Source organism: Mesitornis unicolor, unplaced genomic scaffold, assembly GCF_000695765.1.
Source record: "Mesitornis unicolor isolate BGI_N332 unplaced genomic scaffold, ASM69576v1 scaffold8074, whole genome shotgun sequence".
In the NCBI taxonomy this organism is placed as follows: Eukaryota; Metazoa; Chordata; class Aves; order Mesitornithiformes; family Mesitornithidae; genus Mesitornis; species Mesitornis unicolor.
The window spans coordinates 6936-58676 of NW_010177988.1; the positions used below are offsets into that span (position 1 = coordinate 6936).

General features: G+C 37.1%; 1 protein-coding gene across 5 annotated transcripts; it reads left to right on the forward strand.

The window, feature by feature from the left end:
- Window positions 1-14613: 14613 nt before the first annotated feature.
- MARK1 (MAP/microtubule affinity-regulating kinase 1) lies at window positions 14614-49584 on the forward strand. 5 transcript variants are annotated; one of them, XM_010182294.1, is made up of 17 exons: window positions 14614-14811; window positions 15517-15570; window positions 21781-21829; window positions 22960-23025; window positions 24032-24102; window positions 25071-25127; window positions 28917-29153; window positions 29242-29361; window positions 33436-33535; window positions 34121-34233; window positions 35500-35653; window positions 36807-37000; window positions 39612-39712; window positions 42560-42721; window positions 43324-43578; window positions 46474-46518; window positions 48630-49584. In XM_010182294.1, exons 3-17 carry the CDS (start codon window positions 21802-21804, stop codon window positions 48982-48984), a joined length of 2058 nt encoding a protein of 685 aa, XP_010180596.1. In that variant the 5' UTR covers window positions 14614-14811; window positions 15517-15570; window positions 21781-21801; the 3' UTR covers window positions 48985-49584. The 5 variants fall into 5 exon arrangements, with proteins under 5 accessions (XP_010180596.1, XP_010180595.1, XP_010180597.1 ...); XM_010182293.1 differs by having other exon boundaries at window positions 43327-43578; XM_010182295.1 differs by lacking the exon at window positions 46474-46518 and having other exon boundaries at window positions 43327-43578; window positions 48630-49400.
- Window positions 49585-51741: the final 2157 nt, after the last annotated feature.

Genomic DNA, 51741 nt, shown 5'->3' on the forward strand with positions numbered 1-51741 from the left:
ATTGTCGATGTGTTTTCAAGTTCTCCTATTTTGTTGTTTGTTGTATATGGATCCAGGAAAAAGTAATTTTCCTTCTTTTATCTTGCCATTCCTGTGCTTGTGGGACACCTTGGGTGTAGGCTGTGGGTTTCACGATGAGAAGTGGTCTGCACTCTGCTTACTTGGTTAGGATTAATGTGGCTTATGATCAAGATGACTTCTGTTAAGACTCCTGCTGAGCTTTTAGGATTGAAGTGTTCAGTACCAATGACTCCTTGCCCTTTCTGTGCAAACTGTTTCAAGTCTGCAACGTTTTACAAAAAATGTAAGACATGTTATAGAAACCTACATTCTTAATACAGTAATACAACATGTTTTTTTTTAAAAAAAGGACTTTTTTTTCTTCACACTTGCATTCTTCAAAAGACTGGCCATATATCAGAAGGAGGACTCTTGGCTACAGGAACTTTAGCCATTTTCATTGTTTTAATTTCCAAACTGTATACCAAATCTAAAGACACACTTGTAAAAAAAATGCGCAGTAAACCATTTTGTTTACTGTTCAGTCCTAAAGATTCCTCAGGTAAGGATTGATAAACATAGTTGAGTTACACTGAGGAGGAAATGGAACGTGTTTATGACTTCAGATCAGCGTCTACCTTGTTCGCTGTGACCCTGATGGTCTGTTGGCAGGAAGTGGAATATTTATCCTGTTTTACATTCAAACATGTGGCCTGTAGAACTCTCAGAAGTAGAAAAATGTTAATCAAAGCAGAGAATTATATCCAAACTTATGATATATTTTAATTGTTTCAACATGAGGAGCTTTGTCCGGTTGTGTTACAGAACTATGTTTTAAACATGGATAGTTTTGATATGGAAAGCTTGAATAATAAGACATAACTTTATTTCACCTCTGATGAAAGCACTTGTGTAGTACAGTATATCGGTGTTAGCGTGGCTGAGCATACAGGGTTACTGGATAGCCCATGGCAGTCTTTTGCAAGAGCAGGTAATGCTAAAATTACTGGTGACAAAGTCTAATTGTTTTTGTATTATAGAGTAAAAGTAGTGCATGATAACTTTTAAAATCTCAAGCAGAGACAAAATTAGGTAAGGTTGTTAGGAAGAAGTGATATCTTTCATTACAGAGATGTGATTGGAGAAAATAGATTAGATTTGGATAGATTAGGCTCTAGCAGGGCTTGCTGTAAAGGCTCCTGCCCAAGGCGAACCTTGTGGTAAAACCTGTAGTGCCTCTGCTCTGCCGTGCTGCTGTAGGAGGACTTGCGCCTTACTCATGATGCAGTAAAACACACACCTTCTTGTAAGTGGAGGCACAGCCTTAGTCACTGGGATAGAGTGCTGTTTTCAGCTCTCTTGGAAGCTTTCCTCCTGGCTTCCTCCTTTCCCCACTGTTGGTTCGTATCATTTCCATCTTAACCCAATACTTAGGAAAAAAGTGCAAGAAAAATAAAATAAAACTTGTCTCCAAGCAGCCCCCTTTTTCAGAGAGAAATGGGCGGTTTGTTTGTAATTTTTATGTTAAAGGTGATTGCACGAACCATTTTCCTTATTTAATCAAATTTTTGACCAGTTTCACTTTAAACCTGGTAATAGTCTATAATCTGCTGCTGCAGCAACTTTATCCTTACCTATTTCCCAATATCTATCTTTCTGCGATTCTGTTTACCCATGTTTGTTAAGTTGCTGACCATTTAATACCTGTAATTTCCCATCTTACCACATTTTTGCCCCCTCCCCTCATTTTCCCCCACACTTTGCTTACTGAAGTGCTTTTGTGCTTGAGCTTGCATACTTGTTGCCAACTTCTTTATGCTTCTCACTCTTTCTGGGACCTTTTCCAGTTTTGCTCATTTAATGACCTAAGCAGAACCAACACAAAGCTTTACTAAAGCTACGTAGTTGTAGCTCCTGTTTATTGTTCAAGTAATGTCCTTTTGTATTAATCCCAAGAAGCATTTTACTATGGGGATAATCTGAATTGTAAAGCCAAAGGGAGTAAGGGAATGCTTGGCTGTGGGTGGGTTGAGGGAATTGTTTATGTTTTGGGGGCTCTTCTTGAAATTATTAACAAAAAGTGTTGTTACAACTCTACTCATCAGTTAGACTGTATTTTCCTCACTATGCATTTCCTTCCCTCCCCCATAGTAAAGTTACTATGCAGAGAGTACCCAAAGCTTTACAACAATTACTTAGAGAGGTCATACAAATTTATAATGTTCTTTGTAGAGAGAGATTTTCTTAAACTCAGTAGATAGGCAAGGAATTTAATGTGTGAAAATTGCAGAGTTAGGGAAGCGAAGTGTAGGGCGTACCACAGTACACGTAGCAGCAGTGTAAATTACTTGTGCTTAAACAGTAAATGTCTGAAATTCCTTTTGAGAGTGCATGCTTGGCTTTGGTTGTATATAAGTATCTTTCTAATTCTTAGATGTTTCTGTCATTGCTTAAAATAAGCAGAGACATAGCTAAAAAACTCAGAGAATCTCATGCGTTAAGAAGAGTCCAATTTTTGTTGTGGTAATTACCTTAGCCTCTAAAGTGCTGTGTTGAGCTCTTACAGAGGATATGGTTGTTTTCCACAAATGGACTACATGTGTAATATATTTACTCATATCTCTATTCCAGATAATATTATTGATTGAAGGTAATAGAATTCTTTCAAGCATTTGGTTTTCTATTTAGTAATTTTTTTCCCAACAGTAATCAGATTTTCTCCCCCCCTGCACTTATTGCTGTAAGAACTATCTACTGGTGGTCAAAAAAATCAGGAAAATGTCATTACTTGGCGAAGGACTACAATAGTATTTTCTCCTTAAGATCAGACTCCAGAAGGAAAAACAATTGTAATAATTCAATAGAATGAGATATATACAGAAAATATTAATAATACTGTCTCTGAGTAGTCTTTAACAGGCATACCTATATATAATATTTTTTTCAAATTTGCTTTTCTTAATTTGATATTAAATGGACAGGGCTGGCTCCTTTTTAGAGTTCTTTCTTCCTGTGATGGACGTAAGATGAACAAAGAAAATTTATGAAAGCACTTCACAGTGAAACTCTTGCTCCATCTACTGCATAGTCCAGAGAAATCTTATCTGCAGAAAGTTGGTATGAACAATGAGGCTTGATCTAATGTAGATGCTGGAATTAGTCAACTGAGGCCATAATTATTACTATTAGAGAACATATGCCTCCAGCAGTGTTCAGAGACAGGCTAAGGGAAATCTAATCCTTCAACCTGCACAAAGCAAAGTAGACTGATAAAAATTGCATTTAAAGATCCTTTTTAAGAAAGCTCTTCTTACTTATCCAGTGATTGCAGAACTATAGCACTTATATAAAAATCAAATCTGATGTTTTCTGAATACTACAAGATAAAATATTACTGTTACTGTTATTATTCTGCTTATGTGACCTTTTGTAAAATCTTTGTATTTTGGTATTGTCTACAAGTTTTTTCACCATTACTGGTTAAATCCATTTCCTAGTCATAAGTAATATTTTGTTTAAATAGAATTGTTTTCAAAGTGAGTGGTGTTAAGCCTTCTGGAGTAGCAGAGACCAACTGGACTCTTGTATCCATCTGTTTGTTTTCATTTTCTTCACATAATAATTACTAACCTGAAGAAGCTGAATTAAATATAGCACTTGACTGTTAGGCTAAACTTATTATGATTAAGTGAAATTTATACGTGAGCCCTTTACCTCAAGTTTTCTTGATTTAATTGAATATATTTCTAAGACTAGCTCAGTGGGTGACAAACAGAAAAAAGAAGAAAGCAAACTGGGAGGCTGTCAAGTATATTGGCAGGTAGTACAGTTATATACTGGAGTAAAGTTTACCTCAAGATAATTTTTGAGAATGGGTAGAAAGCGGTGCCTGATTTCAAGTCAGTTATTAGGTGGTCGGAAGATGGTAGAAAACTACCAGATGTTTTGTTAGCTGCTTGGTGAAATGAGAGATATTTAACACAATAGGTCTCATCCCCTGAGATTGGAAGGGTTCTAGTTAGTTTAATAAATTAAGGAAAAAAACCCCACAGAGTTCCCAGTGAGCTTGTGATAATTTAGGGATCATGACATTGCATAAAGGGATTTGTGATCATCTCTCCTGCAGTGCTGTGTCTTTCCTCATCTCTTAAGAGGCAAGGAGCATCTTAGACCTATGAGTGGGAGAGGGACCCTTGGCAGCCTGATGGTGGAAGAGAGAACATAACATTGCTGTCTAACCCATCTTAAGACTTGGAATAATTCAGTGATGTCCATTGGAAATCTGCGTAAGGATGACTATCCTTCAAGGTGTTGAGGACAGATTCCTAATTACTGGTAGGGAGACTGATAGTTCCTGTTACCTGCTGGCATTCATGTTACCTACTGACATGCTCAGGTTCCCATGACTTCCCTGCTTTCTGACTTTCCCTTCCTTAAGCCTGGATCACATGAATTCCTGTTTTAATATGAGACATCATCCAATTAGGTAAGCGACCTCAACTGGGCATTTCCAGACTCTAAGACACATTGTGCTAGTGTTATCCATGCTGTTTCGATGTTCAGCTCAGGACAGAACCGAGAGTCACCACTGCTGATGGTGAACTGGAAGCCACCATTACTGCTGTTATTTGGTGTACCTCACTATCCGGGTAAACAAGACTGGAAACGCCTGACTTTGACAACTTGCAGGTTGGGGTGGTGTCTGAAGACCATAGCTGGGAATCTGAGATTCCTCACTCCTTGATTGTCAAGGACTTGAGAGACAACGTCATACTTCTTTTTTCTACCTTTTTTTTCTTCCTACTGGATTGTCTGCTTGTTTTATTGACTGTATTGATTTTGAATACATATTAGTTTTTGTTCAGTCCTTTAATCATAGATTCTTTGGCTTGTATTCTTAAGCTTGATCCGTGTGCGTGTGTGTGCATTATTTTTTCCACATTTTCTTATATTTTTATTTTAATGGAGTGGGTAAATCCAGCATCTACTGTTTTTAATATTTTCTTTGCATCCTGTGATGTTTTTTCTTTCGCTTCCTTTGCTGACTTACATAACATGGACTGTTTGATTTACGTTCATTCATTTTCTTATGTTTGGCTTTTACATATTGCACATGATTTCTGTTTATGGCTTGAATGCAGTACACTGAGAGATATCTGTGGTATGTGTGATTGCCAGTATTCATAACCTACTGTATTACTGTATCTGTGTGTTTTCAAGAATAGAAAGAATTATTTATTTCTAGCTGTATTATATACTTCGCAAAATCTTTGAGGAATATTGCTGCTGTTTGCCTTTTTTCAATTTAGTGTCCTAGTTGAATGTTATTTCTAAAGTGTTAAATTGTGGTAGTTTGTGACCATAAATAATTGAAGCCCAAAGGTTAAAATAGGTGGTTGTATGAGTTTAGAAACAAGGGACGCCAAGGAGATTGTAGTCTGAGCTCTGTGGAGAGCGCACTCTTTGATCGTAAGATACGAGCTGGTCCAAGGGGCATTTAGTGTTTGGACAGCTTAAAGTTAAGCATAAATTTGTGCAAGGTTGGGAATGTATTTGCTAAGTTGCAGTGTGGTGTAGCATTATCCCCATAAAGGTAAATAGTTACTACAGCCCAAGTGAGGATATTTGATCTGTTAATTAACACTTTCATGAAAAACAGGGCAGAGAGTACTCAGCAGAAGATTGTCTTCATTTTGCTTTGGGTTTTTTTGTTGTTTTCCTTTTTCTTTGAATTCACTATATCCCACTGCACATGCTGGCTGGAGGCATCATCATAATCTTTTTCTGTGTAAAATATGGTTTACACTTGCAGAAGACCAACTAAGTTTAGTGGTGTCCTTACAACTTTATCTGCGGCTCCTACCATCAGATCAGACTGCTAGACTGTTTCAGGAGACAAAACCATTGTAACTAAATGCTATTTGAGTGCAGCCCTATAGGTAGAAGCATCCTACACCATCTAAGGTGCTGCCTCCTCATAGGAAGGCAGCTGGTTTTCCTGTGCCAAAATATGCATTACTCTTCAGAAAGTCAACCTTTGTAACAATGCTTATGGAAAAAAAAGTCTGCAGAATGTGAAGTCTGATTAAATCCTGGCTTTAAATATTAAAACGGCATCTCCTTGGCTGATAGGGTTCAGTAGGCACTCTGCACTTCAGTCCTCTGAGGCAAGACTTGTTAGTGATACCAGAAGGCCTTGCTGCAGAGAGATGGACCAGAAAATTTTATTAAGTGTTGAAGTTGAAGAAACTGAGGAGTATAAGCTAGTGCAAGAGGCCATGAAAGCCCTCTTCAGGTCAGGAAGGGTTCCCTGCCACTCCCCTGAAAGCTGCAGCTCCTGTGGAAGGGCATGAGAGAGGCACTATTAATCTGCTGTAGGTCCATGCAAGATCCCTAAAAGGTATATGTCAAAAAAATATAGGAGAATTCTTCTGAATATCAGGTAACTTTATTTGCAACGTAGCTTGATGTGATCCTCAAACATCAGAGTCCTGCACTGCCCTGCAGTTTCTTTTCTAGGGCATGTGTGCATCAATTAGTATGTATTGCTATCAGGTTGGATATTTTAATTGGTCATCTCATCACTTTTTAGAAACAAGCTTTACTTCAGAAAGTTTGTAAGACCTCGAGGTAAAATAGTCTTCAGAATAAGATGGTGATCTGTCTTGATGTCCATCATTGGATCCAGTGGATGAACCCAATAATGGAGATGTAAACATTTTAGAAATGTTGTCTAGCTTGCTAAAGGAGTAACTTAATTTTCCTTTGTATGTATATAGCAGAAACATTAAGAGTGCTTTGCCCATGCATGTCACTCCTAAAGGGTAGCTTCTTAAGTTTGCACTGCGTGCTTTTTTTGTTTCACACACCCAGTGCAGTTTCCTGCACTGTTGCTGTTGGTTTCTTTTTGTGTTGGTTTTTTTTAACCAGTCCTGGGGTTTTTTTACCTTGTTGTGGAATGGGAATAAGTATCTCCTAGCTAAAGTTTTACTACTGGTGTCAATTTGCCTCTGGTTTATCAAGAAAAGTAGTGTGATTAATTTTCTTTTCCATGTCCTTCCAGTCCTGATGGTGTGGTTCTGTAAGAGCTTAACATGGAGCTGCTGTGGCCTCATCTTCCCTGTCCTGGGTGTTCCCCTTCCTCCTTGGGCCTGTGCTGTTGCTTGGGAGGCTCTCTGGAGGTGCACATACTCAAGGAGTAAGCTGCTACATTTTGTCTGGCTTTACTCACTGTGTTGCCTTCTCCGTCCCGCTGTTGCCAGTGGCAGCACAGTTGTAAGTGGGAATGGGCATATGAGCAGCATTGGGTCGGTTTAAGCAGCCATCATTGCTATGTGGGGACTCTTCCAGAGTTGTTTTAGGTATGCAATGGACAAGGAAAAATTTCATAAGCTTTGAGGGAAAGAATGATTTGAGATTCACAGCCTGGTTCTAATTAGCTGCATGTATGTTTTCCTTTTGTAGAAAAAACCTCTGCTGGCCCAGAAGACTGGAGGTTTGCTCGTGAGTGTCAGAGACACTTAGCTCTATAATCCGCTCGCTCTTTTGTGAGTAAACCTTGCCTCTTGCTACTGTTCTCATCATCTAGAGGCAAGCCTCAGGTGTTCAGATTGTAGTCCTCAGACTTTAGAAACAGCCCTTTCACCTCAGTTTTGAAGTTTGATATTAAAACATTTTCCACTTCTTGCACTCCTCCATGTGCTTGACACGATCCTGAACTGTAAGTTGTTTCATGTCTCTTCTCCTGCCTTTCATCAGGCCGGTTGAAAAATGATCTGGCTGCATCATTTGTAAGTGCAATAAAAACTCCTGCCAGTTTCCTTTGCCAGAAGTTTCGCTTTCTGGGTGTGTTCCTGTTCTTGTTTGGTTGGTTCAATTAACGATCAACATTAGCATTTTGTTTTGTTTTTGATTTACTGAGGGTTTTTGAGCAAACGGAGTGTGCCATGGCATTCAGCAGCAGTGCTCCATAGCTGCCTGTGTCTCCGGGTGCTGTCAGGATGCCCTGGGTGAGCCGGGAACACTCACCAGGACCTCTGTGCTGGCAGGTTTGTAAATCTCATGAAATAAGTCAAAAAAGGCTGGCGAGGTTAAACTGGTCACCTCTCAAAGGAAGAGCAATGGCTGGCAAGAAATGGTGAAAGGACTCTGTGTGAAGGGCAGTGTTTAAATGGGTCCAGGAGGCTGGAGCAGGAATAGCAGGAATTTCTCCTTCCTTCTCCCTCCCATAAGTGCTTTTCTTCAAAAACTTGGGTTTGTGTTAGGTTTCATGGGATGTTAACCATTTTATTTTGACAAGATAGGAAATGTCTTACTCTTCAGCTTGGTAAGGCTGACTGTAGCTTCTAGTACTATACCAAATGGCAGATAAGAATGAGTAAATTCTTCCCCTTGGTTCCACCTGTGGTTTACTGCAGCAGCTTTTAGCTGGCTTGTCTCAATTTTAATTGGGGCTACAGGGAAGGTTTGGTTTTGTTGTAGCTATTAATGAAGATTATATGGGCCGACTATCCCGAATTAGCCCTGGAAAATCTTGTTTGTGTGTTTGGGATGAGTCAGGAAGGAAAGTGCCAGGATGAAATAACTGTGCCAATTGTGAGTGAAATGGAACAAAAGCAGGAAGGTCCTGTTCCGCTGTACCTGCGCGTCTGGCCAGGCACAGGGCTTCGGGCCCAGGGAGAGGAGGAAGCATTTTAGCTGAGTTTGGGTTACAGGACCTGATTTGATGTTATGAAGGTATATGTTTTCTGAAATGTTTTGACTGATGTCTCAGGAGAGGACTGGTGCATTTTTATTTATTTTTTTTATCCTTTAAATAAGGTTTCTGTGATTCCATGTGATAATGAACTCTACCCTTCCATATGACATTACTGCTGTGTTTAAAAAAAATTAAAATTGTGAGCAAGCTTACTGTAACAGGGACAGGGTTTATGACAGTTTTGTGTCACCATATAAAAATTCTAAGTATTCTGAAGAACCTTGTGTATAAACTTTTAAAACTCATTTTAGTTGTGTATGGCACTGCATGTGGGCTCTGTTTTCTATCCGGTTAAAAAAGAATCTTTATTGTATATTGACATTAAGGGATTGTATTTCACCTTGCAATAGAAATGCTTTGCTATTAGCTTTGAAGTTTTATTGTTGGTGGGTTTTGTTTGTTTGTTTGTTTTGAAATACAGAATATTACAACTGGGAAGGAAAGGAAAGAGATACCAAAAAAAAAGAGTAAGGGGCAGTTATTTTGGTTAGTATCTTACTTGATACTGTATGTTGAACTCCATGCTCATAGTTTGGATTTTAAAAAAGAAGTTCTATATGAAATGCTTTTTAGAGTTACAGCAGCAGTTAATGAAATGTTACCATATGCTTGACTGAGGCCAGCTTTATTCAAAATCATTGTTTCTTATTTCTGATAGCTTCGAGCTCTTTCCAAAGCTAATGCCTGGAATTCCTACATATTATGTAAATCTGATATAAACAGAAATATGTAGATGCATGTGTTTGATTGTTTTCTTTCTGCACTTCTGGAAGGGCTGTGTGAGCAGCCATAGGGTATGGGTACAAGTTAAAGACAAACATCACAATTTTGTCTGATTCTCTTCTGTCTCTGCCATGTGTTGGCTTTGGGATCTGATTAAAAACTTATTTATACTTTTTCCCTCACTGTGTGTTTGTTTGTTTCTTAGGTTTTTCTGAGCAGGGTCCTGCATGTTACTCTGTTTCGGGGGAGTATGTTGTTTGCTTTGGCTTTTGGTTTTTATTTTTAATAACATATTTTCTATCATGCAGTTCCAATCTAGTATGCACTTAATTGCTGATAAGAAATTATGAAGTGAATCGTGTGTATGCACACATTCAGTCTTTTTGATTGCCCCCTCCAAAGCACTTTTTCATGTGTCTGAGAGGCATAAAAATTCAAGTAGTTAGTGTTCTATTAATGTTTTGATTGAGATCAGAGGCACTTTACTAATAGCAGTAGTATGATGTGACAGGTACTTTTGGCAAGAGTAAGGTGTAGTTTTGTACAGATGTGAGGTTTCTGGAAAATGAGTGAATCCCTTCTTCTGGCGCTAGCTGATGGGTCAGGTACGATCATCTTGTGCAGTTCAGATTTGTACCATGGCATAGCTGTAAACCTGGACCTCTGAGTGCTCTTGATATGTGATGCAGAACCAGCTGATCTGAACATTTCTGTTGGTTTCTACATTGAGGGTTACAAGATCTTTCAAAAAACTGGACTCTTCTAGTTTAGTTTGATTGTTACTTCAGCGAAAGAAGAAGACTTGCTCGAGGTGGTTTGTTAGAAGCTGCTGGGTCCTAAAGGAGTAGTTACTGACAGCAAGCAGTTAAAACGTGAAAGCAGCTGGACATCCAGGACATCACTTCTCATCTTTCTGCCCTTTCGTTCCCCTGTATTGTACATCAAAGCTGTTGCAGATCAGAGCTGTTTACAGCATGGTCTGAACCCATCAGACTCTCTTTTCTGGGCTAGCTGTTTTGATTACCTTGCAAAATATGACAGCTGTTACAAATGCTCATGTGTGCAGCAGATGCTTGTAAATGTTTGGAGTTATGAATATAAAAAATGACTGCAAAAAACTTCAGAATAGGAGATAATATTGGGAGACAAGGTGTGATGATGTGCATTTTTCTAGCACCACGTTTGCATACTTTTCTTTCATGGGCTGACTGTACCAAGGAATTTGACCCTAATTGAAGGGGAAAATTGAGAACTAAGACATTCGTTTAATCAAGTGAGCTGTATTTGGAGGCAGATCAATGTGTGGAAGTTACCCTGTTACTCAGAAGGGCTATAGACACCTTCAGGGTTGTTTGATTGAGAAAGATTGTGTGGTTTGGTGGCCAGAATGGTTTTGGGGATTTTTAAAGACTGAGCTGTAAGACAAGTTTATATATGTGATGATGTAAGTTTGATTACAGTGTATAATCTCTGAGAATACTACTCCAGCAGCTACTGAAGTGGCTAAAGGATGCTGAATAAGTAAAGCAGTGAAACCCACACTTGGTATCTACTTGGTGGGTTTAGTTCTTGTGCACTTTCTCCAAGATAATGTGTCTGGGCATCGAGTCATCTTGCTCTTGCAAAGCTGCCCAGGGTAAACAAGGAAAACGATAGCTTTGAGTCTTGGGGAAGCAATGGGTCAGGCTAACTCTGGTGATTTTAGTGCCATTGACTTTGTCAGAAAGAAACCTAGTTAGGAGTAATAAGTATTAATTGAGCTCTTTTCATTTGCAGTCTAAAATTGAATGTTAGAATTACCTTTTTGAGATTACTAATAAGGTAATGGATTTTTGTTTTTATTGCATTTTTTTCTTGGCTTTTTTATAAATACTTGACTAATGCGCAAAATACCTAAATGACTGCTCTAACATACTGTTTCAGCTCTAAATATTTCTTACTGCTGCATAGTTTTTGTTTAAAATTACACTTTATTTTAAGAAACATTTAATTTTCCGTTGATTTATAGACATTTTATTTAACACTGACATAAACTGAACATACAGGGAGTCATGTTTATGATGTACTAGTAAGGCAGCGTTTCTCGCTACATGACATATATATATATAAAGATATATATTATCAAGATATCTATAGAAATAGTAAAATCCTGTGTAGGAAATGCAGGTTGTTAGCTGGAATTGGTTGTAGATGGCAGTGAACTCCAAGGAGAAGGCTGTTTTTTACAGCTTGCTTGTTTCCAGCACCCTGAAAAAATTCTCAGAATTTGGAGATTGTTCTTCTGAAATGGCATTTTTAAATAGCCACATAGTAGCTGATGCATAATGAATGAATGTATTGTAATGGACCAGAAATCTTAAAACTTCGTAGCCTGTCTTTGTAGACAGTGTGGATATTGCATGCTTCTGTGGAATTCTGCTTTAGCATTATTTGGAAATAATCTCTAAGATACCGTCATTTGACCTAACGATTATTTTCTTCCTGCATCTTAACCTTGTTATGTTTCAAATTTGTTGAATGCTGATTTCTAGGAGTTGATGAGTTTCTAGTTTAAATTCCTCTGTACTTTCCAACAGTAGCGAGCTGTTTATGTGCAAAAGAAGCCTATTGCAAGACTTCAGAAGAATAATTTGAATTTGATTCAGCACTGTTCAAGTTCAGAAATGGTATATATAAATATGTGGCTCATGAACTACGAAACTTGACCTTCTTTATGCATGTTTTCTGTCATCCTTGGGCATTGCTGGGGAGAGTGGTTGACTCTGAAGGTAACTGAAGAGGGAATAATTAAGAAACTATCCAGAGGGGCTTAGTTTTTCTGCCACAAAAAGACTAAAATCCAGAATTGGCATTACCACGAACCTTGTTACTTTTGTTTTTTTGCTCTTCAGATTTGGTTCTGTGTTATATTGTCATGATTAAATAACTGCTTTCCCTGTTAAATCTGTGTTAAAATTATCTATCCTGCGAAGCCATCTTTTGCGTTGCCTGTGGCATTGGTTTTGCTTGCCTATCCAACTGTTTATCTCTAAGATTCCTTTGAGTATCTACTGAAGTAGGCTAATCCCATGAAGTGTATGAAATTGGCAGTTGGTATTAGGGTTGCTAATGCTTCTGGTAGGCGTTGTATTTCAAGTAGTGAAGATCTAATTGTGTGCATAAATAGGCTGGAAGACTTTTAAAACTTGCATGTATAGCATAGAGCTGTAGCTCTGTACAAGATTCTAGGTACGGCTATAATACTTGTTATTAGCACCATACAAATACTGATGTTGCAGGGTGTTTTCTCAGGGAAGGCTTTATTTGGGCTCTGGTTTATCACATATAGGACCAGTGTCTGATGTTGAAGGAATGTTTCAAAGCCTCTTCGCCTGGAGCTGTCCTTCTGATCCTCTCTTTCCAAGTCTACAGAAAAGTATTTCAATTATGTGCTTCTGAAAGATGAATACTATCGCTAGCATGTTATTTCATGGTTGAATAAATTTGTGAGATGCAGAATCTGAAGATGCGTGGCTTGCTTGGTTCTGCAGTAATTTGGAAAGCAGTTCAGTAGTGGGCGTAAAGTAGTATTTTGCAGAGAGACTCAGGTAATGAAAAGACAAACAGAAAATTATATTTAGGACTCCTCTCCTGGCCATAGTGAATAATTAATAATGCTGGAGGTAACGTAAGCAGAGCTGTGCTACATTTGGGAAGAACATTCTGGTTGTGGTATACTCCTTGTTTTTTCCGGTCGTGTTGCAGCTGTTTGCTAGTTTTCCCAGTACTACTAGTGCTTGTGTCCTGAAATAACTCCACTCGACTCCATGGGACTATCTGTAGGCCTGGGTGTTCACAGGAGGGGATTGCCTTCAGTCTGTAGTAAATGCACACTGAGGATGGAAGCACAGCTTTAAAATTCATTTTGTATAAGAAAGTAACTCCTTGCATAAGGAATGACAGGTGAGAGCAGCATAGACCAATGTGCAACTCTGAAACCTCTTACAGGCTTCTGACTCTGCTTTCAGCTTAAAGTCAAAGATCTAGAAACCTTTGGTCCGTAAAGGAACAAGATCAGTGAATAATGGGAAAATATTAAGGTGTCTTGGGTTTTGTTGGTGCATTATGCGTAGCAAGAACTGAGTGAGCTGGGAGTAACTATGCCTTTCTGCTACAAAATCTGAAAACTGGTCTGAGAAGATACTGTTTCTACCTACAGTATCTGCCCAACTTAAAATCTGTAACCTATTAGAGACTGAATTTTACCAGATATACATTTGTACCCATCTGCCACTAATGTTAGAAAGCGTTTGAAATACTGAAGCACTTAACACCTCTTTGACATCTTCTGTTATTTTGGTTTCTTCTTGGAACATTTCCAAGCCCCATCTGTATCTTGCCACTTATGTACTTTGAAGTTAAAGAGTACAGAAGCACTGCAGATTTCAGTGACTAACATGTAATGTGGGATGATGTGTTGGCATGCATTAAAAATAACATCGTTGCAGCTCTTCAGAATTTTTGAGATTTGAAATATGTTTACAGGTACCATGGCATTATCTTTTTAAGAATAGATTAATTCTATGTAAGTGTCTGGATTGTTCATTACATGAATGAGAACTTCAGGGACGTACAAAAAGATGCAAACAGGTTTGGGGAGCAAAACTTAATTGAAAAAATACTTTTCTCATAATGTTATTTGAGGTGAAGAAAGTTAAGAAAAAAATAGGGTGAAACCTTGTTTCCAAATATGCCGAAATACAAATAATTTTTGTACTGTGTATTTTTAAAAGATTAAATTTGGTTATGATTAGACAAGTTTATTTGCAGCATAGTGGTATAGTGTGTAGTTTGGCGTAGCTTCATATTAAAAAAAACCTGTCCATAATGGTTTGATGATTACTGCCTAGGTGTCACTAATTTTGCTTTTGGAGCTTGTAAAACTTTTCAGAATATTTTTTACTTCAGACATGCATCAAACTCTGCCCAAAGAAGGCATGTTCTGCTTAGGCTACCATCTGAAGTTATCAGTGATACTTGTAGAGAGGAGTCATCTACTCACATCTTTTTTTATGCTTTTAATCTGTTCTGCTGCAACCGTTTATAATCGAAGTAGCTAAATTCCAACTATTTTCTCTGTTTTCCAGCATACCTCTGTGGATGGATACACTGAACCACACGTCCAGCCTATCAAATCAAGTAGCAGACAAAACATCCCCCGATGTAGAAACTCTATTACATCTACCAATGAAGAGCACCCTCACATTGGAAATTATCGCTTACTTAAAACAATAGGAAAAGGAAATTTTGCCAAGGTGAAACTGGCAAGGCATGTGCTTACTGGAAGAGAGGTAAGCCTTTAAAAAAAAAAAAGGGAGAAGAAAAAGGCTGACAGTGTGTTTTATTTTTCTCTTTGGCTATCTTTATAGTAAGTGTTTCTGCTATTCTTTTACCTTTCTCTTCTGAATAGAGAAAGCGTATTTTTTGTCATAAAGGAAGGTGCAAGGATACTGTGTCAAGAATCAGACTGTTACTTGAGATGCATGAGCTTTTTCCCCTAACTGCTCACCACTTTTTAAAAAATGTAACTTGATGAAGCGATCAAAACATTTGTTGTGAATCAAGGGGTATTTTGAGGCTGGGAGGGTGGTCCATTCATTCCCAGGCATTTCCAAAACCAAAGAGAAATATATGAATATAGATTTCTTAGATATTGGCAATCTATTGATAGATACATCCTTAATACTGAAATCTATTGATTGATAGATCTGGTGTTTGGAGGGCCTGGTTTAGAAGTGGACAAGATAACATTGTTCTCTCCAAACACTGACAGAAGTCTAAAACTGATTTCTTGGTGGTACTATCTGGTGGCAAAGTTCTGAGCTCCTGCTGGTAGATCCTAATAGGTGAGAAGTTTTGCTTGCATAAAAGCAGACATGTATGCATGTCTTATAGGCACAGCTATCCTTTTGCTCACAGAGGTATGACATATTTTTGTTCAAAATTTCTTGAGTTAAATAATTCATGGTCATTTGTTTGTTTGTTTTTTCCCCAAGGTTGCTGTGAAAATAATAGATAAAACCCAGCTTAATCCTACTAGTCTGCAAAAGGTAAGAATATACCATACCATTGGATGTTCTATAAACAGTTGAGCTGTGATCTATTATTTCCTTGACAAAAATACTTTGTCCCTTTACCTTGCTAAACAACTTTCTGTATGACCTTGGGAGACAGTAGTATCCTGCTGTCTTTGCTGTAACGTGCATGTGCACTTTGAGGGCAGTTACTCTATGTGATTCCTATCTAAGCATTGCTGCTTCTTCCTTCAGCTTTACTCTTTGCTGACAGTAAAATTTGTATCTAATTAGGTACACAAGTAGTTTGACTGCATACTAAATCAAGACATAATGCCGTAAAAGGGTAACTAAACTATTTCATAATGTTTGTGATTATATAGTATATAGTGTCACTGTAATGTGAATTTTTTTATAATTTTGTCATCAGGGCTATACTGTACTTAGGACTGTTAAATAGTTATTTTTTTTCTTCAAGAGGTAATGTTGGGAATTGGAAGTGGTGGCAGTAGTATTTTTAATGGGAACAGGCACTTTTATAATTAATATCTGTGTGTTACTGCCACAAAAATATCACTCCTGAGTTTGAAGCCATCTAAATTAGCATAGTTGAGAGAACAGTCTCTAAAACTTCAAAACTGGTAAATTGTGTGCAGGTCAGCAAAACTTTCAGGCCTTCAATCACTATTGGTTATTATTAAGCAAATAAAGCAAATATGCAGTGATCTTAGGCACAGGGTCATTCACCAAACCATCCCCTTTCCATTCACTGTAATATCAAGGATAACAAGTGCAAGTAGGTTTTGCTTTACTGCTGTTACTGACCTAATTAAGTAAAATGAGTTGAGGCATCGGAGCTTCTCATGCACCGTTTTTTGGTAAACAGAAATATTTGAGCACATACTCGGGTTGCTGAAAGTGTCACACAAGCTGGGTCTGTAGTCAGTCATGGGTATGAAAGCAAAGGAAGTGTTTAGTTACTCCTTGTCCACTCTCCAGTGTTATTTATGCTGTGCAGTATCTACAGGGTGCTTCACAGACATAATTGTTTTAAATTAAACTGTTGAATGTTAGGAGATGACACAAGCTGACCTTGTGAAATTTTAATTTTGCATCCTTGTGTGTGCAGTGTGATAGTCTTAAGTTATATTTCTTGCTGAAGGACCCCTACCTGTTTAAACATTGTTTATATGTTGAATTAAGGGTACTGCCCTTTATTTTGTTTTCAATTTGTTCAGTATTGCTCAGTGAGCACCTGTCTAGAAGACAGAGCTAGCTTTTTTTTTGAACTTCTGTCTTGGTAGTAACATATTATACTGACTTGCTTTTTCCACTGTCATGATTGTAATTTGTTCCCAAAAATAAGTATTTGGGTTTCATCGTAACTAGAATTTCTATCAAAATAGCTGTTCTATTTTCTGCATGTCTGCTACATTGGAGGTGTTGTCTTGTACTGGCTTCACTAGGGATGTTTCTGAAATAGGATTCTGTTGCTCTTCTGCAAACTTGCTAGTGGAGCAGAAAGTGCTTTTTTGTTTTTTTCTTAATAGGTTTAATTAGCAAGTGGCATTTCAGATTTTTCCTTTTTAGGGGTCAGCAGGCTTCTTTTTGTTCTTTAGACATATCTAGAGCCTCAAACTTCTGTTCTGCTTTTTGTATCAGGAGAACCTAAGTAAAGAAGTAGTAGAAGACTTAGTACCATTTCAGTGTTACCTATTGAAAGCTGTGCTTTTTCTCAGTAATGATTTAGAAGCATCCAAGCACAACTTTCAAAGCAAGAAAAAGCCTTGGTTACCTGAAAATTTTTAATTTTGTTGTAGTGACTTAAATTAGTGTATCTTACATGTAGATGTCAACCTTGATAGCATGTATAAGTGTTAGCAATGGTCTTTGTACTTTCTGCAGTTTCTGCCCTGAAAATTGAAACTGGAAAAGCAGGAATCAGATTTTCAAGCCTTGTGCCTTTTCCATAGGTGCAAATTCTATTAATTGAGTGTGGTGCTGGCTGTCCTTTACTGAAGGTATTGAGGCTTCAGCCCATTTGCAATGAAGAGATGCTTGTTCAAGAGCTTTTATGAATGGTAGCGCACTTGGTTAAGAATGAAGCAGTCCTATAAATGTGTGATGGGGTGCAGGGGAGAGAAGTCATGGAGCACTTACACCTTCTGAGAAAGCAAATAGTGTGTGTGAAGACACACTATTTAAGAAGATAGTGTGTGTAAATTCTGAAAGGGCTGGTTTTTAACCAGTAAAATAAAACATTTAATCAGTCAAATAAATCCTGCAGCTCGCCTTGTCGTGAAAGGAGAACAAATTTCACTGTTCTGTCCAGATTTCTGTAAAATTATTTGCTTTATAGGAAATAACTATGATCTTATTGCTGGAGTACATCTCTTCCTTTGCATATAGAGGTGTTCTGGGTGTTCCTGAGGGGTGTAGTGGCTACTGTTTAAAGATATCTCTATTTGTAAATACATAGATATTGATGTAATGAGTGTTAATGACCAGCATGCTTCTGCAAGGGGAAAGTGTGTATGTGGATTTATCCCAAAGTGGTGCTTCACAAAGCAGAATTGCAAAGTCAATTAATGTACTCTAATGCTTGAATACTGTTAATGCTTTTATTCAAGTGCTATGCATTGGTCAGAGACTTTTCTAGATTGTTTCTCTCTTGTGAGAGAAAATTGGAGGAGTGAACATTGGCACTTCCTTAATTTGTATAGATTTGCATTTATAGTGGATCAAATAAAATCCTGAATATATACCAGGACTCCAGAGATTAGTTCATTTGCCCAATTTCCATCTCGCTCCTCCTCTGCTGTTTTGAACATGTGTATTGAAATAAGGTTCCCTGCTCTCTCTCCCCACTCCATATTTGAGAGACCCGTGAACATCTCCTTAGACTGTATGGGCCGGGAACTACAGAAGGTGTGATGTGGCTGTGTTTGTGATCCCTACACAGTGAAAGGCTGAAACAACAAATAGTGGCACAGCAAACAGTTTATTTCTTCCTGGGTTGGAAGGTATCTGTCATTCCAAGCAGCTTTAGCAAAGCTGCTTGACTTAGTTACATACCAGTATTATGGAATACGCAAGTTACATCTGCCCAATTTGCAAGATGCCCGTACCTGAGTTACTTCAGACAAAGGTTTGAAAACATCAGTTTCCAGGTAAACAACTGCTGGAAACTTGTCAGAAGCCAGTAACAACTGCAGAACATGAACTTTCAGAGGAACATGGGTCTCCCCGTGAAGGAGGCAAGCTTGTGAGCTGTAGTTTCAGTAGTGGGCAGGCAGCTGGGAGAAGAGTTTTGTAGGGAGTACAACCACTTAAAATTTTTAAATCTTTTCTCAGAGCAAGCTATTTAGTCAGTAGGTACCTGCAGGTAGATTGCAAGATTTCAACTATTCTTTCAATTCAGACTGCTGATTTCACTCTTTCCTTGCTCTCATTCGTTTGTAGGGAGGCTGACAACATCCCATCTGTAAAATAAAGTTAGCTTATGCTTGATATGATTTGTGTGGATGAGTATCACCTAAGATAACTTTGGCTGCTTCAGTCTTGTCCAGTTCGTACACGCAAATGCATTTCAAGCAACGTTAAAAGTGCTTTCGAGTCAAAATCCCCAAACAAACAAGAAGCCCACCTCAGAGTCGCTAACCAGCAAGAAAATACCCAAATTCACCTTGTGACTTTGAGTTCATTCAGAATTTGTCTTAGAATAGCTGCTTTCTTTCAAAAGGTTGACACTAACTACTTCCTCCTAATATACTCATGGTGACTTCCAGGACTGTGTACCTGCTTTTGTTTGAGAACATATGTTTTAGTTTTCTGAAAAATGTCTATCCGACAAGATACATAATTCAGAATGTTGTGAAAAATGTTATTGGCATTTGTATGGAATAAACCTAAGCCCATCCGTTGAGTCTTGGTGATGTCTTTTCTTCAGAACTGAGGCAAATAAATGTTTTTTTTCCTATAACAAAGTATCTAGAGGTCAGTAATATTCTGTCTTGAGGAAAATAGACTTTTATGTCCGTTTCCTAATAGGCTTTTTCCTTTATGGAAGAAAAAATTATATATTATGTGGAACAAAATTTAATGTTACTGTGAAATCAATTTGAATCTTTAATTAGTAAACTTCTACATCCTGTGAGGATATTGAATAGAATATTGCCTTTTTTTTTTTTTTGCAATTACTGTATGCTTTACATGTAAAATTGTGTTTCATAATGTTCTTTTTTCTAGATTTGACATTATTTTATAGAAGTTTAATATTTTAATCCTGCTTATGAAGACATGCAGTCATTGGTGTAACTTTTATACCGGCGTTAATACTGCTAAGTTACGAAATGTATTTCCTGACTTCTGGCAGGAATTGCAGTTTTCCACATACCTGCTTAGGAGCTCTTCTGAAGCTGTACCATCTATGGACTTAGATTTGTTAGCTTCTAACTTAACTGATTTAGCTGAGAAATTTTTTCTTGTGCAACACATTCAAATGCTTGGGGGAAAATTATGCACCAAGAACAGCCTGTTATGTTTTTCCATGACAATAACTGATTTTAGCAAATATCCTTGTTTCCTCATAAAGTTAGTTCTAGTGGGTAGTATTACATGCCCATGTGTTACATTTTGAACACAAGGAAACTGCATTATGCTGTTCATATTTTTTTCAAAGAAATGCCTTTACAGTTTCTCTTTCCTTTTGAAATTGTTTTAATGACTATTACAAGGCAAGTGGATAGTAACTAGCTTGAAATACTTAAATAATGTAAATATAAAACTGCAATAATATTACTTGATAAAAAGCTGAATTTCAAAAAGATGTTGCTTTATAGTCTTAACTAGTAGAATAAATGCAGAGTTTTAGAAATGTTATTACTAAGCTGCATAAATGGAGTAAAAAACCATCAGTGTTGCCCAAGCAAAAGTATTTTAATTTCTCGTAACTTCTAGGCTCAGTCATCATAAAACAGAAACTAAAGTGCTAGTCTTTGAGGAGGTGTTCAGTCTCTGGCTTGCATCCGTGGTACCCTTTTGCAAAGGTAGCATCTGAACAAATGGGACCAATTTTGAAAAGGGAGGGAGAGATGTCCTCTGAGACATCAGATAAGCAAAAAACAACCACAACGCACTTCTGCATCGAGCCAAGTTTCTCTTTAAGGAGTGTAGTGCTAAAGTGTTTCCAAAATGTCTGAACATTATGCTGAAGCCAGTGAGCTTTTCTTCCTTCATTTCAGCATCCTACTTCCGCCCAATTTAGGACTAAAGAGTATGCAGCACAGTAAATAGATTTGACAGTGAGGGTGTGCTGTTCACTTGAAGTGAAACAGTACAAGCTTATCAGTATTGACAGTCTCAAGTATAGACTAACAGACCTATGCAGTCGTTTTGGATACCTTTCGTTTGCCGCCTTCCCTTTGAGCCCCTAGGTTAGTCTTGCATCACCTCTTATTTAGTCAATAAACCCATGAATGCTAGAAATTTAAGAGCAAAGAGCTCTTTTCTTTCTTTTTTTTTCTTTTTTTCCTTTTTTGTATGGTTTTAGAAAGGAAAAAATAAACCTACCATTGTCTTCAGTATGTAGACTTAGGGCTATAAGTTTGTCCAATCTTTAATTATGTGGCTCAGAATGACAAAGCAGACTTTCATCAATAATAAACCTTCAAGCCTTGCTGGGGGAAGAGAGGACATCACTGTTCGTGATCCAGTGTAAAATTTGGTAGTTGTGAGAAGAGTGAACTCACCCACTTTACCTCTGTGGAGCAGCAGGACTGGGAAATGTCAGGATTCTTGGTATCTAATTCCATTTTAACCTCACTGTGTTCGACTTTTCTGTAATGCTACACCTTGTATTTGCACCCACTGTTGTGCATGTATTCAGGGTAGTTAGTTGAGCTTGCCGATTACCAAAGAAATTAGAGCAAAGAGGTAACAAAAACTTGTGTGAGTAATCCATTGGTTTTGGTCAATGTGAAACTCCACAAAGGGCTATAAAACTTATCTTTGTCTGTTTGTATAAAGCTTAAAAATTAGTCTGGTTTTGATATGTAGTTGGTAGTGGTTATTTTTATATGATGTATGAGATCCTCTGACGTTCACTGCACTATATTTATCTATACTTTATGCTAATGCTGTTTTCCGTGGCTTATACTGCTCCTTTTTGCCATCCAGAATTGCATATCTTGTGTAACGTTTCCCTAATGAACACACTTTAAGAAAATTCTCTTGCTTTCTTGACAGTTGTTTCGAGAAGTACGAATAATGAAGATACTGAATCATCCCAATATTGGTAGGAGCCCTGCATTTCTGCAAACTTTTTTTAATTATACTGTTTATATTTTGCTCTCTTTGGCTTTATTTAAATGTACTGCTATGCTTTTGTTCATTAAACGTTTTTTGAGATAACAGGACAGTGAGCGTTCTGTAAATACTTCATTGTCTCGCCTCCTTTATTGACTCTGCTTGAAACAAAACTTTTGCTCTGAGGAGATAAATTGGTTATTCCAGGAAAGCCTTAACACAAAGTAGGAGATGCTGAGTGCTCCAGTCTGTTGAGGACCCCAACTCCTTTGTTCCAATGAAATAATTTTTGAGGCCAAAAAGCATGAGTTCCTTAGGTGAAAGTAGCAGAATTCCATCAGTTCAGTCTAGGATAGATTCCCGCTGACTGATCTTTCCAGAAAATTAGAATTACAAAGTATGTAATTTTCCCTTTCTGCTTTAGTTCTTTCACCTGCCCCACAGCTTCAGGGCCCTACTTTGTGATGACAGTTCTTCTGGCCGAGGAGGGCTGGACAGTCTTGTTCCAGAGACAGTTAATGGTCCTGAATTGGCCAGAGGGCTTGTTGCATACAAGGTATGGATGAGGTGTACAAGTTATTACATGCTAGGCACTCCCTTCTCATCCCTTCAATTGTTTGTTGCTTTTCCAGCATTCTTAGCTTCTGCTGTTTTTTGTATTCTTGAGGATGGTGGTGGGGTGTGCTTGTTTTAAATGAGTGGTTACTATTACAGTCTGAGGAAAGTCTTTCAAACTTAATGCTTCTGGTATCCACTTGGTTTTCAGTTGGTCAGAATCTCAGATTCCTAGCTGGGAGCAGGTTACTAGAGAAATATGGAAGGTTTGTAGGATCTTAAAAGTGTCTGTGTCAAATTAAACACTAATTTCAGCATGAACTCATTTGTACAGTGTGCATAAACTTCTGAGAAAATTGTGAATTAATATGCTTTATTATCAACTGTGATTTAGAAATTAATTTTGCTTTTTTTCCCCTTGAAAGAATGCTAACCTAAAGGATATAAGGTGTTTGTATGGTTTAGTGTTATTGCTGGCCATAAATTATACTCATTTCATGACTATATTTTTTTTGTGCTGTGCTTTTGCTCCCTGCTGCAATCTCTCATTCATTTTTCTTGCAGTAAAATTATTTGAAGTTATTGAAACTGAAAAGACATTGTACTTGGTAATGGAATATGCCAGTGGGGGTAAGTGGATTCTTAATTCTGCTTTGAGGGTAAACTGAAATACAGAAAGCCGTGCCAGTTGTGTGCTTAGGAACTATTTAAGGATTTTATGGTTAATAGGTTATTCCAGTCTGGCCTTCACAACAGTCTTAGCAGAGCTCCCAGAGCAGACATTCTTGCTAGCATCATGTTCTGTAAAGTCACCTATTAGGTTTGTACTTTAAGGTAGTTACAGTGCTGAGGCTTCTGCTGAAATATCAGGAGATAATCTGGTGCTGATTCTGGCAAAAACTTCACTCAATGTTTATCTGCTGTATTTAGGCAAGCACTGATGCCTCATTTGATCTTGAAAATGTGTGCCAAAGCATTTGGAGAGGCAGCTTGGGGCAGTGGAGATAAGGAACATGAAGGGGGACCAGCAGGGGTCATAAAGCAGGAGAGGGCTGGTAGGTGCCTGCTTGAGAAGCTGCTTAGCATCTGAATGGGAAATGCTTGAATGTGGGGAGGGAATCCAGCAGAGAGCTGGTGACCAGCTAGGAAAAGCTGCTTGGCTGACAGTGCAAAAATGAGGATCTGAAAGACATTTGAGCAGCTTTCTTAGAGAACAAGAAGGGAAAAACAGAAGTAATACAGATAATACTGTTAAGTGAACCTGTGCGAATCAAATGTACCTAAGAAGTTGCCCGTTTCCCAGTATGTCTTATATGCAATATGAATGTTTTTTATGCATAAAGTCAAATTTTTCTTGTTGTTTCACAGTGGTTTTTAAGTAAACTTATTTTTAAAATTGAAGAAGCCTTAGTATGAAGGGTTCCTTTTTTATATATTTCTTGAATATTACATGTCTGAAAAATGAAGTCCAAAGCAAACGGGAAAAAGGCATTTTTCCTGACTGGTTGTATTTTCTTTCCCCTCAAGAAGCGCAGGGGGTTTGTGGGGGGTATTTTCAAGCATGATTTGGTTGTTCATGACAGTCAAAATTAAAACCTGGGCAACAGGACTGATGTTTTGTCATTGTCATGGTCAGGAGAAGTGTTTGACTACCTAGTTGCACATGGAAGAATGAAAGAGAAAGAGGCTCGGGCAAAATTCAGGCAGGTATGAAATTGCCATTCAGTCTTTCTTTTGTTTCTGTTTATGGTGTTTTCAAAATAGATGTGAGTGTGAGCATACTTCTTTCACTTAACAAAAGTAGTCATTGTTGTGATAATGTTTGTTAAAGCTGGTGTGGAAAAAGTCCCTGAAGAGAAAAATATCTGCTTCCTACATACTATCTAAAAATAGTTAGACTGTTTTACATTCTTTTTTTAGTGGATGTTCCCAAGAGCCACATTTTTTGTGACTCACTTGAGGTTTTAATCCTTTTCTGAATATTTTAGAATTTAACAGATGTTCTATCTAGAGATATTGATATGATGACATATGTTGCTGTGTCATGTCACACTGTTTTGAATGAAGGGCATCCAGTAACAGGTTTTTATGTTCTTACTACAAGCTTTCTCATCTTACTCTTTTCATTACACTGTTTTTAGTGTTCATTTTGTGAAAAGCTCTTATTAAATAAATAAACAAAATTCGGTGTTTTTTTTCAGAATTAAGATATATAATTAACATGTAAAGAAACTGCTTATAATTTTCTGTTTCAGACTTTGTTTTTGTTACACGTATGTGAAAGATGTATAATAAAATGTTGAATGAGCTATTCTGTTAAGGATGAATTGCAGAGATATGCTGCAAATGTTTCAGAAGATAAACTCTGAGATGGTACATCCGGCTATTGGGTTGGAGGATGGAATAACTTCCTTTTCTAGTTATTGCTATTGGTGATCTGAATTTAAAGTAGACATTTCTCCTGTTACCTTAAGGAGTATGTGCTGAACTTTTGTTAATAAGGAAATCGGCTGCTTTCAGGGACTCTTTAGTTGTAGTATTTGAGCTTTAATGACGCTTAGATTAATATTTTCTAAAATGAAAGCTTTATTTAGGAGCCAAAATTACAAAGTTACATATGAAGACTTATAGTAAGATTGAAATAAAATATTTCACTGATCATCTTGGTGTTTCAGATTGTATCTGCTGTGCAGTACTGTCATCAGAAATGCATAGTTCATCGTGATCTTAAGGTAGGCTGTTACTTTTCATTTTGCTGGTTGACTTCATTCTATATAATTGTCTTTGCTACCATCTCTGGATGCCTCAAACATGTGAATGAGGGAACTATCACTTGTGTTTTATTCTCAATTCTCTGAAGCCCAAAAATAACGTCGCTTGCCTGTCAGAATAGGGGAGAGACAAGAATAGAACATGTGTTACTTTCATTCCAGTTTTGGCTTTAAGAAAAAGACATGCTGGCATGCAGATGTCTACACACTGAAGCTGCAGAAGTTCAGTGATACCAGTCAGCACTACTTAATTAAAATATTTTCAGTTAAAATATCTTGCAAAATAAATAAAGCAATCTTTTGTTAGGGATTCATAAGAAATATGTTATGTTTTTAATCCAATTGAACTTCTGGTTTATGCTCTAGTGTTTAATTGTGGCAAAGAAAGAAATCGAAGGTAAACAAAAATTAGTTGAACTGCTTTTTTTTTTTCCTCAGTGCTTTCTAGTAACCTATCTGTATAATCTGTCTACATACTAGAACATGTTAAAGAGTTCAGCAATTGCAGGTACAATCTAAGCTTTCAGTCTGAAGTTGTCTTCATGCCAAGTTTAGATATCATGGGACTTGGACTCAAGATCTTCACCTGCTTAAAAGTTGGCTTGTGTTCTTGCTTTGACCTGTTCTAGTGGGAGGTGTCCCTGCTCATGACAGGGGGATTGGACTAGATTATCTTTAAGTTCCCTTCCAAGCCAAACCATTCTATCATTTACAGAGAAAACACTGGTGCATGTTCTTTTTTTACTAATGTATCTAAATACTTGTGAAAAGCTGAGGCTGAATAATTCCTAAGGGGTTTTTTCACCATCTCTTTTGTCTTAACTTCCTTAAAATACATTGCAGTGTGCTCTCAACCTCTTTCTTACAAATCTGTTCCCTAATACCTGTTGATCTGCCAGCTCTTGTGTGTGCATATGGTGCTGGATAATACATCCTTTTCTGCTAAGTCCTCCATGCCCCAGGACCTTTTGCCATCTGATGGTGGAGGTACCTGGCCAGCACCTTGAAGTCAGAATGCAAGGAAGGAAAGGGTTGGATCTTACTGAAATCTTGATTTTTTAAAAAATTCCTCCATGTCTTCCGTGGTGGCTTGAAGCCCATGAATGTTTTGTCAAGCTCACTGGAGCTTGCTGTAGCCACTGTTGTTGAGTTTTCCAGAAGGCTGCACTTAAGGATCTGTTGGCTTGACTGGACAAGCCGCTTTCACTGGTTGTCTCTGCCCTGTACTTGGCTGGGAGCAGGGAGCCAGCCATCTTTTTGCGCTTGTCTGGCACTGGGTTGCTCAGCCTAGCTGTATTACTGAGTCTTACTGCATTAACCCCTGCAGTTATTCAGCATCCCGCATCTTGCTCTTTCTCCCAGAGCCCATTACAGCCTCTACCTCTGATTGATTTTGTAGTTCCGTAGCACACATACAGCTCGCTGTGTTGCTCACAAGAGTATCCAAAACTGCTTTGCATCATTTGCACGGGATCCCTTTTACCATCTGTCACAAGTGCTCTGCTGCTGATTTCCTTCCTATTTACAAGACAGCAGGCAGGCTCCAAAATAATGTCTGTCTTCTCTTGGAGTTATGCTACACTCATTTGAAAAGTCCAGTGTTAGGTGCGATTGAGAGCCAGTTGGCCCAGTCAATGAGAAATATTCCCCAAAGAAGAAAGGGCTAAACGTATAATTTTGAGGAGGTGTTCTCACTTCATCTCTTCTTTCCAAACGTTATGTGTCATCTCTGTCTCACTTAAAATTCTTCTCATGGAGCTGCAGAGAATGAAGAAGCAACTTTAAAGCTGTGTCTGCATTCACATCTGCTTCTGTTGACTTTCTCCATGGTGGCAGCACACCGACTAATTTTCATTGTTAGCACCTTGAGGAGAGGTCTAGCACCACTTTGGAGATTTCTGATAAACCTTTTTGGTTTTACTAACAGAAAGGGTAAACTCCATCAAATGTAAGTTACCTCAGACTAAACTAGGAAGATGTGTAAGAAAATGTGCAAGTTTGCCCAGGCTATTCTGGCAGAAGAGGAGAAAGTGCAAGGTCTGTGGGTAACTGTCTCCTTTATTTTTTTTGTGATTGTAAATAGCTTGTGTAGAAAGGGCTATAACCAATTCCAACTTTGCTCATCCTGTGATGCACAAAACTTTTCTTTTTTTTTTTTTTTTTTTCTCTGAACATATAACCAACAAGAGCACAGTCTTTATATTTGGCATATTAGGTTTTTTTCTGGTGGTGGTGGTTGAAGTAAGGAACCTAAAAGCATGGGGTACTTGGGTAGCAGAGTACTGTTGAACTAGAAGGATTATTGTAATCGCAGAGCAGCTGCACTGACAGTAATGTTTTCACCACAAGGAAAATGAAGTCTTTGTGCAGTAACGTAGAAGGCTGTCAAATCTGGAAAATATCTCTGTGTGTCTGTCTGCAGGCACATCAGCTGGAACCAGCTGAGATTACAGATCATGAATTGGGAAAATAAAATATTTTCCAGGATAGTTAGTTTGTAAAGATGGGCTGTATTCTACTCTTGATAAAGGCTAAATTCTGTTGCACAGCTATTGGCTTAATATACTGGTAGTTAATTGTCTCCTGTTCTGTTCATTAAATGCAAGTGAAATTATTAAAAATAAAACAAAACCAACAAACAAACCCATACAACAACATGTTTACCCTTTTAATCAAAGCAACCAACAAATTAATTGCTACTTCTCTACACTTTTTTTGAATTTTCTGGTCTCAATTCTGAGCACAGCTTCCAATGAGAGATGTCTGTGTTTACTATAAAATTGATGCTTGGCTATTAGGTAAATCCTCTGCTCTGGCTAATGTCTGTCCTGCTGTTGAAAAAGGATTCCTGCACTCCTCAGTGCTGCTCCTGTGTTGCTGATATGCAGATCAGGAGCTGGGACCCAGTTAGATCAGTAAACATTGCCCAGTTCTGCTGCACATCTTGTACAGCATCCTTGCATTTTGAAAAATGCACTTTATTTTTTTTCTAGTAGTGTATCAGTGTTTCTCTAACTTTGTTCTTTTAATTTTCTGACCTACCTGTGATACTAAGTGTAAGATACTGTTTACTGGCTCTTCAGGTTCCTGAATACTTGCATTTGTGTATATGTGATGCATTTCATTCACATGCTGATTGCTGCATAGGTGCTAATATTCTAATATATGCATTTTTTAATATACAGTGTTAATGCTTGAGTGTTAAACACAGGGGTGTTGTTATTGCTAATAATAAAAGGGATTCTTTTAGTACAGAATGCTAAGATAAAGCATGTAGCTTGAAGTGTTTCATCTTGTAAGCACAGGAGATCTTCTTTTCAAGTCTTAAATACCTTCTAACATTTACCCCACTAAAATGGTAGGTGATGTCTGGAGTTAGATTTACGTTCCTTGGCATCGGAAGTTGGCATGAACCTGTTAAAAGCTGAAACTGCCTTTCTGAAACTTCAGTCTAAAACTGAACTATGTTTTTTCTTCCAGAAAATAAAATCTTCGTAGTTGATTCACTAGGTGACTCTCAAGGCTGGTCAGCTGCTTTTAACAGTTACGTTTTCCTGTGTAAACATAGTCAATTTTCTGTCTTTGTAATTTTTCAGGGGGATTAGTTTCTTTTGTTCTGCAAGGAAGATACAGTTGGTGAACCATTTTAGAAAAATATATTTTTGCATTTATTGAGAAATGGTACACTATAATATATTGATCATACTCTGATACATGAATAGTCCTTTTCCTCTTTTGTTTTTCTCTTAGGCAGAAAACCTTCTACTTGATGCAGATATGAACATTAAAATTGCAGACTTTGGTTTCAGTAATGAATTTACAGTTGGTAATAAACTGGACACTTTTTGTGGAAGCCCGCCTTATGCCGCTCCTGAACTTTTCCAAGGGAAGAAATATGATGGTCCTGAAGTGGATGTGTGGAGCCTTGGGGTGATTCTGTACACACTAGTAAGCGGATCATTGCCATTCGATGGTCAGAACCTAAAGGTAGAGTTACAGTATGAAAGTCTGGCTTTTATTTTCTTTACCCTTCTATCTCGTTGCGGGGCTCACCTTTTAAAACTTTATTTTAAAGGAACTGAGGGAGCGAGTACTGAGGGGGAAGTACCGCATTCCGTTCTATATGTCCACAGACTGTGAAAATCTACTTAAGAAGCTGCTAGTACTGAATCCAATAAAACGAGGCAGCTTGGAAGTAAGTAATTTCATCTTCAAAAAAAGGAATTTTCAGATTATGAAAGAATAAAATACAGTAACTGCTTAAACTTCTTTATTTTCAGGATAGGTACTTCCTGTTTTCAGGGCACAAACATCTTGGTAAAAATATAAATAAAAGGAAACAGTGCAGCTTGAAAATAGAAAGTGTTAATGAATGAAAGTCTAACCTTAATTGCAGCTGTCTAAAGGGTGTCATTTAAGAGCATTTCCAAGTACAAACTGCTCCCACTTGTTTCAGTCAGATAATGAAGCTGGTTCAAAATGTGTGGAAAGCAGGACAAGATTGTTAATATATTCTGCTTGGAGTTTTTCAGAAAACAAAACAAAAAACCTCACAAACAAAACCAAAATTGCAACAGGCTGTACCATAAGTATTTTTGACTTAACTCACCATGTTGAGCATGACTTCTTAAAAAGGATATATACAAGAATAATTGTGTTAGAAAACTACCTGAGTTTTTTGTTTGGTTTAGTGCTGTAATACAGATAAACACTAGGAACTCTTTGAGTGATAAGCTAGTAATTGCTAGTTGTTTCTGTTCAGTCGTTTCTTTTCCCACTTTTAGGAGACTTGTTTCTGAATAGCTGGAAAATTAACATGTGTAATGTTACCTGCTGTTTCCCTGAGCTAAAATCTGTTTTGAGAGTTTTTGCCGACTTAAGATTATTTTTTTTTTTGTTAGTAAATGAGATTTTCTCTTCATGGGATGCAGAGAATATCTCTGCTTAGCTTGTCAAGTGTCTAAAAGGTTCAGTGTTTTTAAGGGGCAGTTTTGTTGTTAAAGATTGCTGTACTGACATGTACTAGCTGGATAACTCTGGAGCTGGTATTTAACAGATACTTTGTATGGAGTTCACTCTAAATGCTGCTCTGTTTTATTTTGTGAATTCTTTAACAAAGAGAGACTTTTAAAAATAACATCTACTAACCATAGAGATGAAAGTAGAGCAGAAGATAAGTAGAATGGTTCTAGAATAGTATTTGCATGAGTTAATCACCAGTGACTTTTGTTTCATCTTTCTGTGCATACTTGTGCAGCGTTGGATGGTGTTCCAGAGAATAAATCCCATTTAAGCAGCTTTTTTTATTTGTAATGGCATGACTTACGCTTCCTGGCCTGGATGCTACCTGTGCAAGGAAGCATGCATTTACTGAGCCCTGTCTGCATTTCAAGCTGATGCTGCTTTGTGACTTGTTATAAATAGTTTCAACTTGAATAAAATCTGTGCTGAAGAGAACAGTGAATGCTGGCTTCTACTTTACTGGTATTCATTAATTATGTTGTATTTATTACTGCCTAGAAGACATAACAATAAAAGCGTAGTCACTTGTAGATGGTAAAAGATACTTTTTTTTCCTTTGTCATGTTTTAAGTTTTAGGAAAATAGATTTTCTTAATTGAACTTTCCTCTGGATATTCAGCAGTTTCTCTTCAGATTTAATTTCACTTTCATTCTAGATATTGTAGTGTTAGCCAGTTCTTCTAAAAGTCCTTCCTGTCCCTAGAGAGGTGTTGGATAGTAGCCTCCCTGGAACTGCATAGTTGTCACATGGTACAGAAGAGAGCAGGTTCATGTTATGTGTGACAGGGCATTTTGAGCCAGTGCCAAAACACTGAAGATAATGGGCATTGATCAGTGTGCTAATCTGAGCCAGAGACACAGCACAAACTTTTTAAAAAATGAATGTTTCTGAAACCACACTTGTTGAATTAGAAAGTTATGGTATGTGGTTTGGAAAGAAATTACTGTTTCTTCTGTCCGAGCTCTTCTAAAAATATGTATTTAGAATGAAAGTATATATTTAGTAGGAGTTTCTAAAAGTGGACTGACAATGTCATCATAGGTGGGGTGGATTTTTGTTTGTGCTTTGTCTTTCAAATTATTTGCTCAGTCCCAGCCATACGTTTTTCCTGGACTGTCCAACAGGATGTTTGTCAGTGACATTAGCATCAAAGCTGAGACTGATGCAGGATCCAGCACCGTTTCGGTTAGCCTTTTCCTCTGGTAAGGACCCCAGGCAAACCTTTATTAAAATGGTTTGTCTAGGCTTCATGGTTGCAGCAGAAAGAAAACATTTTAGAAGCAAGAGAATGTTGTTGTAAAACAGTAAATCTTTGCAGGAAGAGATGAGAAAAATGCAGTGTCAGAAAATATGTGGCTCTCTCTTAACTATCATGATTTCAATAAACTCCTCCTCCCCATTAACCTTCAATTCTTTGCATAGCAACACTATGTGAAATTCCCATAGAGCATATTTATGCTTACAAAGAGTAATAGAGCAGCTAATTTTGATACAGATAGGTCTTGATGTTTGTTAAACAGCTTTCCTGAAAATTGAGGAAAACTTCACTAATAATATCTAGTTGGTTGAAATTCAGTTTTGGTTGATCTTTAAGAAATACAGTTTTGATCAGATCTTTAAATACCCTGACCAAGGCTTCTGCTTTTTAATCAGCTGACTGAGAGCCCAGCTGAACTTCCACAGATGTAATATTGATCCTGGAATTGGTTCATTTCAAAATGCTTGATTGTAAGAGCCTGTTTTAAGAGTTGAACAATAACTCACTATGCCTATGTATTTAAAAGACAGAAGCAAGCAAAAGTCAGATCACATTGAACTATAGATCCACCTACTGAAGAGGCATGAAAAACTGTAAGTGGGAATTTTTGGGTTTGGCTGTTAATCCAAGAAGGATCAGAAAAGGGAGGTAGGATTTGACCAGTGTGATTCCTGTCATCCAAACACCTCATTATGCTTAAATTTTAGATGTGATTAACAGTATCTTTAAAAAAGTTACAGTTGCAGATACTGCATAGTACTCTTGGGGGAGTCGATCATGTTACTGCAAAGCTACAAATACGTAATCAAAGTCTGTTGTCAAATACACTTGTGCTCTGCGTGCTAGAAAGCACATATTCGCATTCCCTTCCCCTTTATCCTCCTCAAAAGCCAAAAAATGTATTTTGTGGCAGAACTTTGAACAAATCTTTAAGTCTTATTGTCGGCAAAACGTTAACTGGCCCAAGTACAAAGTTCTGTATTGTTCTAGTAAAGATGCAGCTGTTTGGGTCTGTGATTTGGCAGCAGCAGTACATACTAAGAATTTGGTTATATCAATGGCAAATTGAGTCTCTTTTGTGAGAAATAATTCAGTGTTTGCGAGGCATATTTGGAGCCTGTGGGAAACTCAATTTGCTGGCACTTGTTTTACTCTTCTGTCCATCTAGAGAGCAATATTAGCATCTGTCCCTAAAGAGGCATGTGTTCCTTTTGCTGTAGGAGGAAAATGTTTTTAGCTGTTTTAAAAAAGATGAGTACATTCGTAGGTTAGGGATTCCAGCTGATCAGTCTTGCAGGCATAGAAAAGATCCAGGCCTCAGCAGAAGGAAATTTCCCAAAGAATGCAGGAGGAATTTTGAAAGCAAATTTCTGCATGGCATAGAGAGAGTTAAGAGGCATTTCTCCCTCCAGCCAAACTGTGAACATATTTAGGTCAAGTGCAGTGAGAAGATCCATAGGAAAAAATGACCAGTTGGCATCATAATCTTGAAACGAATGACTGTAGGAACCATCAGCACGCTCCTGAAATATTCCTTTGTTTCTAAACAATTTCTTTGTTATTATTTGAAAGACTTATTTATTGTGATAGAGTTGGTATTGTATTGACATCTAGGGATCCTAACCAAGATTAGAGCATGAGTGTCAGGCACTGGACAAGATGAGATTGAGATGGTGGAAGTGAAGGGTACAAAATGAAAGATTTCTCTGTGTTTGAACTGCAGGTTTTTTCTCTCACTAGTTTTTCTGATATTTTAGGTGGGAGGGTTGTATTGTAAAGGGTAAATAGTAGGGGGGAATGAACTAATGGAAACAAAAGGATGTTGAAGATAAAAGAAGAAACTGTAAGATGTGAGGGGGAAAAGGTATGAGAAGGGAGAGCAGCATTCAGGTTATTAATTTTGAATTGTTTTTCCCCAGACCTGCTAGCACAGATTTAATCAAGTACGGTAAACAGCATATTGACCTAAAGCTCATTTCTTTCTTTAGCAAATTATGAAGGATCGGTGGATGAATGTTGGCCATGAAGAAGAAGAACTAAAGCCATATACTGAGCCTGAACCAGATTTTAATGACACCAAAAGAATAGGTAAGACTTTAACAAGGATGTTACATCTGATGTATGTAGGCAATTTTATCTTGTAAGTCAGACTAAACTAATTTATTGATTTTTGAGATACAATCTCATCATACAATGTTTTCTTGTTATTTAAATAAGATATTTCATTACAGTGCCCTCCTTTTAACTACTGCTGTGACTTCACTGAGCTGACATGAATCTCTGAGCACAGCAGAGCAATTCAACAGGCAGAAGGAAACAAATGTTCTTGTGAGGTCAATGATTTTTATCCATTACGGTCAGCGAAGATACTGTGTTGGCCCTGTAGCTGTTCATAGTTTCTGTTTGCCAGTGTTTTTTGTCTGAATAATAGTTCAACATTATTCAACATATTTAATGTTGAATAACACAGTTGAGAGTTTTCAAGAAGAAAATAACAATGAAAGTTAAGGCAAGTTGTAGCCTTTTTGATTTTGCACAGCAGAGATTATGCTGGTTGAGTTGAATTCTAGTTACCTATTAAATTGTAAGGGTTTTTTTTCATTTTCTTTTTTCTTAAGTTCTCAGTAAACCCAAGCACTTACTCTGCTGATGTATCTAACTCTTAACTTTTAGACATTATGGTCACAATGGGCTTTTCAAGAGAAGAAATCCATGAATCTTTAGTAAACCAAAAGTATGATGAAGTCATGGCTACTTACCTGCTTCTAGGTAGAAAACCACCTGAAGTAAGTGCTACCCAGTTTACATAATTTTATTTTGTCCTTTATATCTGGCTGGGTTGAATATTCTCATTGCTGATGTTTTATGAACTATTTTGTAACATCTTTTTTTAAAAAATTGTGATAACTTATTAATGTCTTTCCCTTTTCATATCATCTTGGATATCTTGTTAGTTGCCATATGAAGAAATAAATTGAATTTAGTATCTTCACTTGCTTGTAAATGTTTAATTGCTTTTTTTTTTTAAGCTAGCTGTTAATCTGAAGTGGCATGACTTCTAAGTGCTAAGTCTTCTTCCTTTTGTGTGTTTACAGTTAAAATCTGAAATAGTTAATTTGACTAGAGCAGTTATTCTTCTAAGATGTGACTTTATTTCTCAAATATACTCATCCTTTTTCACTCATATACTATATTATAGTCTATTTTATTACTTAATAAATAATTGCATCATAGTCATTAATTTGTGATAGAAAATCTTTTGACTGTTTTAGAACTAGAAAGATCTGTAGATCTTTTGGGACCACAGGGTTTTTCGAGAAATCAAGCCATGACCAAGGCTTTGTTTTTGAAGTATTTTTTTCCTGCTGCTTCATTTGCCTTCCTTCATTTCCAAGATAGCGTAGATCTGATGTATGCATCCTTGAGTGCATTTTCCCACAACATCTCTGAACCAGAATTCCCATGTGGTGGTGGAGCATGGAGGGAATCTATCTAAAATTATTTTGACTCAAACTACATGGAAGAGGGTATTTGCCTTTTCACCTGCTCTTACTTACAACTTTAGGCTTCTTAGGTATCAACAAACCAGTGGCTGAGTTACATACATACCTTTTAAAGATGCGTTGAAGGCCATAAAGAATCCTTGAATCAGTAGTACTTGGGTTTTTTTAGCCCTTCTGACTCAATCCAATGTGTTTTGAAATTGTTTTGAAGCTATAGATTTTCTTCAAGCTTTAAAAAAAACAAAGAAACAAAAACCAACAACAAAAAAAAGAGGGAGCCATTCATTGGCTTAGGTTTTAAAATAGCACAACTTTTGTTACTGTCAAGATTCTTCTAATTTTATTTTAAGCATTCATTAGCTTCTTAGCTTTAGCTATGTGTTTATAAGCACATTAAAGATGGGTAAAGTGATAAAATTAATCTTGAAGAAAATTAAACTCTGTGTGTAATTTTAAAAATGTCGTTGATTGGAACTCTTGGCTTTATTATGCCACACAAGTACCAATAATGAATTTTGTTCATGCTTTGAAAAACTGTTTTTCTTGTAGTTTGAAGGAGGTGATTCCTTGTCCAGCAGCAACTTGGGTCAAAGGTCTCGTCCCAGCAGCGACCTCAACAACAGCTCCGTGCAGTCTCCCGCTCACCTGAAAGTCCAGCGGAGTATATCAACTAATCAGAAGCAGCGGCGGTTCAGTGATCATGGTGGGGATGACATTCCAACAAGTAAAGTAACATACACAATTTAAGTCTGAATGTGCAGTGTTTTGTGAACCAGGCAGGTCCACCACTCTGTGCATTTGTTGTGTATCTCATCATGCTCCGCTGTGATGCTTTTATTTGTATGAACGCTTCTATGGTAAATCTGGGTCAATGTCATTTACAGATTTAATCTTTTGGACTCGTTACTTGGTTGACTCACTAAATAAGAGCTTGAGGATGTTTCCTGTTTAGGAAGTAATGGCAAAACAGTGGTCTGGATAAACTGAAAGGCAGCAAGCCATCATGTTTATCAGTACATTTGGAGTTGCGGTCAAACTGTTTGTTGCCAAGAGACAGAAATTTTTTAAGTATTCAGGAAACATTTTTCAGGTGAAAGTGGTTACGCTAAAAAGGAGTGCTTGCTTAAAACATTAAATGAAAGGTGATTTTTTTTTTTTTTCCTCAGAGCTATCAAATTACTAAAAATATTTCTAAGATGTTTGGCCCTTTGCCTAATTTACATTGCTATGTCTATTTTTTTTTCCCCATTTTTAAACTGTTCTCCTTCTGTGTTAGTGTGGTGGTGTTTTTTCCAAAAAAGGAACCAATATGGTGAAGATCATCAGTTGATTTTATTTCAAGGGAATGTAAAATTCTACTGATGGAGAATTTGCCCCAAAGCGTTTTAAAGAATGATGAGAGGGAAAGAATTGTCATTTTTCCAAGTAAACGTGCTTTTAAATGATGTAGTTCTAGAGCTTTCAAGGGAAAAGGATCCCTCATAGTGTTTAGAGGAGAAGATATGTGGCCAAAAGTACTAAAAAAAAAAAAATTGAAAAATACCTTCTAATTCATTTTTTCATTATATTGCACAAATTGCATGGGTTTAATATGAGAATTAAAATACTCTTTTAGTTTTACATATTGATGTGAAATGGGAACTAATTCTGAACTGCAAATTAGTAATGAAGAGAGAGGGTAAAAAGAACGTAGGCTGTCAAAGCTCAATTTAATAGGTTGGTGTATGTGCTGAGATTGCAGTCATAGTCATTCAGACACTTTTTTTGGACTCAGTGAATTATATTTAGACTATTTTGGTCAAGAAAAATACAGTGATTATTTTTAGGTATTTATTAATACCGTTTTTATTTGGCAGTTGGGCCCTCAATTCCTCCTGCTGTGTCATACACAAAAAGGGCTCAGGCAAATAGCGTGGAAAGTGAACAGAAAGAAGACTGGGACAAAGATGTCTCACGCAAGCTTAGCAGCACTACGGTGGGATCCAAAGGAGAGATGGCTGCAAGTCCACTCGTGGGTCCAGAAAGAAAGAAATCGACTACAGGTCCCAGTGTGAGTGTGTGTGCTTTTGATATTTTTCCCTATTTAAACAAAATCTGTAGTGTAAGATTACTATAGACGTAAAGGTTACTGAATAAGCCACTAAGTCTATTTCTGGTAACTTTTACTGGCAGGCAGAAATAGGCTACAGTGGATGGCTTTTAAAATAAACCATTCCTTTCCCCCATAACTTTACTGTTTCTAACACTAACATAACAGTGAGCACAAGAAAGTCAGCACTTGGGCAAACTGAAGATCTGTCAAGACAAATAGTGGGAAAGAATTTAAGGAAAGAACCTAAGAACAGAGCCAATACTAAGTGCTCTTTTTGTAGTTTCTGATCCTTGTGTGTCTACAAGGAAGTTAAGGGACTTCCTGAGTTGTAGATTTCATCTGAATAATCCTACGTAATATCTCTCACCACCTTTTTCCCTGTGAATTTGTCTGTTTAGCTTTCTGAAACCACTTCAGTTTGGACTTCAGAAATGGGGTGAAGTGAGGGGGAACAACCCACTTGTTCCCTGGTGTATGTGCCTGTTGTTGTTATGAATTACAACCTGGTTCTTGTATTAAGAAAGTATTAATTTGCTAGTTCTTCTGTTAGCATATCATTCATAGTTTTGTAAACCACTATCACATTACTGCCTCAGACATCTTCATTCCAAATAGGAGAGTCTGTCTCTCCTGATGTGAAAGCATCTACTTTGCCTTATGGAAGTTCATTTGCAATAGTATCGGTGTTCAGGGTATACAATGAAAGAAATATTGCACAGTGTTTAAACAGCTACTTAAGAACAAGAGTTCACATTAAAAATAAATAAAAAGGAAATACCTGTGAATCATAATTTAAGATTCAGTTATACTTTTTGCTTTTCAAAAAGTATGCTGTATTAAATACAAAAATTCTGGCCATCTTTTAGTACAGTAGACAGCAGAAATTCTCATTGCCCTTTGGGATTCTACATGATGGCTCACATCTTTAATATTCTGGGAAGGTGACAGGCATTTCTGCTAGAATTCTCTTTAAACAAAATAAGTGCTGAAGTTCATTTAACTCTTAATGTTCTGCAGGCTGTGTCTGCGATACATCCACAGAAGCTTTAAACGTTTGAATTTTTTCAAATTTTAAATAGCTTTTTTCCCCTCACAAGGAGTCTTCGAAATCATGGCTGTGTGGATTGCATGCAGGAGCTTTGAGTCTTCCAAGATCAGATTTTGTATCTGAGCTTTCCCAAAACTATATTGCCCCAAAGCTGATTACAGTCATGTATGGTGAAGCTGATATGTCAAAAGCATTTCTCTGCTTTGTGAGAACTAATTAGAGTATCTTTGCTGTGAAGAATAAGGGATTGATTTACTTGCGAATGGCAACTTCAGTATTTGTACATTTTTAGTTCTGTTACTATTTTTGAGACTTAGCTGAAGGCTTTGTGATAGGCACAATTAAGAAATAGTGGTGCCTGATATTGAAACAGTAGTTAAGCTTGAGCAGCTTACACAGAAAAAAGTTAATTTGTTTTTTAAAACTCAGATATTTAAAATTAACAAAGCTAAATTAATGTGGATAATTTAAAAATATTTTTGTGTAACTTTGAGGGTAACTTGATGCTAGGGAAGGCAGGACTTCTTAAAGACATAGTTATCACCTTCAGTCATTAGTCTAACTTAGGAGAGTTTAATTTCAAAAATGGTTACTGCAGTTGTTAATCTTCCTTAAAAACTGGCTTTGAAGCAGTTTATTCAGTAGTCTCTGATGTCTACTAAGATGTAGATGAGGAAGACCTAAACACACAGAAAATCTTGCAGAGTTCATGGTGTTCTATAGTAACTGAGTTGAGTGTATTTGAAATCTTTTTGCCAGCATGCATCGGTGTGTAATGTTAGTACTTAGCAAACCTTTCCCATCCCAAATTCAATATATACTCTGTTAAAAACTGGGAATCATACGTCATGTACTGAAAGTAAGTCTTCAGCAGCTAATTTGTGGATGGCAAGGGGAGGAGAGAGAATGCTTGTGTAGGTATTTTATGAAGTGTGTGCAAACCAAGATTAGTAACAGAAAGTAAGTTTCATCAGTATTTGTTGCTGCAAGACCTATTTGCCATGTTATCTGCATCATCAATTCTGGGTTGACTGACACAGATTGGTAGTATCTTTTATTTTTCTCTTGAACACACTTTTGACAGGGAGCAACAAACAGTAAGGCTGGAGCTGTAGTTGGCAATTTAATCCGCACAGGGAAGCCTTTCAGCCAGTCGGATCGATGTGTTTCAGATTGCAATTTGTTCCTTTGATTCCAGAGACAAATAATTTAATAACACAGTACATGGGAATTGGATACTACTACTTGGTAAAGCAAGTGTCAGCAAAATTAAATTTCTCTACATTTTCTTTTAGCATACTCTCAGTGGTACGTTAATGAGGTGGTGAATGAGCTATTGGCGGGAAAAAAAAGCTGGTTATATTAATTATTTGTGTCAACAGATTAGTTCATTTGAAGACATTAAGAATGTACATAAATGGCTGAAACTTTGTTCCGATTCACTTCCAATGCTTACATTTTTGTACAGCATAATACATAGTAAAAGTATTTAATTTAATTTTAATCTTAATTTTCTTCTAGAATAATGTATTTTCTGGTAGTGGAATGACCAGGAGGAACACTTACGTTTGTGAGCGTTCTTCAGATCGCTATTCTGCAATACAGAATGGGAAGGACAACAGGTATTCTTCAACTCGTCTTGCTTTTTAATTTGGGTACAAGAACTGAGGCATAGTAGTAGGTTATGCAGTTAATCAATACCATTATGAAGCATGGTGTAAAATTCATAAAGTCCAAGGGTATTTTCTCATTTTGTCTTCCAGTTTCTGTGTTTGTGATGAAATCTATAACTAAATATGTAGATCTGCCTTTCTTTCTTCTTATGGAGTGACATTTTTTACCAAGGGTTGTCTTTCAACACAGAGTAACTGTGCTCACAACTGGGTAGGCAGTTCTGCCGTGGGGAACTTTTAGATGGATCACCCCAGCAGTGTAGCCTAGTCCTTTTTTCATTTCTCCTAGTAATCATTTAGAAGTTTAAATTGTTAAGACTTCTTGTTCCTTTTCAATTTATATTTTTTGGCCACTTTATATCTGTTTGTGGGATGGTAATTACTCAGTTTAGTATATTTTGTTAAATACTATTGTATTTAACACTGCCACAACTGTGTTTTTAAAAATTTATTCTTTGTTCATTAACTGCTGTAGCTGACTAAAGAATAAAGGTTTTTTAAAAATTTTTTAATGTTTTTTTTCAGTTTAATGCAATAGATCCCACTCTGACTTTTTTAAGCTATTTAAATGAAACAGTTAAGGTAAAGTGAACCAAAAAATCCCTAGCATGAAATAACATAAGCTAGTAATGATGCGTTTAATTTTGGAAATAGAAAAAGTATAGGGCTATTGATCTATATTAAAATGATGAGCTGTGGCACATGTGAAGTACAGCTGTTTAAGTTGCTTTAAGGAGATATGTTAAAAAGAACAAAACATTTTCAGTAATTCAAATTGTTAGGCGTTTTCAAAAGTGTCTTTCCAATTTTATATACAGTTTAAAATATTTTAACTTTTGTAACAGTCTTTTTTTTAAAAAAAAGAAGATAACACATTGTTTAGATTTAGGGTTAAAATACATACTAAAATAGATTTTTCTGATACTAAAACCACTATAATGAGGGGGGTTTTATTTTTAAGTTTTTCATTTTATAACTTTTTTTTCCTGTAGTATTGAAAAGACAACTGACTCTTAATCTCTGTTCCTTTCACCAGTGCAATGAATATGCTCTGTTCTTTGAGCATGTTTTGAAAAATGAAGGATGAGAATTTCCTTCTGAGTTGTATTTTTGCGTTTTCTACCATACATTGTGTTACAGTTCAGTTTGAGTTTGGCATAGCTGAACAATCTTGTCGTTCATCTGAAATCTTTACCTCTTTGCTACAGATACTATTTCGCTTTGAGACTGTTGCTGCTAATACATTATTAATGTGATTTTGTTTATGGTTGTACAGGCAAAGCTTTAATTTGACTTAAGTAATTTGACTTTTGTTTTAAAAATTAGTAACAGTAGTTTTGCTGCTACTTTCACCCCTTCCTTGCCACTTAGGCACAGCAGAAATAAAAGTACTGGTGGAAGGAGCTGTGTCCTGAAAGGGCTGGCTCAGCCTAGCAGTGGCTGGGGTAGAGAGCTGGTACAGAAGGTGAATATTCTTCCTTGAAGCAGAGCAGACCATTTTGTTCCCCTTGGCCAGCAGCTGCAGGTGCTGCTCTGCGAGGCTCAGGAAAGAACCTTCCCTTGCCTGGGTGGAGCACTGCCTTCTTCATGGGGTTGTGGGCAGACTTTTACATCATGTCTCTGTTGGAGAAGCAAGCCCCTGAGTGGAGCTTTTACAGCTTTTCAACATTTTATTTCACTTTCAATGCTTATTTGAAGGCAGGTGGAGGGATTTTGGTTATCATTTGCCTGTAGAGATTTCATCTTTTGGAAGACATCCAGCATGGCAGCCCCAGGTACTGATAACCAGAGGATTTTTCAAATTGCAATGCTGTCATTGTCAGAGGCGGTTTATGGCATATTGACATTCTTTAAGGTATTGAAGATGTCTTTCAGAAATGAATACGATTTTGTGTTGCTGAAGAAATGTAGTAGCCATGTAATAAGCTATAAGTAATTGCACATATGTAACATTCCAAGGTGTTACCATGATAGAAAACAAAGTTATTAGAAATACAGGCATGAGGCTACCTATGTTTTGTTTGTCTTTCATTGTTCCTTAGTGATATAACACCTCTAACTATTTAATAGCTGAAGACATTTGGAAGAACTTAAAGTGGAAGGGAGGTTTTTTTTTTCCTGTCCTGAGTATTTTTACCACTTACCAAAAGTTCAAAATTGGCAACTTTTTGGTAAATAAGAGGAAAATAATTCAGAATTGCTTTTGTGGCTGTTGAGTGGTTGCTGCTTGTTGACCTTCTCTTCCATAGGTTGAGGTTGATGGAGCTGCCTTTCCCTTAAAGCACTATGGAAAAGTCCAGAGGAGAAGTACAACTTGGTGCTTTAAAAACACTGTCACTTCCAAGTGATAATGTGACAGCAGTTCCAAATGTTTCAAATTTTAGGTGTTTGAGTTTTAACTGGAAATAAGGGTATTCACTTCACACAGAGGAGTCTGTTTTATCAATCCATTTAAGTCTTTTGTGAATTTCTTTTTCAGGATTTTTTACAATTTCAATGTATTTGTAATCTGTCTTCATTACTTTGAATAATGTGTGTATAAGCTTTAATCTTAAGAGGGATGAAAAGGTCTAATTTAACATATATGGTGATTTGATTTATGAATGTACATAATTTTCTCAGAATTCCGTATTCTTTACTGACTAAGGCAGCCTGGTCACTCAGACTTCTGGTTATTTAAACACCACTTCCTATGTTCTAAAGGAAAAAAATAGTTATTTTCCCTGTTTTCTGTGGGGTTTTACGCTGACCTTTCTTTTCATCTATATCCCTCCTGCCTCGCTGCCATGGTAAAAGCCTAACAGAAATGTCTGCAAGTAGCACATCTTCTGCAGGCTCAGCAGTAGCTTCTGCTGTGTCAACACGGCCTCGGCATCAGAAGTCCATGTCTGCCTCTGGACATCCTATAAAAGTTACACTGCCAACCATCAAAGATGGCACTGAAGGTTACCGACCAAGGTAATGAATGGATTATTATATCTTTAATGCTGTGCACATAAGAAGTTCCTTGACTGCCTCCTTCTGGAAGCTTCTGGAAAACTTAAGTAAAATGTAACTAATGTAGACAGGACTATCCAGCACAGACCACCATAGATTTAAATGAAATACTGAAATGTTAATCTCTTGGTTTTGTAGATTGCTAAAAGCCTACAGTACAGTTGCTTTTACTATTAACTGCCCAGATAGCTTTATATATTTATTTGTGCCAGATGATCACTACAAACGCTTGTGTGTTAAAGGTTTTTATGAACATATTTTTCCGGAAGAGGGCTGGGAACACTTTCAGATCTTACTACAGACTTCTCTGCACTTTTCCATTGTCCTATTATCTATGTATACTTTTTAAACTAATTTTAATACTTAAAATAATTTGATTCTACAATGAAAATATCTTTTGATTGCTTCTAAGTATGCATCATAAAAGCAAATCAATAGGAGAGTCAGGTTTTAAAAAATGAAGAATCAAGAGCAGAGGTTTTTTCCTGTCTTTGAGAAATGGTTGTCATGTAGGAGGGTTTATAGCATAGTCTTTCTCTTTATTTACGCTTCTGTTTTCCCAGCAGTGCAACTCAAAGAGTGCCTGCTGCTTCCCCGTCTGCTCATAGTATTAGCACTACCACTCCAGACCGAACCCGCTTTCCTCGGGGGAGTTCAAGTCGAAGCACTTTCCATGGTGAGCAGCTAAGGGAGCGGCGTAATGCCACTTACAATGGACCGCCTGCCTCACCATCACATGAAACCGGTGCTTTTGCACATGCTAGAAGAGGGACATCAACTGGTATAATAAGCAAGATAACTTCCAAGTTTGTTCGCAGGTTAGTACCTCGATTTTTAAGAGAGAAAAACAAAAAAGCCCAGCCTATAACTAGGGCCATAATTGCGAAGTCATTGAGAATTTCCAGTTTAAGTCTGAAGTAAATGTAAATTTAGTTAGAATGCTGCTTGTTTTGTGTTCCTTCCAGAACCTGCCTTGTTTTACTCCTGTGTGTATTGTAGCCATTATGTTTCACCAGCTATTCTGCTTCTTTATCTTAAAGGAGCAAGAGAATGCTACTCAAAGGTTTTTTTTGTTCATGCTTTACAGCTAAAATACAAAGATGCTACAATTAAGTTAAAATCAAGTGAACTTAAATACTGAAAGCAGTGACTTAAACATGAGTCATTATTTAATGTTAAAAATATTTTAACTGGATGCAGTTCAGTGCAAGGGCTATATTTACAATTATTTTATTGCTCTGCTTAGAGGGAATAGGTATTAACAAATTATTTTGGGAAATTCTAAAATCTGTAAATAAATGAGAAGCTTAGAAGTAGGCAGAAGTCTGGATGTCTGGAGATACTAATATTTCAGTGTCACGCAGCCTCTTGTATCGTGTTACCAGCTTCTTCAATTGTAAGTTCAGGTTTCCAAAAGAAGTAAACCCACAGACCCTGGACCTGCATTCATTCCTGTGGTGATGCTGACAGTAGTAATACTGTGAGAAGAGGTGCTGTCAAAAGATTTTAAAATACACTGTTTAATATCAAGTGACTGTTGACTTAGCAGTCACAATAGCTTTCCCAAAAAAGGGACTTAATTTTCAGTTTGTCTCTTTATAATAGTGATTTAACTAGAATTCTTAAGCCTACTTATGGATGTGTCCATGCTGTGTTGTCGTCAGTTGTACAACAGAATTCAGTCTTCGTTATCTCTATTTTCTTTGCAAATTCATGATGTTAGGTACTGAATTCCATCATTTGTGTGTTTAAAACAAACAAACAAAAAAAGATAAATTCAAAGCTAGGTTTAGCTAGTATTTGCAAATTTGTGAGTAAAATATCATGAGTTGCATAAGGTGATTTTACAAGGGAAAAGACAGCTAGAAATGCAGTGAAGTTCCTCAAAGTAGGACTTTATGGACCTCATGGTTGGACTTGATGATCTTCGAGGTCTCTTCCAACTTGAATGATTCTTTGATAAAATTGATTAACCTGGTAAGCTAGAAGTGTGTCAGTGTGTGTGTAATTAGTGCTTCCTATGATGACTTAAAAAAAAAAAATAGTATGTGAATGATTTTCTTTTTTCAGAAACCTGAAGATACAGGACTATGACCCTCCATTATTGGTATCTCCAGCACTCACATAGTTGAGGGGAGACAGTCTGTTCTCTGGTTTCAAAAAGAAAAAAATGTAGAGTTAGTCAACTGCGGTGTCAGTGTAGATTTCCAAATGGAAAAAAACCGTATTTTCTGTTAAGTAAGTAACCAATTTCAAGAGCACAGGCTGTGTTATAGCTCGTTGTTTGCAAGGAATGGTATCTTGATTTTTTTTTTTTTTTGAAGAGTCAGATCCAAAGAATCAATATTTTCATTATATTAAACTACAGTGTTAAAATAATACTATAAACTGTGTATTTAGGATTAACGTATTGTAAATTGGTGCCTTTTAAAGTGATCTTTACTATAGAACAATTTTATTCAATTTCCTCTTATGTTTTATACTGCTGAAAATACCTTTTCCTATAGTGAAGGCCTTGTAAGGTTTTTGTTTGTTTGTTTTGTTGCTGGTGGTGGTGTGGTTTTTTGTTGTTGCTGTTTTGTTATGTTTTTCTTGTTTTAGACTTTGGGCTGTTTGAGACTTTTAGTGGCTGGGATTATATGGGTGGAGGTTTCGGGGGGGGTTCTGCTGTTCTCTTAGTTGGATCACATAACTGCATGCCTTCTAACTTCTGTACTGTTCAGGAAATAATGGTTTAAAGCATTCTTTGATTAGAAGGTGTCATGAAAGACTTTTTTGACTTTACCTTATGGCAAAGGTAAATGCCTTTTCTGGTAAGTATATGAAATAAATGCATAATGAGAATACTTAATGAATAGGGTATTGAATTATTTTGTATCAATCATTTATGTCCAATTATACTTCTCTGATGTTAGTTACTAAAGTATTTGTGTTTTGAAGGTTAATTAATTAACTAATTGAAATTGGATGCTAAAATCTTTGTACAGCAGCACTAGGAACATACCTAGGTGGCTTATACTATCTATGGATATCTTTCAAATTGCTTCAGACTAAAATGGCGTAATACAAAAGAGTTCCTTGGTGAAGTACAGCTCTAATTCAACAATATTATAAAAAGATACGTTTTAAGATCAAGCTCATTGGTGATGTTACCAAAGTCAATGTAACAGCTGATTTGCTTAAAGTTAAGCAGATGTTGTAGTAACCTTTCTGAACTGGGCTCCAAACATTTGGTCTCCCAAACTCTTAGGCATGTCTTATTTATAATTACTTTAATGTGCTTAAGCATGGGCATGTACCTAAGTGCTTTGAGCACTGAGGTCTAAAGGCCTGGCCCAAAAGGGTGCAGAGTGGAGCCCCCCTGGACCACCTTGATCGACGACTCCTCTGTGCTTGCTGGAATTGTGTGGCCATTGCTCTGTCTGCAGTAGGTTGAGAACAAAGTGTTAACTTTGCCATCGGTTTAAAAACAAACAGACAAACAAAAAAACAATTACATGTCAAACTGAAAGAAGTTAAGATATCATAAAGGGAAATTAAAGTTACAGCTGTGAAAAAACAGTATTAAACAGTATTAGGCTTGACATTATTATACTGATTTTTTTTTTATTTTTTTTTGTTCAGTAGCTATTTAATATTGTTCTAGATGTAGGTTTTCTTAACTTTTATTTTTCACCTTTATCATTGAATCTCAACCTTAACTTTGTTTTGAGGGATCCAAGTGAAGGCGAAGCCAGTGGCAGAACTGACACCTCAAGGTGAGGAGCCACTATTAATACTTCGCTCCTAGGTCTTTCGCATCAAGGTTTAAGTGATTTCTTAAAAACTTTTAATCAGGATGTAAAATAGAGTAGTGCTTAAGTAATCTGCATTTCAAAAATGTTTTTTATTTGTTGGGGAGGGGGTTTTGGCGAGGTCCTTTATCCCTCATTTTTGCTTTCTTGTGAAGTATTTAATATAAAAAAAATATTTCAGCATATTCCTTTGAATAATAAAATCCCCTGTAGGAGTTAACCAATCATTTAGGCACTTAAAATCATGTTTTGGCTTGTAAGTATTTAATAGTGTTTACTTTTGGTTTCAGTGGAGAATGTAGTATACTTCGTGTGTGTCTGTGTGTATATATGTATATATTAAATTTTTACTATAATTACATACTGTTTTAATTATTAAAGCTGCTGTTTGCCAGAAGTAAACACTTTATAGTCTCTGAGAAATGAATGTCACTTTGCACTGAGAAATAAAACAAGTGACATTCAGACAAAAAGGGTGGTGACTGCTAAATATTGAATTTGTATGGCAACTGCTGTACACAAATATATCGATGCTTTGTTAGTAATAAAGCATTCCTTCATATGCTCATTTTCCAGTATATCTGCTCTTTTGCCATGTTTCAGCATTTGGTTCTGCATTTTTGGTGTGCTTAGCACAGTGCATAACTTTTTATTTTTACGCTCTCTAATGAACAGGCATTGTAGTTTGCATTCAAAACTGGTCCCTTACAGAAAGCATCGACCTAGTTTTCAAAACAGAAAGCCTTTATTTTTTAAAAAAATAAGCAGCACATTCTTCACAGGATACATTGTGTAATACACAACACATTTTATCTACATTAGCCCTTTTCAATTCGAAGTCTATTAGCTGTCGAATTCTCGACATGGAAAGGAAAAAAGAGATTAATCAAATGTTCAAATGAATTGAAGTGTGAAGTTGCTTTCAGCTCTTGCTTTCATTCTCTAGCTTCCTCTACTTTTTGTCATCCTACAGTGTCTGTTTTGGGCCACAAGTCGTTTGAGATCTTACCCCTGCCATGCTCTGTCCCTTGATATTGATGTGGTTCTGTGGGGAATCACACTGATAGTTAAATTAAAAATGTTTGTTTTGACTCCTCTCTGAACAGCAACAGTAATACAGACTATGAAAAGTCTACAGACTATGAACAGCACCCTTCCTCAGTGATGGATGGGGAGGCATCAGGCACCTTAAGTACCTGGTACAACAACAGAAATAGTTGGCTGTGGAATTACTTTAAAATAATTAGTGCTGTTTCTCAAAATGCTTTCTACAATGGAATAAATAATCTGTTTGGTAAGGAAGCATCAGAGTAAGAACGTTCATTGGAAATTACCCCCTTGAAATTTTGTCCAGATTATTTTATCAACTACAATACTTTGTCTACATGTCACTTTATTCTGTGAAAAAGCTTCTGGCTGTGTACTCAACCACTTGACAAATAGGCTGTTCACAACCAAATTACAGCACAAAATTTTGCTTCGTCAGTTGAATAAAGCACATTATTATAAGGTCTCTTTACACAGAGGTCAAAAATACATGGAAAAGGGGGGTGGGAATTAACTGAGGATTTGTGAATTGCAGGGTAGGATTTCTTCCTCTGCTGCTTTTAAAGTATGATTTATGCTTCAGGACTGTGTCCCTCAACTTCAGTTTTTTTGGCGTATGGCATGCTCCAGATCATGAAATCGGCAGAACTTCAGTCATGCTTTTACATAGATTCCACTTTCTTTGGAGCAGTATGGAGTAACATGTGTCTGCTGCAGTTACCATTGCACATGTTGTCATCAGAACGTTTTAGAGCAGGGGTTTCCAAACTGGGTTTGCTTGCGTGCCACCACTGGGAGCTGCACCAGCGCTGGCAGCAGCTCCCAGTGCTGTGCCAAATCACACGTGCGGGCAGGAGATGGTGCACCACTGTTCCAGCAGTACCCACCTGACTCTTTGAATTAGCTCACGTGTGACTAGTGATGTGTCAATCACAGTTTAGAAACCCCTGGTCAAGAACTGCAGTTCTCTTCTGCCTCTTGGCTATAGTGCTTTTAGTTTTGACTGTTCTGCATGTCACCTCTTCCAGGAGTGCTTCTGGGGAGCCAAAAGACAGAGAGAAGGAGGATGGCAAAGATTCAAAGCCACGCTCCTTGCGGTTCACATGGAGTATGAAGACCACTAGTTCTATGGACCCAAATGATATGATGAGAGAGATTCGGAAAGTGTTAGACGCAAATAACTGTGATTATGAACAAAAAGAGAGGTTTTTGCTCTTCTGTGTTCACGGTGATGCACGACAAGATAGCCTTGTTCAGTGGGAGATGGAAGTCTGCAAACTGCCACGATTGTCGCTCAATGGAGTTCGTTTCAAGAGAATATCTGGGACTTCTATCGCATTTAAGAACATTGCATCCAAGATAGCAAACGAGCTTAAGCTGTAAAGAGAACCTAAATTTTTTGGGATCAGGGAAGATTCATACATGATCTACACTTTGAATGTACTGGTTACGCCTAATGTGATTGGCCTGTGAAACTCCCCATGTAGAAATTGCCCTTATTGCAATAAGGTTATACATAGTTATTCAGAATTGTAAAGTTAAATCCAGTATGACCTATATTAAATAACTGTAGCTAAAGAAGTTATGTTCACATGTACAGGTAAGTATATAGAGCATTCTGTTCATTTGATGTTCATAGAGTTGTATAATAAAAAGATGACTGCTTAAATTCAGATCTTGTATAGTTGTCTAGATTTCTGCACAGAAATGTATGTTTGATGCTTTGAGTTGGAAAAGTTCTTCCCTATCATTTACATTTTGGGTGGTTTTTATAAGTCTTACCTCTGTCATGCATTTTTTAAAAAAAATCTTGTGTCCTGAGTCAAATGCACAAAAATAGTTTTCACAACTGTAGCATGACCATTTTTAATTATTTAAAGATTGTTCATTGTCTGAACCAAAAGTCGATGAATAATCAGCTTTTGTTCTACACAAGACTGTTCCTGCTTATCTTTGGCTCTTGTTATTGGACAGTGTTTAGTTGAAGAAGAAAAAAAAATACAAACATGTTTACAGTGTTGGCACTTACAGTTTAAAAACTTTGTTCTGCCTTGGGCCAGCTCAGAGCTGTGGGGGGAACAGAAACCAGGTGTAAGTGATGCCCTGTCTGCAAATTACAGTGCTCACTCCCGTGGCCCACTAACAAATGTAGCACCAAAATGAAAAACCGTAACTATTTCATTTTAATATCATGGTGTAAAATATCACTTGTTTGCTGCCTTCAGAATACTATAAATTCCATTTTATGGAAATATATTAATATTGGGACTGTTTAATAGCACAAGATAATCTGAAGTGTTGACCAATTGTGTAAGTTAATAATACCGCCTCAGGAATTAGCTTGGCTTTTGGAACATGTGCCCTCAAAGAGTACATGCAATTCCACATAATATTTTACAGCTAAACATACATTGTTTATAAAGATAAATTGTTGATTTATGCTTTTGTGGTTGTACAGTTTGTTCCCATGTAACCTGTTTGTGTTTAATATTTTACCAGATTTCTTGTATTTATTCCACATCATTATGCCTGTAATGTGCAGCTTTGTAATTAGGCACTTGCCTACGGAAAAGAAAAGAAAAAAAAACCCACATTTTTTTTCTTCATGATTAATGATTATAAACTGTGTAAAACCACTAGTATTGGTACATTTTAATACTTGTTATTTTGTACTGAATTAACCATAGAGGTTGGTTGTGCAATGTTATTTAATGTTGTAATTACTGTAATATCAACATATGGGCCCCATCTGCACACTCTTGTGAAGAATAGAAAGTTCATTAAGAAATTGTAACTTTAAAAAATAAAAACTAAAAAAAAAAGCTGTGGTAAACTCTGTAACCCTAAGTTAGAAGGCTGTAAGTGTAGTAAATGTGCCATTCACTAATGGCTTCTTGACTGAGATGGACTTTACATACTGTACTGTGATGTAGCTTTCCTCTGTAACAGTTATGTTCAGAATGGATGTGTATTGTTGCCTTAGAAAAAGGGTGGTGTTTGGAAAGAAAGAACTGTAGCCCCTTTTCTTTTTTTTTTTTTTTTTTTTTTTAATCTGATGTTCATTGAAACAAAATCTGATGCAAGTCATCTTGATTCACTGGTGCACTCTATTAAAACTTACTTGAACAGTTCTCATACTAACATACTTGTTGTTTGCCCTTTCTGAAAGCGCAATGATTACCGCAGATGGCAAAGCAGTCCGAAGGTGTACAGACTCCATCTCCTATACTGTGTCAGTTCAGGATTAGCATTGCATCGGTTCTGTGGTCCTACATTTCAGTGGTTTAGCATTTCTTAGCAATGGATGTCCAGCAGCTTTTCCAGAAATTCACCAAAAAACAGCCTGGGATGAGATGGGGTCTGTGTGTCTGCTCAATTTAGCCATAAATACCCAGGAATATTGAATTATCCTTGAAAATACATCCCTGGAACATAATCAGTGTATCAACTTAGTCATGAAACAAACCCCTTTGCCGTTTTGGAAGGTTCAGCGGGAAAAATATAGGTCATGCTGTGAGACGGTAGATTAAGTACTTAGGCTAGCTTCCTGCTTTACTGGCCGTGTTTTTACACAGCTAACTTTGCCCTAGATTGTTCCTGGTTTTCAGCGTTTCATGTAGCCAGCAATGTATTAGTGTTCCACAAAACAAAGATAGCATTTAAAGAGGACAGAGGTTCAACTCTCCCATGAAACACAGCACCTCAAAGTGCTAATTTAATTTTTCTGTATTTGGACAGTTTGCAAATGGTGTTATTTGCGGTAACTGCCAGCAGTGTCAATTTGCCCCAGTTCCCAAGCCCTGCTCGTCACCTCCTTTCTTTTGCTCTGTGGGAAGATGAGCTGTGGACCGCCTTACTCTTTCTGTAGCAAATACACCAAGTGCTTCAGCAAGGACACAATCTGAGTGCGAAAGGTGTAGCTGCACCCAAACGCATCACTTGGCTTTCCGAATTTCCTGTCTCTGGCAGGCATAAGATGGGAAGATCTGAGAGACTTTTTCAGAGCTGCTGGTTTTTCTGTCAAGCAGAGCATACTTAGTACGGAAATCAGTGAGGCATTGCATACTGCAGCCTCAACACTCGTTTTTTGGGCCCGTCATCAGCTGCCTTGTTACAGAATCACAGAACGTTAGGGATTGG

Coding starts and splice junctions, on each gene's coding strand:
- MARK1 (XM_010182294.1), top strand. CDS start 21,802: ATGAAGATACTGAATCATCCCAATATTG. Junction 42,722..43,323: donor ACTGAAGGTTACCGACCAAG/GTAATGAATGGA, acceptor CTGTTTTCCCAG/CAGTGCAACTCAAAGAGTGC. Junction 46,519..48,629: donor GGCAGAACTGACACCTCAAG/GTGAGGAGCCAC, acceptor CACCTCTTCCAG/GAGTGCTTCTGGGGAGCCAA.